The sequence below is a fragment of the Tenrec ecaudatus genome, chromosome X (assembly GCF_050624435.1).
Source record: "Tenrec ecaudatus isolate mTenEca1 chromosome X, mTenEca1.hap1, whole genome shotgun sequence".
NCBI classification, from domain to species: Eukaryota; Metazoa; Chordata; class Mammalia; order Afrosoricida; family Tenrecidae; genus Tenrec; species Tenrec ecaudatus.
In genome coordinates this window covers 161,509,144-161,581,232 of record NC_134548.1, presented here as the reverse complement: position 1 = coordinate 161,581,232, position 72,089 = coordinate 161,509,144, and the positions used below count along the sequence as shown (strand labels likewise).

General features: G+C 40.5%; 1 pseudogene; it reads left to right on the top strand.

Annotated features, from left to right (window-relative positions):
- The first annotated feature begins 945 nt into the window (after positions 1-945).
- LOC142433830 (endothelial differentiation-related factor 1 pseudogene) lies at positions 946-1,527 on the top strand (annotated as a pseudogene).
- Positions 1,528-72,089: the final 70,562 nt, after the last annotated feature.

Here is a 72,089-nt window from a genome sequence, read left to right as displayed (position 1 = left end):
GTTAAATATTTTGTTGCTTTGTCCCATTTTCTGTTTGTTTTATCAGAAATGGGTTCATCTTTTTGACATATAGATATTTTAATTTCAATCTAGTAAAAATTAACTTTTTCTCTGTGGTTTCTGGTTGGCATAGTTTGTTGTTGTTTGGAGACACTTAGGCAACTCACTGTACTTACTGTTCTCACACAAAACCCTTAGAAAACCTTTCCTGTGTTTTGTGTGTGTGTGTATCTTATGGTATGTTCACAAGTTTTAATAATTTGTTGTTTATGTCTGTCTTCCCTGCTAAAAGTAAAATAGGAAATGGTATTTCTACAACTACCCCTATCGCATATGTGAAAACATCCCTAATTGATTGTGCTGTGCTTTGGGACTCACAGCCTCTAAATCGACTTAAACACCATACCCTAGCCCCAGGGCTAGCAATGGACAAGCATTTGTATAAGAAAGAGCCTGTTGTTCTCATGCTAGATTAGTAGACAATAAGCTATATCCTGATGGATAAATTTAGCCCAACTGCCTGGTTTGGCAAAAGAATACTATACAAACTATGCCCGATTTCATGTTTCAAGAGTAGAGTTGAGTAGCTGTGACAGGCTATCTGGATCACTATGTCATACATGTTATTTAGCCCTTTAGAGAAAATATTTGCCCCTTGATACACTAAATTTGGAAGCTTCTTGACTGCATAATCTACGTTTCTCATTTACCTATGGATTCCTGCCATTTCTTAAGGAAAATTTGTTGCGCAAGTGCTCTTTAAAATGTTGAAGAGCAAGTATGTTAAGTGGACGACTAAGGTCCACCTGACTTAAGCCATGACATTTTCAATCACCTCATACCAAAGACAAATCAATGGGCACGGGTGACGTGGCGATGCTGCACTGGGACTTGAGCAACCACCATGGAGCCGCAGGACAGAGTCGCTGACCGCGCTGGACCGCGATGGCCGAGAGCGACAGGGACACGGTGACTGTGCTGCGAAAGAAGGGCCCCACGGCCGCCCAAGCTAAATCCAAGCAGGCCATTCTGGAAGCACAGAGATGAGGGGAGGATGTGGAGACGTCCAAGAAATGGGCCACTGGTCAGAACAAGCAGCACTCCATCACCAAGAACACCGCCAAGTTGGACCGAGAGACGGAGGAGCTGCACCTTGACTGCGTGACCTTGGAAGTGGGCAAGGTCATCCAGCAAGGCCCCCAGAGCAAGGGGATGATGCAGAAGGACCCGGCTCCCAAAATCAGCGAGAAGCCCCAAGTCATCGCTGACTATGAAAGTGGGCGGGCCATCCTCAACAACCGTGTTCTGGGCAAGATTGACCTCAAGTTGTGGGGCAAGGACATTGGGACTCCCATCGAGAAGGGCCAGAGGGGGAAGAGCCCAAAGCCTCGAATCCGGTGTCCACCGCTTCTGTCTGGGGGCTCCCGACCGACCGGATTTGTGTCGCTTCACTGGCCAGTGGCTCCGGACGCCAGGCCACCGGGGACCCCTTCCCCACACCTGCCATCTAAAACAAAACATTGCTAAGTCAAAAAAAAAAAAGACGAATCAATGAGTTTGGACGATGGTGCTGGTGCAGGATATTGAAAGTTCCACGGACTTCCAAAAGAAAAAGCACATCTGTCTTGGAAGAAGTCTGGCCAGAATGTCCCTTAGACATAAGGATGATGGAACTTCCTCTTACATATTTTGGACACGTTATCAAGAGACACCCATCCATGGGGAAGGACATCATACTTGGTAAAGCTAACAAATAGGGCAGTGAAAAAGAGGAAGACTCCAGATGGATTGACAACTGTGACTTCAACAATGGGCTCAGATATAAGAACAATTGTGAGCACGGCACAGGACCAGTTGGTGTCTCATTCTCTTGTACATAGGGAAGCTGTGAATCAGAACCAACTGGACAGACCTTAACATGATTCCTGCAGAACCTAGCATGCAGTGAATTCTAAATATATTCAACTACTTAAATCCAGTGCCATTGAGTCAATTCTGACTTACAGAGACCGTATGTAGGGTTTCTGAGGCTGTAACTCTTTACTGCAGCAGATAATCTTATCTTTCTGCCATGAAGCAGCTGATGGGCTTGAACCACTGACTTTGTGGTTGGCAGTCCTATGCTTACCTAACACAGCAAATATAACAATAAATAAACAATAAATGAATTGAAGGTACAAGTAAAGTAAAAAAACAATTCCAAGTAAAACATCTCTGTGGGACACTCTTTAGTTCTAAATATAATTCTCCCAAATAATACACTAATTTAAACATCTAAAATGGTATCACCATACTTGGTCTTCTGGCTTCTCCAAGAACATGATTAATATGGAGATGGGCCTAAGGTTAGATTTTCATCACCTTTAAGACTAAGTTTCATGTCCCTTCACCTTTGAGACCAATTTTCAGCCAGGAAATTGGAAGCGTATATATTTTCTCTTTATGATTTATTTTTAGGAGGGTCAGTTTTGCTGATTTCAACCATGAGTAAGACTATTTAACTTTGCCAATTCTATCTGTGTTATAAAACAGTGAAATTGATTTGCAGTGCAAAGTCACAGGAAGCCAAATAAACCTTAAAAACAAAAAGCTAAACAGAAACGGGCATTCCCCTTTCACAGATAAAATAACAACTTCCTACTATACGTTCTGGTAGGCTTCAAAACAATGTTCTCACGCTTTCTACCAATAGTAGGAGTCAATGTTTCATCTTTTGTATGATATCACTTTAAATTATCATTCAACAATTACCATTTAGTAGTCATTCAACAAATATCTATTGATTACATAGATGAATTCCTTTCTAACAAGCATTACTTTCCAGAAGTTTTACCAATATGTAACCAAATAAAAAATATCATGTTCTTCAAACTAGTGTGCCATGGGTTATCTACAAAAAATATTAAGAAATGTTGATCTTTAATGTGATATTTATAAAGAGGTATTTCTGGAACTAGAACTAACGTTTGAGATCCCAGTAGAACTTCTAATAGTGCAGTATTTATGAGCAAATTATTCTTTCTACCAGTATCAAGAAACAGTCCACATTTTATTGTGTTGGTAGTGACATGAGGGAATGATTAATATTTATTATTCTGAAAAAAATTTGCTTCCTCACTTAAAAAGCAACTTTAGGATGTGAACAATTTGTCTCAATAAATATGAACATATGGTGGCAAACAGTTAAAAAATGTATATGTTTTATAAAAATCAATCATTTTATTGAAGGCTTACAGCTCTTATAACATTAAAAAATCTATTAATGCATTTTACTCTATAACCAGGGATATTGCCCTTCCACATTCTACTTTGTTGTTTGCTTATATCACAATCACCCCATTTTGAGGTTCAGTTATTGGATGAAATTGTTAGTCTAGCCTCACAATTAGAACACCACTTCATAATAAGGACCAAGTACAATTTATAACGACAATTTAATAGTTTTCATTTTATCATTTTTTATACTCATGATTCTCATTTCTTTTGTTTGAAAATTATGACATAGTAACTCCTTATGTGAAAATTGCTCTTACGTATGCTTCTTATATTGTATGTGGTGTTCTTGCTTGACGTTTTTCTGTGGTGAACTAGAATGCAAATGACTGCCAAAGATCAACTGTGTCAACTAACAGCAAAGTGGCTCCAGGCTCTGTAACTGGTATTTGTATACCTGGTACTACATGAATTCTTAATCGAATGGCCACCTAGATTAAGAAGAGAAGGAACCTGCTAAGGAGCATTGACAGTAGTAGGCACCAATGTATATGATGCATGTGTTATACACACATTTTATAAGTATGTCATTGGCTAGAAGTGTGATGAAGGGCACGATGGAACAAACTCAATAGATAAAATAGAATTGGATACAATGGAATCACACATTGAAAAATGAAGACTCCAAGTAGAAACAATTGACTTCACACGGGGCATTTCTTATGGTTTCCAGAGATTAATTTTAAAATTCACAGTCAATATATTTATGCATCTGTTTGGTGGCAGATACATCTTGGCATGGGTGCCCATGGAATATTCAGAAGAGTAACTAGTTGTATATTCATGTCCATAATATGTTATCATGTTTATAGCAAATTAACCAACACGTACCAGGTATTAAAATAGAATGAATTTCTGTGTGTGTGTTTGCACATGACAAGTATATGTGAATGAAACCAGGAAGGTAGATAGTAGAGGTTAAAATAGGAAGCACAGGGAAAACTACATAGTGGAAGATTCTTAAATGTTGCATTATACATCACTGTTACAATTCAATGCTTAACTTAAGAAATATAAATGGAAAAATAAGTTTTCCTGTGGGTTATTAGCAAATCTCTCATTGCAGCTGCTGGGAACTCTCAAATTTCTAATATAATCTGTTATCTCTCTGAAACAATTAATGGTAGATTGGTTTGAAGTTTGCTTTCACCACTGTAGCCTGTTACTTCCAATTTCTTTTTTAATTTGTTTATGTTGCTCTCCATTTTCCTTGCTGGAAGCTTATCTCGGATTTCTGATAATCCTTGATTGTCTGCACATGATTAAGAACATGGGGGATAAACTGGTATTTGGTTGTGATTGGTTGACTTTGGTTTTCACTAGAGGATTATCTGAATCCTAAGTTTTAGAAAAAATTTTATTGAAGAATGATTTATTTTAGAGTCACACTTTAGTATACTTCTTCTTTGATAAAATTTCACTTAGATGAGTTTTCTAATCTCTGGACTAGTTGGTAAAGTTCTGATAAGTAATGGGAGATCTTGATTTAAGATTGAGAAGAGACTGAAGACGATAGCCACATATTCTCAGCATTCTACATCACACAGTCCTTGGCCACTTATTGTCCCTATATATGGTACACTCTTTTCAGCATCTCCCCTGTCAGATTCACTTGATTTATCTTAGCCAGAGACTAAACCACTAGGCATCCACTGAGGTGGAAGAGGCATTCCCCTAGGGGAATACAGTGATCAGAATGTTTTCAGTCCTAATTCTACTACGAGGGGACTTCAAAAGTTCATGGGAAAATTCCATTATCTTTTAATTCCATTTCTCCACAAACGTGTCAAGTCCCCTCACATTAGTTATCCCTGTCATAGCCAGTTCTGGAGGTACTTGGGCCAGTGTCGAAGTTTTCCCCTCAGTTTTTGTACAAGGCCTGCTTCAGATTCCCAGATTCCCTCTTCTTACTTCTGTTAAGTCAATGAACACTGGTTCATTTGCTTTTCAACTTCTGGATGTTGTTGCTATTTTGTTCTCTCTCTCTCTCTCTCTCTCTCTCTCTCTCTCTCTCTCTCTCTCTCTCTGTCTGTCTTTCTCTCTCTCTCCCCCCTCTCTTCCTCTCCGTCCCTCCCTCCCTCCCTCTGTGTTTGTCCTTGTGGATCCTAGTAGGGTTTTCAGAGGAAGTGAAATTAGATGTGGATATTCAGTCTACCATCTTATTATCATTCAGCCTCTGGAGGAAACCACTAAGAATTTATACATCTCAGAACCCAGAGTAGATTTCATGGTAATGATTCAAATGCATAAACTACATTTAATTTGGAAATGAGATACATCTGAATTCTTCAAGGATTTAACTCAAAATAGACACGCAATGAAAGAAAATAAATAGAATTTTATTGCTCCCAGTTTGTCATATGGACTATAATGAAATTGTGAAGGCTAAAATCATTTATTTTCCATAGACTCTATAGTTCCAATGTCCTGCAAAGAGCTCTGCTTTCTTGTCATTAGGTTTGTGAAATAATTAGAAAGCCTTTAGTTATTCTTCTGGCAATAGACATATCACTTCCAACAATTCCAAATATGACAGGTGTGAATATTACCCAGTGTTGATGACACATCACATCTTCAATTGTGATTATTGGCATTGTTTGAAATCAAGAAAAGAATGGAATTAAAAGAGGCAGGTGATCCCGTGTGACTGAAAGGGACAAAGAGGACAAATGTACAGAAACAAAATAAATGTTTGTTCTGTAGGAATGAAATGAGATGGAAACTACATTATGAACAGGAAAGGAGCAATGAGATTTTTTTTTTGCTAACCGTGTGCCTGTTTCTTCCTGTCATGCGCTGTTGTTGGATGTTCTTAGTATGTAGGGTAACAGCACGCTTTTTCAACCTGTCATCTGCTCTCAATAAACTGCATGTAACACAACATTAGAAATGTGCGGAATTACTTGGCAGCACGTTTAGCCCATTCCTAAAGTCCATAGAAGATATGTGTCCATTGTGAGGAGTGTAGTCTCGTAAAAGAAGAAACTACACACACACACATCCTCAAATTTCAGTTTTTTATCTTCAAGAGCTTAAAATATAGGTCACGTCCTAGAGGCATAGCCAAAGGAGATATATGTCTTCTAAATGCAAGACGAGAAAGAAGATAGAGCAATTAAAGGTACCAGTGTAAGAGTGGATCAATGTAAGAAAGATCTAGATCTAATTTCATCCTTATTTATGGTCATTTCATTCAGAGTCAATCAACCTTTCACGGGTGTTTGTTGCCTGGAACGTAGAGGGTAAAATTATAAAAATGACTAGTACAGGAACTAATGGAGACCCTACAGGATATAGTAGAGCCCAATCTTTACTAAAGCAGACTGCCTTGTCTTTTTCTCTCAGAGCAGCTGCGGGGTTAAAAACCTGACCTTTGGAAATAAATGTTATACAAGAATTATGGGCAAATTCTTTATATTCCTTGTCTTATTTATTCCTTACAAGAACTTTAAGTGTGGCAGTTAAAGTCCCAATGACTTTTCCAGCTACAGTCTCTATAACCAACAGAGATTCCATCCATAATAAGGTAATTCATGAAGGTAGATATTGGAAAGGTAATTAGTTATAAAACTAAGGGTGGAATGTAGAGGAAATTCAAGGAATACAGCAGAAACTCCAGTCCTAGAAGTGGCAAAACTATCATGCCTCCTACTTGGAATGGATCTGGAATGAGGAGAATTGTGTAAAGTAGGGCCCATTGAAAAGAGCAGGGTGTATTTAGAGACAGAGCCAGGCTGAGGCGATCAACAGAACAGGGAGAAAACAAAGGGGAATAAATAAATAATTGTATCTTCTTCCACTCATTTGCCCAAATCTTCTACTTCTGGTTCCCCATTAACCAAACTCAACTCAAAGAACCTCTTGATATAATCCAGACCAGTAAACCAAGCAGGGCAGACAAGGAGGAAGGGGGTGGGAAGAGGGTGTGGAGGCCCATATAGACGTTATCTGACACACAGAGTAACAGAGTGGACTCGGAGACGAAGTATAAGGAGTCCAGTGAGCATGCTTCTTTGGCGGAGCATTGCACTCTTACCCAATTCTGCCTTTAGAAGACCTGTTCATGGGTGGGCAAGACTGTCTGATAGACAACCCCATTATTACTCCAAATGAAATGAGCAAGGATAAGAACTTACAATGATGAGTTTTAGCGTTTTTATTGTGTTTAAGTTGAAAGTTTACTAGGGTATTTTGATTCCCATTTATCAATTTCTACACCAATTATTTAGTGACTGTGGTTATAATTTCCCATTTTGTCATCATTAGTATTCAGTCCATTCTGCTTCTGTCATTTCTACATTATCTGCCCTCTCACCTTCTTGCCTTTGCTTTTGAATTATTTGGTAAACATGTTCATTTTAGTTCACAATTTCTTGTAGCCTATTCATGTCCCAAGATTTCATGGCTTTAGATTTTACCTGGATCCTAAAGATTCCTTAATTTGAAATTTTTAGAACTCATAAGTGAATTGCACAGAGAGATACTCATGTGTAAACAACCAACTCAAAACAAGCATCTGGGTCTCTATATTTTGTACACCCAATGCCCTGTTGCGTTCTGGAAGATGAAGACAATTGAAAGAGACCAGCGGTTGGAAGAAAAGGAAAGCTGATATGAAACTGGAATGAAACTAGGTCTAAGACAATCAAAAATTATTCAAGCATTTGAAATTCCAGAAGCTTCATCAGGGAAGTTTGAACTCTCTGGGTGAACCTAGCACCAGCAGAGATAACCTTGTAAATAGCAAATACGGAGCCAAAATCTCTTCTTCAAAGAGTTTGTCTTTAGGGGACAGAGAGGAAAGAATTCAGAGAATTAACTTTAGTGGGTTTCATTTCAGGTAAATCAGAATTCTTGAGTGTGAGCTTCTTGCTTTTGGAAGTATTTGCTCATCTTTAATGGAAACAATATTTTTTATTCCTACAAAGACCATTTGTCATCAATACAAATCATATTTCTTCCCCCAAAACACATTGTAGTGACTTTGTGGAATGAAAATGAAAGTACAAGTTGCAATGGAATCCATATTCAAGGTGGAGTACACCTCTTTAGCACCAAATTTCACTATTCATACAGTTCGTCACTGTGATCGCTCCTCAAGACGCTCTATGACTCTTCCAACAGGCAAGTCTGTAATACCGATCTGTGCAGCATCGCTACTGATGAATCCAGTGGAAACGGAATTCTGCTGCTGATTTCCTTCCAAGACACTGGCGAACTTATTAACGTGTCTTCATTATGGTGGAGCAAATCCGAAAGTGTAGAAGAAAAATTTATGCTGAAAAATCTAAGACCCATCACTTGGTGAGTACTTCATTTAACTGTCCTGTGGGTCAATTCTTTGGGAGCCCTGATGGTGCCGAGATTATGTACTCCTCCGTCAAGGCTGGTCCTTAGAACTCACCAGCCTCTCCTTGGGATAAAGGTGAGGCAGTCTGTTCTCCTACAGCTTACAGCTTTGGAAACCCAATGTGTCAATACTACTCTATGCTATAGGGTCACTATGAGTTTGAATCCAGTCCACAGCAGTGGGTTGGGTGTGGTTTGAAACTTGTTTCTGAGTAAACCAAGTCCCCATGAGGGAAAATACCGTCTGGCAAGGTCATGCTTGTTTTGTTGTTATCCTCCGTTCATAGTCGTGCAGTCACCTTTGTTTTTCTCATTGAGTAAATCTGCACGGCCACTCTCACAACAAATGTGTTGATTCCACATGAGAAATATACAGTCAGTGCCTGAACCTTGGCCTCAGTTACTTCTTTATTTCCTTTTGTCTATTGTCACACAGTTTTGAGAGATTAGTTTTAGCCACCAGGACGGTGAACTGCCAAGCCCCTTTTAACCCCATCTCAACTAACCAAGCTTCTCTTTAGCTACTCACTGACCACCATTCAATCAACTAAATAACCGATTTTCTAGCAATTGAGGACTATTGCTCCTTCACAAACGTGTCAATCTTACACAGATGCCAACATTGTTTCCTGTTCTCCTGATTGCTTACTAAATAGCATTAGAGACGCTACTTAAATGACATTTCCCCCCTAGTCAAATCTTCTCTACCACCTTCACTAATGAAGTCTAGCCTTCTCGATTCTCATAGCATCCAGCAGAGTTGTTCAATCTTGTATTTCTAATGTCCAGCATCATGGCTAGGGCATAATAGAAGTTGTGATATTTGCTGGATGAATTTGCTTAATGAATGACTTCCTGTCAGGGGCTGGTTAACCTAGATGAATATATTGACAAGTTGTAACTGTGGCAGTTAGATGGTATGTTAACTTGAACTTGTGTTTTAATGCAGGGGTGGAGTCCAAATTGTCAACTTGTAACCTGGTGATACGGCCTTGGGGATAGTACCTTTTTATAAGAGAGAGAGAAAAATTCTCCTCTGTCTTGCCCTTTGCCTTCTGCCTCACAGTGACTTCATGTCTGCCTCCAGGAGTGATCCCATGCGGTCTGCCGACACAGGGAGCTGTTGGTACCTTGCCATGTTTCCACTGACCTTGAATCCAGGGAACTTGGCACCCGCTGACCTGTAATCTACCTTGTTCCCTCTTCACCTTTCTGCATTATCAGCCAAGCAGCTATGTGAGGCTGAAGAAAGCCTGACTAGCATTTGATCCATGGACTTGAAGTAGACTGGGCTTGGACACCTTTTTGATCTAAAATTACTTCTTGATATAAAATTATTTCTTATACATGTATGCATGTCACTGGTTTTGCTTCTCTAGACAACCTACACTAATACCATAGGTAATTCTATTGGAGTCCTTGTGTTATAGGAATATAGAGAATATAAGAAATATTCAAGAAAGAGAAAATGTTCTGAAGTTGATAGTGGTTATGATTGTACAATTCTTCTTGATATGATTTAATTGTATGATAATGGGTATTACGTGCCAATAAGACTGATTTTGAAATTTCTATTTATAATGACCCAAACTTGTTACAACCAGTAAGGACAAAGCAGTTACCAACCTGTGAATTAAGGATATTTTTATTCCAAATGTTATTTTTCTCTCCCTTTAAAAAAGATAAATATGGCCCATCGAATGTTCACAATTTGGAGACTAAAAATGTTTGGTTTCAAATGGATTGACTCATCATTTTGATCATATGTAAACATTAACATGCCAAATAGTTTTTTTTTTACCTTTGGTCTTGCCATAGCTTGTCTTCACACGAGGCATAAATGAATTAGCCAGTGAAACATGGGTTTCCTATTTCTACAGCAATTCACTTGTGAAGATAGCCACCTGTGGGGTAGGGCAATGAAGACTGATGCTTCCAGAGGGCTTAGCCTCAATTCGGGGATGTAGTTGTACAACGTTTATGTTTCAGTTCAACCTCTTTTCAAATTCCCCTTTAAAAACAAGGCAATGAGTCACAAATGGGGGCCTATCTGTCCCATACTGTTCCCAAAGAAGTCAATATCCATCCATTGTTGCATACACTCTGAGGAAGTTTACCCATTCTGCAAGAATCTTCTATTTAAGAATCAGAGTAGGAACTGAGGGAAAGGAGAGTTGGTGCCATTTGCCTTCATTTTGGCACCCACATAAATAGATTTCCGCCCTTTTTTAATAGTGATTGATATTGTTCTTAATTAAGTCACTGATTAACTCACTGCCATCAAGTCAACTCTGACTATGAAAGACTCTATAAACTCATATAAAACTACCCCTTTGGGGTTTTGAGGCTATAAGCCTTTAGATGAGCAGAGCAGAAAGCCTCATTTTGCTCCTATGGAATGGCTAGTGGGTTTCAAATGCTGACCTTTCATGTTAGCAGCCCAACATGTTACTCACTGCACTACCAGTGTTCCTTAAATTGGAGATCGTGAGTTAACAACAGAAAGCAGTACAGAGGAAGGCGGGAGATAACTGTCAACCTGCTCGACTTTTCTTTTGGAAGGTGTTAGTGAGAGTGTTATCTATGCAATTTTGCAGTATTGTAAAATATAGCTCAGTTCCATTTCATTCTCAACGTTTTTACTTGGAAGAGCTAACTCCAGAGACAACAGCCATGTCCTTTTTATGTGAAAATTATACCTCTGTCACAAATTGGTCCAGTTCCAGGATTGTGGCAATATTCTGTAGATGGAAAGTCCTTGAGGCGTATGTCCTTAGCCAGAGCTCTTCTGTTAAATCCTTCTGGTACAGCTTCCCTATTCCAGGAAATTGAATGTACTTCTTCTCAGTCTCTACAATCTTTGATTATGACAGGCTTTGACCAAGAGGAATTCTGGGAAGCTGAGTAACCTCTATCTGCTGTGTGGGCATCTAAACTGCACCAGGTGACTGCATGTCCTGTAGCTCCCTGGCCCATTATCATGTGTCTGTTTATGTTACCTTCAATATGACAGATTCATTGGGTAGGGGTGGGAATCCTTGGAAGAGCTTCTCAATATTTTCCAAATCACATTTTGGTTGGCTTTATGATATATCAGTTTCAACTAAATAGAAAGCTGTGATGTTGTCCATTTGACAAGGAAAATTAAATTTTGTTTCAGTCCACATAATGCCAGTGAATAAAGGATTGCATTCTTTTCCCTTTCAAGTGCCTTCTGCATGGACAAAAAGCCATTTGTTTTTGTGGCATTTTGAGTCTACATAGGATGGCATTGTCTCCCTTGGTGTGCCAAAATCACAACTTTGTTGAACTGAAGTACTTTATGAAGGAAAATATTTTAACTAGTTAATTCATCTTTACCAGAGGTTATGGCTTACATATTTGTTTAGTTTTATTTCCTTTCCATATATTGATTTGAAGTATGAGATTTGGAAATAAAATTCTATTGCAGAGTTTGTTAAATGAGTATGCATTAGAAAACGGCATTTCACTGAATATTTATTCATTCATAGTCTATAAAACGTCAAAAATAGAGGGAATGTTTTCCTAAATAAAATGGGATGAAAGAATTAAGATGAAAAATTTGATTTTATTTATATCATTGGAAATATTGATATCCAATTGAAAATATTAGTAAAAGAAAATTTACCTCCTCTAACAATTAAGATAGAAGACAATAATAAACATCTTTTAAAGGAAAGAATTTGTGTGCATTTAAAAAAGCAAGTTATTGGCATTCCATCATGCTCACCTTCCGGACATGATCGCTGAAGACAAAGCGGGAGCATAAGCAAATGGGATGAAGAAAGATGATGGTGCCCGGCTATCAAAAGATACAGCATCTGGAGTCTTAAAGGCTTGAAGATAAACAAGTGGCCATCTAACTCAGAAGCAACAAAGCCCACGTGGAACAGCACATGTGATCACAAGGTGTCAATGGGATCATGTATCAGGCATCAAAGTACAAAAATTCATATGGTCGTGAATGAGGGGGAGTGCGGAGTGGGGACTCAAAGCTCATCTGTAGGCAACTGGACATGCAGTGTAGCTATGATGCAACATACAACTTTCACTAGTTCTTTAATGCTTCCTCCCTCCCACTATCATGATCCCAATTCTACCTTACAACTCCGGCTAGACAAGAGGATGGACACTGGTACAGATAGGAACTGGAAACACAGGGAATCCAGGACAGATGATCCCTTCAGGACCAGTGTTGAGAGTAGCGATACCGGAGGGTGGAGGGAATGTGGGGTAGAAAGGGGGGACTGATCACATGGATCTACATATAACCCCCTTCCTGGGAGATGGACAACAGAAAAGTGGGTGAAAGGAGACATCAGATAGTGTAAGACATGGCAAAATAATAACTTATAAATTATCAAAGGTTCGTGATGGAGGAGGGGCAGGAGGGAATGGGGGGAAATGTGGCGCTGATACCAAGGTCTCAAGTAGAAAGAAAATATTTTAAGAACGATGATGGTAACAAATGTAAAAATATGCTTGATTATAAAAATGCACAATGGATGGATGGATGGCTCATGATAAGAGTTGTATGAACCCCCAATAAAATGTTTTTTTAAAGCTATTTATACCTATACTGGACACGCTGAAGTTTCTGCAATAAAATATCACAAGTAGAATTGTGGAAATCTTAGACAGGTGATTTCACATTGTGCTATTTTCCCAACTTACTTTTATTAATTTAAAATGAAATTATAATTACTGATGAGTATATAGCTATCTAGAAATCATTTTTGTTACCAATTATGCATGAAAGTGCAATCATGATTTCTTTTCATTTCAGAGAAGATTTAGTGATTCATCTCTTGTATTAGAAAGTAATGAAATCATACCTAGCCCCTATAATGCGGAAAAGAGTGCAGCAGAGCCATGCTAATTCCCTCATTAATATTATACTTGTAAGAGGCACACAACTCTTCATCTATGACAGATGAGCAATTTGGGACAAAACATGTTGATCATGACAAATGAAAGAAAATATGCATGAGGTCTGGAGAGTGTTCTGAAAAACTGAAAGCAGTGCTTATACCTTTAAGATTAGAAAGGAGAATCCCTCTGAAAATGACAGATATTCCCCTTTCTCTCTCGTTCTGTGAGTAGACTAGGGGGCTCCCATGCTTGACTAGAGCTTCATGGAGCACACAAACCTGACCACAGTCCTCTCAGCCTTTTTTCATTTTCTAGACTCAACAAATACCTAGGCCGATTGAGCAGTGGACCTAATTTATGGGAAGATATATAGGACATGATTGTTGTTGTTAAGTGCCCTTGCATCATCTCTGACTCATAGTGACTGCGTGTTGTTGGTCTGGTGCTGTTGAGTTGCTTCTGACTCATAGTGACATTCTGTCCACCCAGAACCAAACATCTCCCAATCCTGTGCTATCCTTACAATTGTTCTTCAGTTTGAGCCCATTGTCCAGCAGCGACTGTATCGGTCCATGTTTTCAAAGGTCTTGTTCTTTCTAGTCGCCCTTCTACTTTACCAGACACGATGTTCTTCTCCTGAGACTTCTCTCCCCTGACAACCTATCAGCGTGTGTGAGGCCAAGTCTTGCCATCCTTGCCTCTTCAGAAGCAATTCTGACTGTATTTCTTCCAAGACAGATCTATGTGTTCCTCTGGCATCATATAAAACTATTGGAAGCATTGCATGTAGGTGACTTCGTCCTGTTTTAAACATGAGGAAACTGCTCAGAGAACTGAAAGTGGTTTTCCCACGGTCATCCAGAGAGTTTGTATCAAGTCAGGAGCTCTTTCAGGCCTCCAGACTCCCAACGCTGGGTCCTTGCCAAGAACATATTTGCTGCTTCCGATGAAATTTCTGTAGCCAGCGTTTCCCAGCTGCTTGCTACAATGTTGCTTGTTTTCCATTCCAGTGTTAGTCATTCACCTTCATAAGGTACATAGCATTTCTCACCAGGCAATTAATAATAGGGGCCCACACCTGCTTACAAATCCACAGCATTGCTTGTGTACAGAGAATCTCATGTTGGCATTACAAGGAAATACTCCCACAACCATACACAGCCTTATCTTGTTCGTTTTGACCGAACACATAGCTCTCTTGGTCATTTCCTGTTGTCTTCACTTATTTGACACTTTAGGCCAGCAGTTTTCAATCTGTGGGTCGCGACCCGTTAGGGGATCGAACGACCCTTTCTGAGGGGTTGCCTGTTTCAGCACAGTAGCAAAATTACAGTTATGAGGTAGCAATGAAAATCATGTTATGGTTGGAGGTCACCACAACGTGAGGAACTGCATGAAAGGGCCGTGGCCTGAAGAAGGTTGAGGACCGCTGCTCAAGACGCAATGGGTTACCTGACATGCCTAGACTCACTGGGTACTTATGTTATAGCGCCACTTTGCTCCAGTAATGTCTTCTTCTCAATCACCTTTCTGGTTTTGCTTGTTGGTGGTTTTTTCTCTCTCTCATGTTCAACATATTATATTTATTTATTTATTTAGACATTTTATTAGGAGCTGTTACATATTTTATTACAGCACCTTTCTCACTGAAAATAAAGAAAAACAGTCTAAGTAACCCAACACTAAAACTTATGAAGACTATGAACAGTGTATACATGAGATACTTGTCAATAAACACATCAAAAGATTCTCAACCTCACTAGTACAAAATAAAAAGAATGCCATTTTTCTACTTGGGAACTTACCAAAGATAAAGAGCATGATAATAAAACACTGTCTGCTGTACATCGGGCCAGTCACTATGAGTCAGAACTGACTTGATGGTGCCTAAGAACAAACAACCTCATAAATGGTTGATAAAGAGCATACATCTAGGTACCATTGGGCATTACCCATCAAAATGAAAATGCAGGTACCATTTAAACCAGGCAAAGATAATTTGAGGACTTGGAAAGAAATATTCACCAAAGGGGCCGTGCAAGAATTTCTACCAGTATGTATATCGATACAAGTTGTGCTCGAGTTAACTCCAACTGATGGTGCCTCCGCACCCCACCCCTGCTATGCTGTTAGTGAAAAACCATAGAATTATCAGTGGCTGTGATCTTTCAGAAGTATATCACCATGTTATTCTCCCAATGCACATTTGGATGTCAACGTTTTGGTTAACATCTGAGTGCTTCACCATTTTACCATCTAGGGATTTCCGTGTGTGTGTGTGTGTGTGTGTGTGTGTGTGTGTGTGTGTGTGTAGAAGGGTTGGAAAAGAGGAGGAGTCTTGAGTCGTACAAATAGTTAAGCTTGTGTCTACAAATCAAAGGGTGGCGGTTCAAATCCACGTAAAAGCATCTCAGAAGAAAGGCCTGGCAGTCTGTTTCTGGAGTGCCCTTCTATTCTGATACAGATGAGGTTACCGTGCATAGGAATTCAATTGGCCACTGGTTTTATATATACAAGGGAGCATCAAAAGGTTTATGGGAATATTTCATTATCTTCAATTTCATTTTTACAAAGTTTTTGAGGCTCTCACATACATAGACACATATTTTATTCATAGAAATAGGTGTACATGCATGCATGTTCAGTCTAGGTCTATGTGTACTAACTACAAGCAGGACAAAGGTAAACTTTCTATTAATAACCCCTTACCTGTAGGTAGAGCTTTATCACAGCCAAAACACATTCTGGTTTATTTTCTTATTGGATGCTCAGGATGTGGTCTTACCTAAGAACTTTTAAGACTAAGCAAATTTGCATTCTACTACGTTGATGTGAAGTCATTCATTTAGGGAAATAGAACTTTTAGGAGGACCCCACAAAATAATGCATGGGTAACCATCTCTGTAATTCTTCACATGGGTAGGAGGGAGCGTAGAAAAGGAACAGGGAGTAAGACAGGGGCAGGGCTGTGAGCAGATGAGACAGGACTCCCTTCTTTGCCAAGCATGTTCTATCTCCTTTATGAGGGAATATCCTGTGTGCTGTACTTGGAGGAAAAACGACCCCAAAATCAAATGTCTTTTGTAGCTATCCTTTTAGTAAGTCTTAGGTTGAAAACAAGACAAGGCATCTAGATGGAGACCATCAAAATGAGGCCATAATTATGTCTTAAAAGGTCCATGGCCACATGGCTAAATATAGAATGTGGAAGAGAAATCCATCCCCAAAAATCATGATTGACAATATTTAGTGCCATTGAGTCAATTCCAACTCATAGTGATCCCATAGGACAAGGTCGAATTGCCCTTGTGAGTTTCTGAGGCTGCAGCTCTTTACAGGAGTGGCTGATGGTTTGGAGCAGCTGATGGTTTCAAACAGCCGAGTTTGCATTTAGCAGTCCCATGCATGACCACTCAACTTATCGCAGTTGCCAGCAGGGCTTTAGAAGAGGGAGAAGTACCATGATTGTGATCCATATTTGTACACTATTACAGAGTAGAAAATTTTATAGAAATAGCTCAGAGCCCACCTATTCAGGGCCATGCAAGCCAGTTACCCCAAATTCCATCAAGGGTTCACCCAGGCAAATCCCTGGAGCTCCCTGATAAACTCAGACTCTATCTCTTGCCTTCACAAGTGACCAGAAAGAACTCAGTGGATGCTGAATCTATGTGGCGACTCTGAAACGTATTGATGGCTCCCAAGGTAAATTATAGCCTTCCCTAAACCCAGGCCTCAGAAGTTAACCTCTAACCAGCTGCCTGTTTGGTTTTTTTAATGATTACCTCGGACCAAAGAATCTAAAAGTCTGCTTGTGGCCATGTTTGGAGGCTGTTGAATCATGACAAATCCATGCATAAAGGGAACTCACTCAGACTCAACTCACTGCTTTCAAGTCGATGCCGATTCTTAGTGACCCTCTAGGACAGAGTAGAACTGCTTCTGCGGGTTTCCAAAACTGTAATGTTTTGTGGCAGGAGAAAGCCCCGTCTTTCTCCCTCGGAGTGGCTGGTGATTTTGAACTGCTGACTTTTCAGTTAGGCAGCCAACATGTAACCACTACTCCACCAGAGCTTCTATAAAGGGAGAAGACCCTCATTATGCAGAGGGTGGTCACCAATTGGTTTTGGGGCGTTGATTGTCAGGTCTCTCTATTTCTGCTCTGTCTGAATGTGAAAGTTCTACTGAAACCTGTTTGGTATCACAGCAACAGGCAAATATCCAAGACAGACAGGTGGCAGCTGAGCAGGAGGTGGGTTTGTTGAGAATGAAACCTTATTCCCTACATGGAAGGCTAGAATACTGCAGGGAACTTGAAAACCACTACTTAACCTTTAAAGACAGTATGGCTTGTAAGCATTCCCAGTGCTTCTGAATATTAAATGTGACCTTGTATCATTTGACCTGTGCTAGCTTTATCTCCAAATAATTATCAGAGAGTGAGAAAGAGTAGAAGGGGCTCCCTTTGAAAGTGTATGCTTGACAAACTGTTCAAGAAGCCACAAGCTGCGATGTTTTGCCTGCAGTTGGCACAGTGGTGCAAAATCAACGGTCCATCCTTGTAAACATCTTATTGCAGAGGAGTGTTTGCCAAAGCACACCACCACCAACCCTCCTCTAATTGGCCCTTAAGGAACTGGTTTTAAAGTCTTAATTTCCAGGACACAGATGTAAGCTTAAGTTCTTATTATGAGAGACGTGGGTTCCTTTCTTTTCAATTTTTCCCTCTTTGATTTCAGTTGTTGACAAATGGGACAACACACTGTGTTTACTTCAAGACTTTTCCAAAGGCCAAGGAGCAGATAGAAAGCCTATGGCGCTTTTTCAGAAATGGAGACAGTAAAACCCAAACACAAAAAAACTTAGTTTTGCCTCTAGGAAGAATGCCATGTTTGTGCTGGGATTTATTGGTGTGTGCAGAGCAGTCAGAAATGCATGCACAAACAACTAACTGCATGTATACAGAAACATGCTTACATGGTCACAACAACTGAGAGGAGGAGAGGATTCTAAAAAGAGGGATCTGGCCTAAGGAGAAGAAAACCCCTGCTAATATTCTACACACAAAAGATGCATGACTGGAGCAATCTGGGAGAATGTTTGCATTTTGAGAGGCAATAAGGAGAAGAGCGGAACTAGTCTCAGGTCGCACCTCACATAGGGTAACTCGCTGTCATCGAGTGGAATCTGACTCACAGGGAACTTATCAGACAGGGCAGAATTACCCCTGCGAGTTTCTGAGACTATAACTCCATATGGGTGTAGACTGCCACATCTGTCTCCCTCGGAGTGGCTGGTGGTTTCAAATTGCTAAACAAATATGCCCCCAGCGCACCTCTACATTCACTAAGTGTTATTTACTAACTTGAATTTCATGTTGTTCTGGATAGCAACCTTTCCCTCCATCACAACCTCCACTTCGAACCCACCCCCAAATATTCCAATTCCTACTCTTCTTTGCAAGCAGAAGTTGAAATATGACAGTTCTGGCCCAATGGGCGATAAGAAAAAGTCAGTGGGGAAGGCCTTTGGACAGGTGCCCTGGTGGTGTGCTAGTTACCTGTTGGGCTGCTAACTGCAAGGTCAGCCGTTCAAAACCACTAGCCGTTCCTTCAGAGAGAAAGAGAGCTCCTGTAAAGAGTTAGTCTCAGAAACTCACAGGGCTCATTCTACCCTGTCCTATAGGGATGCTGTGAGTCGGCATTGACTCATGACTGTGAGTTTGGTTTTTCGAAGGCCATCAGACAAAACTCCCCAATGGGGTCTGAGTGTACAGGCACACAGATTGTCTCCATTCTCACCTCTTTTTCCACCCCCTTTCTATCAAGAGTGGGAATGGGATGGTTGAAACAGGCTGTGAGGCCTGAAAGCACACACTATGGGAATCAAGAGCAGAAAGAAAGAAGGGCCTGCAACGCGGAAGGCTTTTCAGAACCACTCCCTGAGCCCCGGCCGGCATACCTGCAGACTCTGGTTAAAGAAAAGTTAAAACTCTATTTGTTTGGCCCACTTTTTTTTCCTCCGTGTGTGTGTCCTCCCCCACTCCACCTCCACTTTTGGGGGCCTGGTAGCAACTGAGTAAAGCCCCCAATTGAGGCACCAAGTCTCTTAAGGGAGATATTAGAGCCTGGTAAAATGAACACATTGACACCCTTACAAATCTGAGATTGTAGAGCTCTGAAATGGCTTTCTAATTTTGCTTTTACACCATTAAGTAATACCTATCAGAATTCAAGGGAGCCCTGGTGGCTGTGTAAGCTAAGTATCGAACTGATAACTGCAAGATCAGTGGTTCAAATCCACCAGTTGCTCTGATAATGCTTTGAAAGATGAGGCTATTGGCTCCCATACATATTTACAACCCCTCAGAGACCATATATAGGGTTGCTAGCAGTTAGAGCCGACAAGATGGCGTGAAGGCGTGATCGGAATTTGTCAGCTTGTGTGCTGCTACCCTGCCAAATAAGTCTCAGCAGGGCTTCATCCACACTAAGATAGACTAGGAAGAAAAGCCTGGTAACATCCTTCAGAAAAGTTGTTCTTCGGTGCTGTCCAGTTGCTTCTCACTCACAGCGACCTCATGTTCCACAGAACGAAACACCTCCTGATCCTGTGTGATCCTCACAGTTGTTCTGATGTTAAAGCCCGTGGTTGCAGCCACGGTGTCCATCCATCTACTCAAGGGCCCCCTTCTTTTTCACTGCCCCTCCGCTCTACTGAAAACAATGTCCTTCTGCAAGGATTGATCTCTTCTGAGATCATGTCTGAAAAGCAGCCATTGAAAAGCCTTTGGATCACAATGGTCAGATCTGGGACCCATTCTGGGGCTGACCCAGGCCATGACAGTGCCTGCAGTCACTATGGGCGGGGTGGTGGTGGTGGTGGCTTAATGGCATCTCAGAGCCACGACAACATTAGAATGGGAGGAAATAGGCACGTGTCCCCCTAGACCAAGAGAAAATCAGCAACAGCCATCACCAGCAAGACTTCCCAGAAAGAAATAACCATGAGGCTATTTCAGAAGCTTTGGCTCCTCAAAATTGCCCAGGACAACATAATGGCTTTCAACCTATATTTACCAGACTAGTTTTCAAATAGATGATGTTAATGGAGAGTGAAGTGTTCCAGGATTCCTCCGAAAAAAGTAGCACAGAGAAATGATGGCAAAGCAGAAACCTAAATTAACTCTGAGCCAGTTAGTCCTCAAATGAACTTGCCCTGCAGTTTGGAGTGGTTCTTGTCCCTACTCCTCTTTGTAGACGCCATGCGTCGTCCCCCGGCCCTTGCTCTTTGCACCTCACAGTCATAGGGAACTATGTGAATTGAGCAGTTGGCACCTGCCAATGGCTCGGTGATAGTTCCTGGGTGGTGCACACAGTGCATGCACTCAGCTGCTGACTAAAAGGTTGGGGGCTTTGGTCCACTCAGAGGGGCCTCAGAAGAAAGGCCTGCCAGTCTGCTTCTGAAAGATTGTAGCCCTTGCAAAGCCCTGAGGCACAGTTCTACTCCAACATGAAACAGGCAATTCAACCGCAAAAGTTTTGGGGTTTTTTTGGTCTTGTTTTTCCTTTTCTCCAGCCGCCTTTGCCCTTCTTGCTTGTTTCCTTTACATAACTGATTTGTCCTTCAGGACTCTGTGTTTACTCTGCTTATTCTCAAAAGCCTTATAGTTTTGTCTTTCCCAACTTGGGGCATATCGTGCCCCGCGAATTTTTGCGCCTGTGACAATGAGTAGGAACCTGTATTCTCAGTTTGCGTGAGAGCTGTCAGCCCTGAGCATTGCAAGCTCACAAGCCCAGGGCATTGTGCTGCCACTGACCACTTGTTTCTTCTCTGGTTGAGGGAAGCACGGGCAGTGGATGGTTCATTTCTGATTTCTAATCCCCAGCACACAATACCTAGCATTTAGTACTCCTTAAATGTTTGTTGAATGAATGAGTGTCATAAATTATTAAAATGCTTTTGATTCCCCCCATCCCCGCCCACATTTTCAATGTTTCTCTGGAATTGATATTAAGTAAAATATGCCCCAAGAGCAATTTTCTGACATAAAGCCAGGAACTAACCAAGCTTAGCCAGAATGCTAAATGAATTCTAAGGTGATTATATGTTGAACACGCAGAGGAATAAAACTCAATACAGAATTATTTTCTTGTCTGCAGGTTTATATTTATGACAAATTACTTTGGTGGGTTTCCAAGCTGCCCATCTTTGTTTTCCGTTTGTGCCTCTGTAAAGACTTCCGGTTAAAGTGGCTGGTATGTGGGGACTGTTTTAGGATTAGCAGTTAGAAGAAGATGCCCAGTTTCAAGCGGAAGGTCTGGCACACGTTCATGTATGCATTTAAAGTGTGCTGAGAAGGTTGGTCTCCCTGTGGGAAATCGCCAATCTGGTGCAACACCCTGCAAGAATTAAAATGAATAGCATATTATCCTCCATTAACCCAATCTGTACCCATTGCGGGCACTGAGCTTTCACACCGACCCTTCGTGTAAGCCTAGAAGGTTTCCGCACAGTAACAAGTAATATGTGCCAGCCTGTAGGACAAGGTTTCTCTGCTGCCTCTGGGTTAGATAAACCAAAATCAAACCAGTTGCAGTAAAGGCTGACTAGAGGCTGTCCATTGTGTGTTAGAGTAAAATTGTAACCCGTAGGGTTTCCTGGCTGATTTTTTTCTGAGAGGCTCTCTGGGTGGACTCAAAGTCCAACCTTTGCGGTGGAGCTGGGTACATTAGCCATGTGCACCACCCAGAGACTCCCATCCTATCTGCCGACCACTCAACTAGTTGCCCTTCGGTTGATATCAACTCATGGCTGCTCCATGTAAATCAGAGTAGAACTGTTAAAGAGAGTTTTGTTCAGTCACAGAATTCAACCAAAATCACTGTCTTCAAGTTGATTCTGACTCTACAGTGCCTCTGGGTAGATGCAAATCAGCAAACTTTCAGTTAATAATTGAGTGCTTATGAGTTTGCATCACTCAGGGACTCCATCATCCGTGTTAGAAATCCATGATTAGCATGTTGATGTGAATGGTAGATCTAGCTCTTTTCTCAGTGCATTGCCAAAGAGTCGATTCTGACTCATGGACACATTACAGAATGGTACTGTGGGTTTGGAAAACTGTTTGTCTATATGGGAGTAGAAAATGCCATCTTTCTCCCTCAGCGTGGCTGGTGGTTCTGAATAACTGATCTTGTGGTTAGCAGCCCAATGCATAACCCACTGAATACTCCTTATGCATGAAAGAATTAACTGTATGGAGACAGAAGAGATCACGGATCTGTCCTGGGAGATGATAGATAAGATCCTCTGTGTTCATTGGAGGCATCTGTTTGGGGGTATGAATCTGAATCAGTAGGAGAACATGTTAAGCCACTGTTTGCTGAGTTAAATGCTAATGTTTCTGATTCAGTAGGTCTGGGTTAGAGTCTGAAAATTTGCTTTTCCACTAAGTTCCCACAGGATGGAGATACTGCTCCTACAGGCTCAATGATGTGTGTTTGTGTGATTGATTGCAGAAACCAATGAACATCTCCAGAGATTAAACACTATGTTAAACTAAGGAATGACATAAAGAACAGGAATTTATGCCCCTTTTCCTTCAAAACTGAGCAGTGTCCTCAAGCGCCTAAGACAAACTCCCAGGGTCAACTCATTCCCAGTTATAGCCCAACTGCCATTTCTGCACTCAATGCCAGCAAATATGTTCATACCTCTGCAAACTCCCCTGAAAATCTCATTCACATATCTATATGCTTATTGACTTCCTCATCATGATATCCAATATACAATAAATAGCGTCCATACTGGAGATTAAAAATAAGTGGATCTCCAGTGCTAACTAGGATTGATAGGAGCGGTGCTGCTATCATTGAGAATGATTCCCAAATTCGAGCCAGGTTCAAAGCAAAACAAACCAACCGATGAACCGCCGACTCATGGGTGGGTCTGTCTCTTACGTGCAGCGGAACAGTGGGGGTTGCCCTCGGGGGAGGAACCTGTAAACTCCTGACCCAAGCGTCTTCCTTCTTGATTTTTCTTCCATTCTTCATATCTGTCTGCAGGTTGGAAGGTGCCTTTCTTGTCGGTATAGCACCACAGATGGTATAACCTCTATGAAAAAAAATAATTCCTGATGTAATTACTTAATGAAAGGCACACAGATTTAAAATTTCTATCCCCTTTGCACAGGTCTGCATCTTTCTGGAAAGTATTTTCTCAGGAGAACCAATTTCCTCTCTAACTTTGCTAATTATGGTATCTATGGTATTTTATGTAGCCTTGGTAGCACAATGCTTAAGCATTCAGTGGCTAAGTTGTTTAGACCCAACAGCTGTTCCATAGGAGAGAGGTGACAGTCTACCCCCAGGGTAGTTCTAGTCTGTCCTACAGGATTGCTATAGGTTGAACCCAAACTTGACTTGATAATGGGTTTGATTTGGGTTTTTTGTGTGCTTTGACTAGTGTATCCTGAGTCCCTACTAGCTTTGAATGTCTCTTCTTATCCTTGCCTTTAAATTAGCATGTACATGTGATTAACTGTTTCTGAAAACCCATGATTTTCATTTCTCTGAGCATAGTAGTCTCCAGGAATGGCACCAGATTTACCTGGTCACCTACCAAGACACTTTCTTCTCTTCTTTCTTTGTCCTTCTGTGCTAAACAGATCCCAGCTAACAGACTTCAATTGTTAGCTTCCCCTCCCCCATTTCCACCCTCTTCATATAATATCATTGACTCTTTTAGCCCTTCTTATCTCTAGCATCTTTATCTAAACCACACATGTGATTGACTGCTTCCCTCATCAACCTGTTTAAAACTCTTCAATGTGATGTTTGCCTCATGGAAGCATGAGTGAACAAGAAGTGGCAGTGGCAGGTGCCACTGAACAAGGAAGTGACAAGTGGTTGGGTACCTGCTCTGAAGTATCGAAAAAAGGCGAGGGGAGAAGGAGGAACTAAAAATAAAAGATAAAGGAATAAGAAAAAAAAGCTGAAAAAAGACCCCAAGCAAATAAACATGTTGAGCTCAAAGCCGAGTGATGCACCTGATTCATGGGATCCAAACAACAAACAAGCGAACATAGCAAAAGAAAAGAAAATTGGAGAGAAGTGAGAGAGAAACAAGATAAAGGAGGGAAAAACTAAGAAAAATGGGTGGGGGAAATGTTAGCTGTCAAACAGTGCTGTGGTAGGAATGCAGCCCAGGTGACTGGGGCAAAACTGGGGGGTGATATGCCTACTGTGTGGAATCAGAAAGTCCCCAGAAAGATGAGGGAAGAAGAAAAAAGTGGGGAGAAGATGAAAGAACTAAGGAAGATGAAAATGGGGGTGGGGGATAGAGCACTGGTAGTGAGGTGGGGGTGAGCACTCATGAATAGGTAGAGTTGGAGAGCGGGTGCACCTGTGTCCCAGGGAGGTTGTGTAAGGTAAGGGAGGGCTCACACCAAGTGATGGGTTTCAAATAATTTAACAAATGGCTCACTGACGGAATGATCATTTTAAGTATCAAAACAAGACATACCTAAAGGTAGTTTAATCTTTCATACAGTTAATACATTAATAATAACCATTTAAAAGACACACAAAATGATTGTCATTAGAAATATTTTTTAAAATATATATTAAATAATTCCCCCAAAACAGCAACCAAACTGTTACTTAAGATATCACAAGGATCAACATATCACCCCCTCCCAGGGGACGAACAACAGAAAAGTGAGTGAAGGGAGACAACGGACAATGTAAGATATGAAAATAATAATTTATAATTTATCAAGGGTTCATGAGGGAGGATGGGGAGGAAGGGTAAAAATGAGGAACTTATATTAAGGGCTAAAGTAGAAAGAAAATTTTTTGAAAATGATGATGGCAACATATGTACAAATGTGCCTGATGGCAACATATATACAAATGGATTGTGGTAAGTGCCCCCAATAAAAGTATTTAATAAAAAAGATATTTCCCTATTGCTTCTTCATTGGCATCCTCACAATATTCTGCACTTTTTCCGAGCATCCTTAGCTGTGTGATTTATCATTAACCTTCTATTCACTGTAAGAGTAGGACCCCACTCAGTGGTTCTCAACCTTCCTAATGCTGCAACCGTTTCATACAGTTCCTTATGTTGTGGGGACCCCTCAACCATCAAATTATTTTCATTGCTACTTCATAACTGTCATTTTGCTACTGTTATGAATCATCATGGCAATATTTGATCTGCAGGATGTGTTTTCATTGTTACAAATTGAATATAATTAAAGCACAGTGATTCATCACAAAAACAATATGTAATTATACATTGTGAAATATTTATTTCTAATTACAAATGAATGAAATGTTGTCTTGAAGCATGATGTAGCATGGGTAACAGTCTTAATGTAACAACAGTAAACTACATTGCTACATTTTTCAACAGTATGCATAAAAAGCCAATGTCAGTGTGAAGATTGAGATTTGTGTTTTCCGATGGTCTTAGGTGACCCCCATGAAAGGGTTGTTCAACCCCCAAAGAGATCGCAACACACAGGTTGAAAACCGCTGCTTTAGAGGGAGGTCAATTCGACAGTAGTTCATTACGTTTGACATATCAGAAGCAGACGACTTCTCTTCTCTGAACATACAATGTTTATCTTTGAAAAAACCCTTTCTATTTCTGCTGAACTTACAGCAATTTTTCTGACAATATTTTTAGCTCATTGAACACTTTCAGCAATTGCATGGTTCACTTATGATATCTAGTGGGAGAAGTTGAAACAAATGACAGTGTGTCTGGCTGTTTTTACATTATATGTTTGTTGACTGAAGGAACAAACACAATGGAATAAAAATGTTGTATTTTACCAAAAGTAGGAGTTTTATAAAATGAATAAATACATAAATATTACAAACACAGTTATATCTAAATTTTTCATACCTTTGGATGGAATGCACATTACTACCAGTGCTTGGAATAAACTGTTGTACAGATGAGTATTTCAAAAAAAGGTAAGCAATATAAATTTGTGATTTCCATATTGGGTGGCCCACCTTAGAAAGAACATGAATTACAAGTGCCACTTTCACATTGGTTTGCCAAACTATTGGTTCTGCTGAACCAGTTCAAACTGGCTGAATCCCACCCCTAGTCACACTTCTCTAATGACTAATCACTGATGTGAATGTTGGTGTCGTTAGAGGATAGAGGAGCTGGTTATCTGGTTCCTGCCTTGATCAGAACACTGCTTCCAGTAATTCAAAACTATTGGTCACACTGTGCCAATTGGACTGTGACCTCCTTATTCGCCATTTTTGTCCAGTCTCTTCTCAACAGTATATGATATACAACTCCGGGTTCCAGCATCTCTGTCACTTGGTTTCTTGAGCCTTTCTTGTAAAGGATCTGGATAGTATATTTGCCTAGTCCATCATCTTGAACCTTCAAGTTTAATGTTAAATTTAGAATTGCATAGGTAGTCTTATTATTATGGAGAAAATTCTGTTACTTTAATATCGCCTGTAATACTGTTCCATATTTCCTTTTGAATTATGTAATTTGTGTCTTTTGTCTTTTTCATAATATGACTTAACTCACCACCATTCAGTCAACGCTGACTCACAGGAATTCAAAAGCCCAGTCTTTCTCCTGCAGAGATGCAGGTGGTTTCGCAATGACAACTATGCAGATGCCCAATGCATAACCCCTGCAGCACCAGAGTTCCCTGACAGTATGGCCAGTGGGCTCTTAATTTTATTCAATAGTTCAAAGAGCCAGCTTTGGGTTCTACTGGTTTCTCCCTCATTTTATTGTTTGTATTTTATTGATTTATACTCTGCATTCATTTTCTTTTCTACTATCTTTTCATTAAAATTTAATATTGTTTTCTAGTTTCTGAGGTAAAAGTTTAGATCATTGAGTTGAGACCTTTTTTATTTTATTTCCCCCCTTTTATTTTCTATCTTAAGGATTTATGTCTAGAAATTTCACGTGAGTGCTTCTAGAGCTACATCCCCACAGATCAATAGGTTTTGTTTTCATTTTCATTCAAGTCAGCATATTTTCTTCATTTCTGTTTTCCTTTTTGCCACACATATTATTTACTTGATAATAAAATATTTGCATTTTCAAATTTTATTCTATTAATCCCTTTTAGTTCAAGCCTATGAGCATCATATAAGCTTTGTATTATTTCAATTGTCTTAAATTTGTTTGGTGTCCAATGACTGTGTGTTAGTCCAAGTTGACTAGGGAAACAAATCCAGAGAGACATATGTGTAAGAGAGAACTTTATATCTATCAAGAAGTAATTATGCATCACTAAAACATCCCAGCCCAATCCAGATCAAGTCTGTAAGTTTGATATTAGCCCATAAGTCTGATATTAGTCCATGAATTTCTCTTCAGACACACAAAGCACATGCAATCATGCCAAATGCAGGAAGATCACAGGCTGGTGGGTAGAAAGTCTTGCGGGTGCAATGGCAGTGGACATCTCTGCAAGGCTTTGGTTTCCACACCATGGCTCCATGTGGCTTGTCAACAGGAATGTGAGTGAGGCAGAGAGTGTGTGTCCCGCCTCTAGGGAGGAAGAGAAAAAGTCCCAGAATCCTCATGAGAAGGCCCTGCCCACAAGGAGGGATCACCAGGCTGACCTGATTGACAGGCTAGCCTCTACCCCTCCATTCTTATTTATCAAGTTGACATGAACTTGTGTACCTACCACAGGTTGCTTTAAAGGTTTTCTTTTTTTTTTCTTCTTTCTTTTCTCAGCAGTTTGATGTGTCTCTGAGTGATTCAACCTGCTTATACACTGAGAATCTTGGTTATATGGTTTAATTACAGTCAATGTATCTTTCATGTATTTATTTTTCTCCCTTACTGTCTCCCAACTCTGCAATTTCACATAAGTTTGGCCATTTTAAATTGTCCCATAATTTGTGGATCTTCTGCTCTGCCTTCTTGACTCTCCACTTTTTCAGTTCTTGTAATTTCTAAGAAGCCCTTTTGGAGAAAGGTGGGGCTTTCTATTTCTGGAAAAGTTACAGCCTCAGAAACCCACAGGGGCAGGTCCACTCTGTCCTATAGGATCGATGAGTCCGCATTGATTCCATGGCAGTGAGAGGATTTTGTTCTAGTTTTGGTTTGAGAGAAGAAAGCCTAGTGGCCAAGTTGGGTAAGCATTGGCCTGTGAACCTCAAAGGCAATGATTTAAACCAACCAGCCACCCGAGGGAGAAAGATGACGCTATTCCATTTCTCTATAGCAGTGGTTCTGAACCTCCTTAATGCTGCGACCCTTTCATACAGTTCCTCATGTGGTGGTGACCTCCCAACCATCAAATTATTTTCATTGCTACTTCATCACTGTCAATTTGCCACTGTTATGAATGGGGCGACCCCTGTGAATAGGGGGGTCGCGACCCACAGGTTGAGAACCTCTGCTCTGAAGGGGTATAGCCTTGGAAAACCACTGTAGGATTTCTATGAGCTAGAATTGAGTCAATGGCAGTGGTTTTGTTTAGTGTTTTCAATTTACTTTATTCCTCATGCAAATTTGAGCATTTGGTACAGTTTCCACATCTCTACAAAAATGTATTATAATTGTTATATGCATATACCCCCCTTTTCAACCAGCGACTGTAACATGTAATCTCAGTTTTAGTTCTTAATCTGATAGTTCTAACAACTGAGTAACATCTGAATCTGTGTGCTTACTTCAGTATTTTTATATGATGTGCTCAAGATAAAAGGAATGAGCTTCTGTCTTTTTAAAGAGGCTTTTTCTTTGCCTTCACTTATGAAGGATGCATTTGCTGGAGAAATATTCTAGGTAGATTTCCCTGTACTTTAAAGATGCTTTTCCATTGTTTTCTTTCTTCCCTTATTAGTGTTGAAAGGTAAATTAATCTACATCACTGCTTGCATGTCTGTTATGTACCTGCTTTCTCTTTTTCTTTGGCTATTCTTTTTTAAAAATGTATTGTGATTTGAATAAAAGTACACTGCCAGTTGGTTTTCCATTCAACATTTCATACTCATTTTTATTCCCGAAATTGAATGCAATTCCCATAATGTAACAGTTCTCTTCTCACTTCTTCCTTGGGAGTACAGTTGTATTTTTATTTCCATTCATCCCCTTCCCTATCCCTTTCAGCCATAGAGATTTTCTTTCTGGTTAAATGCTGCTCTTTTGATCTTGAATGGTTGTGCGTTCTGAGGACTGCATACCCTCCTGGTGTTATTTGTTCACCTGGTGTTATAGATCTATCGACTGTTTGGCTGAAAGTTGAACCTGGGGGATAAGTTCAGTTCATGTTCAAAGCTTGACAGATGTCTAAGGGCCAGAGTCTCAGGGGTTACCAGTTTTGTTCCACATTTTTCTCTCCCTCTACCTGGGATTTTCTATTGTGATCCCATTCAGAATAGTCAGTCGTGGTAGTCAGGCACTGTAGAGAGTCACTGAGTTTGAGTAGTGACTCTCTGGGTGGTTTGGGGACACTGTCTAACCCGAAAACTGGGACAATGTTTTCCCACATTCTGAGATGCCCTGAGTACACTGAGAAAGATAAGATTTGTCCCAAGGAATTGTTTGTACTTAGCACAATTTTATCACGATCTTATTGTTACACTATGCATGGTATGCACCCTTGCCTCATTAATATATAAAGCTGTGCTTTGAAAATGAAATTTGCCTTTGGATCATCAGTCCACCGGCCACTCTTTTTCTTTGGGTTGTCACTCACTGCTGGTCCATACCTCTGGATGGGTAACAATATGGCGTCTGAAACAGGAACCTGAAGGGGCTATCAGCTGCCTGGAATTGAAGTAGGGAGTGACGGCTTCCCTCAGGTGAGGGGTGGTGGAGCAGTGACTCCATGGGGAATTCCCAAGGAAAGTTGGGGGACTTTTCCGGACTTATCTACCATATGTTAAAAAACCATGAGGTTTCTGTTTCTAGAAATAAGCTTAGTGATTGTTTGGAGGTAATCCGAGAGTTGAATCCCTGGTTTCCAGATGAAGGCACCCTTGATGAGGAGACTTGGATTAGAGCTAAAGAACATTTTGGAAAAGGCTTGTGCTTCTCTACATGAATATGAAGTAGATGATGCAAACATGACAAAGAAAGGGCGTAAGATTTTCAGTGTGATTATTCCCTCTGTGCCTTTAACACCTATCCCCGGTAGTCACTGATTTTTTTGTTGGTTTGTTTATTTTCGGTTAGTCATTTTAAATAATAATTCTTTTGCTTTAAATATTGTATCTGCTTCTCTGTATATTTTTAATGCTGTGCCATGACTCAGTACCGCTGTATTGAAAGGGTCCCCAGATAAGCCTGTTTTCTGTTTATTGCCATATTGTCAATGCTTATTGCACCAGCTTCACTGTCCTCTGTTTATCACCTATATCGGAGCCCATTGAGGCCTTTGACCTAAAATGGCCAAAAGCAGCACTGCAGCAGATGCTACAACTAAGCCTTTCATATGCTTCAAGTAGGCAGAAGAAGAGCATAAAGCTATTCCTAATAATTTGGGGAGTCTACACGTGCTCTGGAAGATTGCGTGGCAAGCAGCTAAAGAGATTCTGAGGCGCCTGTGCTGTGTTTGTCTGTACACTATTTGTTCTGTGTTTTAGTGTCTGTCTGTCTTGTGGCCATCACTTTTCCTCCTACAGATATGGGATCGACCCAAGGAAAACATCAGTCTGCCCCCTCATGCTGGTCCACGGGCCTCTTTGGAAAAAAAAAAAAAGGCTGCCTCCTGTGGAGAAAAAGTTAATCCCGTACCCTGTTATGATAGGCCACTCTGACCTGGGATGGCGCTCTGAAGGAAGGAAGGAACTTTTAGTCTCTCTCTCCCTCTCGGTTTGACCTTTCATTTTAGGTCAAATATATGGAAAATCCTAACATACAGACCAACCCATGTACATCACCCTGGACATTGCTGTTGTGGAGTGACTTCTCCCAGCCACTGTGGGACGATTGTCAACAATGACTCCAGACTCTCCTCGCAGCCGAGGAGCACGATTGCATTCACAGGGAGAGCCAGAAACAGGTCTTGGGAGCAGACTGGAGACCCGAGACGGATCCCCAGGAGTTAGAATCTGCTTTCTTCTTGCGCATCCTGATTGGAACCCAAGCCTCCCCGAAAGGTAGGGACCGCCTCCTCACCGACCACCTGAGGAGTGGTCTCCTAGGCAGCACGCAGCCTAGTTAATTACGTAATTAGTGTAAATCAGGGAAAGAATGAGAATCCAGCAGTTTATTGAGAGAGGTTGTTTGATGTCCTGCCGGCTATACCCCTATAGACCTAGAGGCACCAGAAAATCGCAAGGCCATTAATGCTACTTTTGTGTCCCAAGCCACACTAGACATTAGACATTAAGAAAAAGCTGCAGAAACTAGAAGAGTTTGCAGGGGAAAGCATTAGTGAATTATTAGAAATAGCAGGAAAGATTTATAATACTAGAAACCCACCAGAAAAGAAGCAAGTCAAAGCAATGGCCAGAATCCTCGCCATGACTGTGGGAGACCAGAAGCCTATCCAGGTCCAGGCAGGCAGAACAGACAAATTATACGCAAACCACTGGACAAAAACCAACGTGCTTACTGCAAAGGGGAGGGCATTGGAAGTCCAACTGCCTGAAACGACCTCAGCGTGGAAATTAGCCCCAAAAGGCAGAGACTTCACCCATTCCAGTCTTAGAAATAACATGAGGAGCTCAGAGCACCAGTGTCCACCTGACGTCCATGATAACCCTGAAAGTGGGGACAGATCTATCATCCTTGTAGACAAGGGGGTGACCCACTCAGTCCTCAAGGAAGCAGCAGACCCCATCAGCAAAAAGGAAAGACTACCCTTCAAGGAGCAACAGGCAAATCAGAAACTGTCTCTTGGACTAAGCTTCAGGGGGTGATCAGCTTTCAGCCAGACCATCCCCAAATAGCACTGGGTGGGCCTGAGGAAGCCCCCTGGTGAGTCTCTGTGACTTCTCTTGAAGGACAGTTATCTCTTGACAGTCACCGAGCCTTCCTCTGGACCATATGAGGCAAGACTATTGACTGACGTCCCAGGGGTTCGGCAGAAGATACCTCCTGTGGGCCCAGCCCACGTGCCTCCAGTTGTGGTTCAGCTAAAACCTGGAGCAAGCCCAACAGCACTCCATCACTACCCTGCCCCTACGAAGACCAGGAAAGAGGTCCGCTGCCCTCGGAAGGGACGGAAATGAAAAAGAAAGAGGATATTTTGCAGCTGATAAACAAGTGGACGCCCACTCAAGTGACTGTTATGCATTGTCCTGGTCATCAAAAAGGAACAGACTCAGTGGCCCTAGGCAGCCGAAAGGCACATGAAACAGCTTAAGGCACAGTTTTAAGAATGGACCTGACTGCCAACACAGTTTACCGGAAAGTGAAAGTAAAGGCGGGTGAAGCTGCATGCCTATAGTCATCTAGGCGCTAGTAAACTGGCAGAAGTAAAGCAGTGAGATTATTGCCCACCCACCCCCACCCCCACCAACTCGCCAAGACAACGGAAGAAGTGGTGACTGCCTGCCAGAATTGCCTGCAAGTAGACGCTTGACCTGCCCATGCTCCACACCCTGTCAGGACCACAGAAGGATGCCAGGTAGGAAAGCACTAGGAAGTAGATTTTACAGAGATTAAACCAACACAGTAGAATTATAGGGATTTGTTAGTTTCTGTAGACACTTTTCAGGTTAAGCAGAAGGATTCCCCTTCAAAAAATAAACTGCTCAGGTAGTAGGTAAACGTTATTAGATGAAATAGTCCCTAGGGGAGAGGTGCCTGACACCATTGAGTTAAACGATAGACCCAATTTGTTGCTCAAACTATACAGACATTAAGGAAAATTTTAGGCACAAATTAGAAATTACTGAGTGCCATTCAGAGCTCAGGGCAAGTTGAAAAGATGAATCAGACCCTAAAAGAGACCCTAACTACATTAATTCTAGAGACCAACGCTGGGTGGGTGACTCTCGTGCTTTTAATATTGTTGTGCATCCTGTTGTACCCCATTTAAAGCCCCGCTACCACCTGGTTTGCTTGTACCTCTGGACTTACACCTGTTTATATGTCCCTATTTTCCACCAAAACAAGTGCTCTGAGCTGTGCCTATTGTTCATGTAATCCCCCAAGTGTGCCTATTTAGTGCACCAGAAGAATACGCCTGGGAATGATCGCTGGAAGCACTCAATCTCACAGGACCCCTCCTATAGTAGTGCCCCTTATAGTAGGGTTTAGAGTGATGGGATCCTCAGCTTTAGGTGCCTCCGCCCTAGTTACAGGCCAACAAGGTGGCTTATAGGTAGCCCTAGGGAAATATTGTTGCTTTTATGTAAACGAAACTGGAATTGTTAGGCAGACCCAAGTAGAAATAAGGGAGGAGTTAAAGTTTGTGCAGGAGTGAGTCAAACTGAGTCAGAAAACTCAGTCGGCTCCCCCAAATCAGTAAAGAAGGATAAGGGATGTGATGAGGAATGTGATAATAAGTGTGATAAGATGAGAAATATGATAAGATAAGAAATGTGATAAGGATGTGATGATGGTAATGTGATGGAAAAAGGTGATACAGAAGTTAGAACTGTTCTGGGAGAAATTGTTCTAGGTTTGCAATAAGAACAGAAGAAGGCGGGATAATCCCGAGCTTGCATGAAGTTCAGTTTAACCAAATGTTCCACTTCTGTACCCTGCAGCATTTTAGAAAAACCATAGCTTCGGCAGATAGCTGCTTTTTTTTAAGCTCTTCAGCGTTAGCTATAAAATAAAAAAGGAGGAATTATAATCACTGAGTATGAGTAGTGACTCTCTGGGTGGTTTGGGGACACTGTCTAACCCGGAACGCTGGGACAATGTTTTCCCACATTCCGAGATGCCCTGAGTACACTGAGAAAGATAAGATTTGTCCAAATAAATTGATTGTCCTTAGCGCAATTTTTTCACAATCTTATTGTTAAACTACGCACGCTGTGCACCCTTGCCTCATTAATATATAAAGCTGTGCTTTGGAAATACAATTTACCTTTGGATCATCAGTCCACTCTTTTTCTTCAGATCACCACTCACTGTAGGTCCATTCTGCTGGATGGTAACAAAGCACCATCTAGTTCCTATGGTTTCATGATTGTAGAGGTTGACGTTCACATGGTCCATTTTTTTCTCATTCTTCTTTGTGGAGAGACCAATGGTTGCTCCTTAGGTGGTACTTCACAAGCTTTGAAGAACCGAGTCACTACTCACCAAAGTAAGATTTGGAACATTATCTTAGTGGACTGTATTATGCTAATTGACTGTTTCCTCTGAGACTGGTTCTGAACCACCAGGTAGTAACTCATCCACTGGAGATATTTGGTTATGGTTGGCTAGGAAATTTTAATAACTTGTCCACTGTATGTTTTACCGTATTCATGAATATTTTTGTAACAGAAATACAATATAGAAATAGAAGTTTATATAGTCATGATTTTGGTCCCATTTGTCTTCCTACTTTGTTCAGCTTGAAAGTATATGTATCTACTCATCTATTATTGTTTTTGCAGTATTGCTTATGCAATACTATGGTATTTATTTCATTGTCTTTCATTCTTGGGCTTCTCTAGTATCTTCCTTTACCTTGGTCGTGTTGTGCTGACATCTCTTATTGTAAATTGCCTTTCTCTTCACTGAGGTTCATTTTTGTCTACCCTGTAGTTTGTGGTTAACCTTTTCTCCCCTTACCCCTGTATACCTTTAATGGATGTTTCTTTCTGTATGTCAAACTTTTCTTAACTTTTTACAGTAATGGTTCCATATATTATTTGTCTTTTTGTGATTGAATAATTTCACTCAGCATAATACCCACTAGGCTCATGCATGTTGTGAAGTGATTCTCAGATTTATGATTATTCTATAATATTGTACAGTACTTCATTGTATGAATACACCAAAGTTTGTTTATCCATTCTTCCACTGGTAGGCACTTTCTTGGTTTTCACCTTATAGGTTTTATTGTTTGGCTGAAATTTGAATCACAGGCATGAGTTAAGGTCAAGGTTTGGAGAGTGGCCTAGGGCTGTAGTCTCCGAGGTTCTACTAGTCTCTGTCAGACAAGCAAGCCTGATCTTGTGTTATGATTTTGAGTTTTGTGCCACATTGTTCTCCCACTCTGCCTAGGAACTTCTAATGTGACTCCTTTCAGAGCATTCAGTAGTGGTAGCCAGACAACAGTGAGTTCTTCCAGTCACGTGGTCATGGAGGTCTGGGGATGCCGAGGAGTGTAAGATAAGATATAATCATTATTTATAAACTATCAAGGGACCAGGGGGAAGGGGGGAGCGGGGAGGGAGGGGGAGGGGGAACAAAGGGAAACCGAGCTGATTCCAGGAACCCAAGTGGAAGGTGAATTTTGAGAATGACGAGTGCAGCGAATGTATAAGGGTGCTTTGCTCAATTGATGTATGCACCGATTGTGATAAGAGTTGTATGAGTCCCAATAAAAAGATTTATTAATTAAAAAAATAAAGAAGAAAATATTATAAAATTGATAGTGATGATCGCACACATTTCTTAATACGATTGAACTATATAATTGTATAATATGTGAATTATATACCAATAGAATTGTTCAAAATAAATAAATATGTAATCATTAAAAAAATAATGAGAACAGGAATGAAGAAAATCTTCTGAAAAAAAAAAGTTAATCAGTCTTTTCTGTCACACAAGGCCTTCTCAATCCCAATGCAGGACTCAGTAGCGAGTAACAGCCTACCTTGCCCCATTCTGATCTGTATATATCATTTCTCCTACTCCTTACACACATACACATGCTTCAACTTATTAAATCAACACATATGAAAGTGTCCACAAGAGATTGGTAAGCAAGGACAAGTATGCCTGGATGTACCTTATTTATTGGGTAACCTATTATGTCTCGGGACTCGAGAACTAAACTCTCATTTTGCAAGTGGCAAAACAAAACAGGATGATCGCTGAATTGGAGTGTGTGTGGCAGGGGATGGGGGTGCTATGGTTCGGTAGCATCTGCCAAATTAAAGGCATCAGAGGACAAAAACAAAACAAAGTTGTACCTCAGCCGACTAGCGTTTTGATCGCAAGGACCAGAGGGCCTGCCACGTTTTAATTGACATGCTTTCCAATTAGCTGTCTTTGCTATATTATATAACTATGAATTCACCACTTCATCTTAAAATGAAAGATTCATGAAGGGACTAAATAGAAGTGACAATGCCAAACTAAAGAAAGCCTGCGGTGCTTTGCTCTGCAATGCTCATAACTAGGCCAAAGGCGGAAATATGTGGTGACAATAACCAAAACGAAATCAAGGCCCGCGGCCTTTGTATTGATGCGCATGCATCTCAAGAAATTCACTGCCATCAAGTGGATTCGGCCAGCAGCCCGATAGGACAGCATAGAACGGTCACTGTGGGTTTCAGAGACTGTAACTCTTTATGGAAGTGGAGTAGAAAGCCTCATCTTTTCCCACAGAGCAGCTGGGGGTTTCTAACAGCTGATCTTGAGGTTAGCAGTTCATTCCACCACTGCACTACCAGGTGCTTAGGCACCCTCTGGGGTACCAAGGCTTTAACTCTTTCTAGGAGCAGGTGAGGCTCCCTTACTTGTCAAGATCTGAAAAGTAACTTTCTGGGTTTGGCTGGAAGGTAGTCTGATTCTCCTGTTACACTGAGGAGATTTCAACCCCGGTGCTGCACCCCCGGTGGCTCAAACTGTGAAGGTGGAAGTTTGGCGGTTTAAACCCACACTGAACTAGTGGTATACTGTGGTATGGATTGCGCTGCTAACCTCAAGATGAGCTCTCAGAAACCCGGAGGGGCAATTCTACCATATCTTAGAGGCTCGCCTTGAGTTCACATCAACTCGATGGCAGTGAGTTTTGGAGGGGGCCCTTTAGGAGAAAGATCTGCTCACCTGCTCTTGTACAGATGACAGCTTAGAAAATTCTCAGATCTATGTGACACGCGGCCACAATGCATCGGAATCATGCAATGGCGCCTAACAACAACAGAGAAGGAATAGAGGTCTTATCATATTGAAAATATATTAGGGTCCCCGTCTACCTTTGGCTCAGCTTGGGAAAGATAGAAACCATGAAAGGTAAAGGAAGGCTTGTGAGAAATCTTTTCTCATCCTTTTTGGGACACTGTCTTCTAATATAAATGCCGTAAATCCCCCGCCCCCATTTAGCTGATCAAAGATATGATTGAAATTACAGTAAAAGCAAGAAAAAGAAGTTCGATTTACAACGTACAGGAAGAAAAGTGTCTCAGGCTTTTAGTAAATGTTTGAGAACATTGCGATTCCATTAGTGTATTAATGTAAGCAGGCCTTTAAATCCAGCGAGGACTCCTTGACCCCTAATTGGGGCATATGAGACTTAAAACCCCAGGAAACAGATTTGCTCCTTTCAGGTCAACGCAGATTCATGCCAAACTGAAGTCACAATCATTGACTGGCCTCTGACTCATAGCAAGCCAACAGGAAAGCATAGAGCTGCTCCTGTGGGCTTCTGAGACTGAATCTTTACCGGAGCATGCACTCTCACCTTCCTTCCAAGGAACAACTGGTGGGTTCAAAGTACTGACCTTGTGGCTTGGAAGACAATATCTATCCCGCAGTGCCACCCGGACTCTTTCGCATGTGACCTAAGGTGCCTGTATGTTGCATCCGTATCTGCAGTCTTCCTATCTGCTTCTTCGAATAGAATAGTCAACCAGAACCTAGTCCCGTTTAGTTGCAGCATTCTAACATGAGGTCAGTGCCATGTTCACTGGCTCGCTATCTCCATTTAAAATACCCTGCCAACAGCGCTTCAGTAGTAAACAGTTCTAGTCTGAAAGTGACTTGGAAATAGCTTTTCCATAAAAAAAATCCAGTGCTAGGCAAAAAGCTTGCTGTGAACGTGTTCAGTTCAAATGGCCCAACAGTTGATGATGATCAGTCAGTCTATTGTCCTTTAGATAAACCATTACTAGTTCCTCCATTTAGAGTTATGTGTTACCAGGTCCTTCCTCCTCCTCCATGGAAAGAGGGTTTCATGATCCAATCAGAATGACAAATCAGTTGTTTCTAATGCAAGCAAATACAACTAACTGTATAATACCCTTAGAAACAAGCATTTGAATTCAGACAAAGGGGTGTTTCCTTGATTCAAATGAACATTTCTTGGACTCCAGAATTGCTGGAGCCATGGAGGTTGGATGGATTCCTGAACTATTCCCCTGAGATCAACGTTAAACCCTAAACTGAAAAGACCTCCGATGTTTTCTTAAAACAAAACAATAATTTAGTTTAAATAGTTAAATAAAAAAAAAATTCTGCCTTGAGCATTGTGTGCTTTTGAGGACCAGATGGGCCAAAGCAACTCAAAAGATTCAGTCGGCCCCTTAGGGGGCCAGCGAGTTTCTGGTCATGGGAAGGAAGGTGAGCACGGTTGTACCACTTGCAGAATGCCATCAGCATCATTGAAGTGCGCGCACAGGAGCCGGGGACCTGGTGCACGTGCGGCAGCATATCTTCCCAACACCACCACCAAAACCCCTGACATAAATGATATTTACAAGTTTGTGAACAAAATTGGGTTCAGATGAAATGTGTCCCAGATGTTTTGGCTACCTTTCAGAAAATAAAGATGCCTTTAACTGGCCTGAACCTTAATTATGCTCAATTGCAATAAATATCTAATTAAACTTCTCAAAATGGGATTTTGTAAATGAATATACAGTAAGTTTTAAAAACCATCTTAAGCATTCTATTCTGTGTTATCTCTCCCATGTACATTTGTAAGTGCATATAAATTATCTTAAAGGGCTTATGCCTAAATGGGGGAAGGGTGCTTAAGTCCAATGTAATTGCATTAAACCAAGCAAACAAAGAAACATTGCCATCAATTTTATTCTGATTCATAAGGAGAAATCTTTATGGGAGCATTTTTAACCTGTACAAGCAGGTTAAAAAATTTACAAGCAGGTAATATTTTTCTAACTAATAATAGAATAAGCCTCTTGAAATATGAAACTCCATATTCTAAATACTACTCGGTCTAATTCCAATTATTTGCTATGCATGAAGGCATTAAAAAGGGAAAAATGAGGCAGATAGAAAGTCGTTGCTGATTTTGAGATGGTTTAAAAATTAAGGGAACCTAGGATAATGTTAAGAAATACAAGTACATTTTGAAATTCTAAGAGATCAGGGTTAAGGAGTGGCTTCCTGAGTGACACTCTTGTTCCACACAGTAACCCACCTCCTTCCTGTATCCCACACTTAGTTGTAATGCATGTGTTGCTTGCTTTCGAGTCTGTGAAACAATGTGTCCTATTGCTTTTCTAGGACAGAGCACGCTTCATGCCGGGAGCCTTTGTCAAGCATTATTTTCAGGTGAACCTTGTCCTCTACCCATTCAGATCCTTGCCCTGAATTGACTCAATTTTCCCCCGCATATTTTCCTGTAACAGTGATATTCTAGCCCTGGTGACATAGTAGGTTATGCATTGGACTGCAAACCACAAGGTAAGCAGTTCACAACCACCAGTCACTCTGGAAGAAAGATGATGCTTTCTACTCCCCTCCATAGGAGCCCTGGTGGTGTAGTGGCTATCCATTGGCTGCAATCTGCAAAGTAGCCAGTTCAAAATCTCCAGCAGCTTCAAAGGAGAAAAACAGGGCTTTCTCCTCACATAAACAGTTACAGTCTCAGAAACTCAACGGGGCCAGTTTTACCCTGTCATATAATGTCACTGCGAGTCAGTATTGACTCCTCAGGGAGCTAAGATTGCCATAAATAGTTACAATCTCAGAAACCCAATGGGAGAGTTATGAATTAGAATCGACTGCAAGTTAGTTTGGGTTTTTGAAACTGTCTGTAAAGTTTTCCTAGGTAGATTAGGTGATCACGAGGAAATATATTTTCACTATGTCCAAATACTGCATCCACCATAAAATATCATCCTTTTATTTTTTGAGATGGCATCTGCATTGTTTTTAAAAATTAATTTCCACAGTTACTGTGTATCTCTTTCTAGTGTTTATTTATTGGTATTGTCCTGTGCTTACATGTGTGAGGCTTTAGTTCCTGGGGTTGTATTTCAGTGGAAAAAAAATTCACAAAAGTAAGCTGTGTTTTTTTCTTCCTGCTAACCCTGACTGCATACTTTTGCACATGCCAGCCCTCGGTGACATCTCAAAGCACCAGTGGGATGATAGTTCGGGGGTTCTTAAGAATGAGATCTTTGTTACTATGAGAGTTGCCATGTAAATTCCTCTTCCTCTGCTGGCTTTTCTGCCACCAGTCACTACCACTTCAGAGACTACTCCATGTGTTTGAGTGTTCTCAATGCTCTTTGGCTTAAGCACACATGCACGCACGTGCACAGAACCATCCCAATTCCATCAAGATACCTCCAACGCATAGTCACCCAAAAGTATAGACTAGAACTCTAGAAGTGCTCCCTAGGGTTTCCAAGGCTGCAGATATTTACAGAAGCCCACAACCTCATCTTTCTGTAACAGAGTGGCTGGTGGGTTCAGAAAGAACACTGTATAACTCCAGAAATCACTAGGGCTCTTTCTCTGCTTAATAGCTCCTCTGTTTCCTTGTAACCTCTTGTAACCTTGTATCGAAATAGCCTAGAGAATCAGTTGACACAAGTAACACTCTCCTGCACTCCATGTTCTCTCAAACACTCACAAGTCATGTTTTGTGTCAAAAGTGCTGAAACTCACTTCCAACCAGAGGGAAATGTAGACCCAGCCATATCTAAATTTGGGCGTGAATGTGGTTTGTACAGAAGCTGGGACTTCTCATACCCAACTCGATCCCATACAGATTTTGAACTAAAAATTCAGCCCTTACCCTAGACCTTGAACAAAATGAAGGGTACACACATAGCAGCTACATAATTATTAACTCCAACTTTTTATTTCAAAGATAAGGTCTATAAATCCCTGTATAATATCCCCATGTTTATAACTCAGTGAAGCGTTGAAAAGCAATGCCATCATGTATCCTCAGAGAAGCGGCAATATGTTTCAGGAACTGGGATATGAGAATGCAGGCGCCATGCCATTCTGACTTGTCCATGAGAATGGTTGCATCACAGAGCTGCAACCCTGGTGTCACGGGTTCGGATAAAAGAAGACCACTACCATGTCCAGTTAGAGTTACGTGACGTCTTTATTGTTAGGCTAGCCTGGGCTGCGGTGGGAAAAGGTTCAAATGTCACCCCACCCCCCTACCCCCAGGCTGCAGCCCCTCTTCCCTGGACAAGCTTTTTAAAAAATATATTATTCAGGGAGCGTCAAATACAGAAAGCAAAAGAAAAAGCAAGTAAAAATACATATATCACTAAGTGGTATTGACAGAAGTAAACTAAAAGCATATTCAGGTGAAGTTTCAGGCGCCTTGTTTTATGACCCATTGCTGGATTTTGTCTTTAGCTTGCCCTCTGGGCAGGGGTGGGAAATGAACACTCCTGTCCCTTAGAGAAAGACTGAGAGCATCTCTTGATCAGCAGAGAAGGGTCTTTTAAACAGGAATTGCTCTGCACTTACAAGCCTGCAGTCGATTGTGATGTTAAAACAGATCATAGGGAATGAGGGGGTGGGTGCAGAGTGGAGTCCCAAAGCCCATTTGTAGGCCACTGGACATCCCCTTACAGAAGGGTCTCTTGGAGGAGAAGAGGCAGTCAGGGTGCAACGTAGCACTGATGAAGTACAACTTTCCTCTAGTGCCTAAATGCTTCCTCCTCCTCCTCCACTATGATGATCCCAATTAAACCTTACAAATCCGGCTAGACCAGAGGATGTACACTGGTACAGATGGGAACTGGAAACGCAGGTAACCCAGGCTGGATGATCCCTTCAGGGCCAGTGGTGTGAGTGGTGATACTGGGAGGGTAGAGCGAGGGTGGGTTTGAAAGGGGGAACCCATTACAAGGATCTACATGTGACCTCCTCCCTGGGGGACTGACAACAGAAAAGTGTGTGAAGGGAGGTGTCAGACAGGGAAAGATATGACAAAATAATAATTTATAAATTATCAAGGATTCATGAGAGAGCGTGGAGCGAGGAGGGAGGGGAAAATGAGCTGTTGTCAGGGGCTTAGGTGGAGAGCAAATGTTTTGAGAATGATGAGGGCAATGAATGTACAGATGTGCTTTACACAATTCATTTATGTATGGATTGTGATAAGAGTTGTATGAGCCCCCAATAAAACGATTAAAAAAAAAGAAATCCAATAAAAACAACCAAAAGATTACTTCAGACCAGGCAGAGGTTGGTCAGAGGGGACAGGGCAAATGCCCCCAAGGGAAAGTGTTCTAGGAACAGTTCTGTTCAAATGTGATATGAGCTTGTCTATTTCACTAGGAATGCATTTTGGTATAATTTTTCCTCCCTTAAAACTCACTGTCATGGTGTCCATGCTGACTCACAGTCACCCTACAAGGTAAACTACCGCTGTGAGTCTCTAAGACTAACTTTTTATGGAGTGTCTGGTAGTTTCGAACTATGACCTTGAATTTACTAGCTCAACTTGAAAACACCATCAGGATTCGTTTTTCAGTTCATGTAAATATACATGAACATGAGTATATAATTCAACAAAGTATCAGAGAGCTAAGGGGATGCACCCAGTGAATGATTTCAATTGGAGCTGTTAGTTTCATGGTAGTGAGCCTTGGAAGAAACAATCATCAGGCTCTACAGTAGATCATCTCAATTCCACGGTTCTAATTTTTCCCAATAAAGTCCCTAATAAAATGTAAAAAAAGAAAAGAGGAGAAAAAAAAGAAAATGATTAGGGTAAAGAATGTACAGATGTACTTTAAACAATTGTATGTATATGTATGGACTGTGATAAGAGTTGTATGAGCCCCTAATAAATTGTTTTAAAAAAAAAGAATTCCTGGTGGCATTGGAGGCTATGTGTTGATCGGTTAACAAAACTGGTAGTTCAAATCCACCAATGGCTCAACAGGAGAAAGGTAGGACAATCTATTCACCTAAAGATCTACCAGCTCAGAAATCCTAAAGACCTTCTGGTCACCAATAATAAATTTATATCTTTGTGCATTTTCCATCCTAAATATTTCATACAAGGAAGCGCATGTAATATTTTTCTTTTTGTGTCTGACTTCATTCAGTATGTTTTCAAAGTTCATTCTTGTTATAACAAGTATCAGAACTTTAATTCCTTTATGTATATGTACATATGTGTGTGTGTACACACATATCTATCTATATCTATCTATATCTATATCTATATCTATCTCTCTCTCTCTCTCTATATATATATATATATAGAGAGAGAGAGAGAGAGAAATGGCATTTAGAAATTTGTGTTTATTCATTAAAAAAGAAGAAATCCTAAAGAGTTGGATGACTCTGCCCTATTGGACCCCTGGGATTTGAATCAAGTCCAGGGCAGTGAGTTTGGTTTTTGGTAATGCTTGTAAATATCCCATTGCTGAAGCTTGTCAGCTTTTAATTCCCTGTGATCTTAAAGACTCTCAAAACCATTGCCACACTCCGAAGTCTGTACATGGAAAGAGGCCAGGAAGCCTCAGTTAGGAATGGGTCTTGGTTTAAATAACATTGCCAACAATACCTCTCTTTTATGGGTACCCTTGGTGAGCTAGGTATAATTGGTGTTTAATGGGATTTACCTCTAATCCTTGTAACAATTATACAACAGGGATATAATTATCACCACTTGGCAGGTGAAGAAACACAAACTCAAAAAGGATCAGCAGCCAAGGCCACAAGGGCTCTTTCTAGCAAATCACATGATTCCTTCCAGGAATTCCCTTATGGGACGTTGTAGGCACAAGCCCATACTTGATCATGAGTAAACTGCTCCTTCCATTTCCATCCAACTGTGATATAAAAACGACCCATCAACCTAATAGCCACCACAAAATATAGTAGAAACAAGAAAAGTGTTCAAAGCAGTGACATCTGTTTGTACCAATATCTTCTTTTGCTTCTTATTTCGCAGATACTTTATTCAACAGCACCACTACCAAAGTTTATTATCCATTCTCCTCCGTAGTATTTAAGGGATTTTTGAACAGGAGCCTAATCTAAATTGCCATCAATGCATCTGAGTGCCCTCCAGCAAATGGTCAGGCTGAAAGGATGAGACAGAGGACTCAGGGTTCCCTGCAGCAAATTGCTGACCAAAGGGGCTCTACAAGGCTTCGAATCTCTCTGTACATCAACAGCAACACTGTCACGCTATTACTAATTAAATGACATCTCTATGCCTGCTTCAAACATTTCCAAGAGACTTGGATGAGATAACTGTTCTTGGTTACCCCTGATTGCCATCCAGAACTGATTTTTATTTTAAAGTAAGCATTCCAAATCCAATTTTTCTCAGCTTCCTTGCCAGTCTGTTCCAGAAGTCTTTGCTGACCCTCACAGCCAGTCTTGGCCCGCCCGAATACAAAACGACACACCGGGCAGTTATAAAGCACAGGCATTTCTTATTTCACCTTTTTGGAGACTAAAAGCATGAAGACAGGGCATTGTTGTTTACACGAGGAAAAATCTTGACCTGTGTCTCCCAGCTTCTGGTAGCCCATACGATATAGATGCACTTTCACAAGGTAGTGTGCCTCTGTGTGAGTATTTCTGCATCTGTTCTCATAGGAAACACCTAGAAGGGATTCCATTTCCCTGGCTGGCAGAGGCACCTCCGGACAAAGACCTTTTCATCTGCTTTTGAAAGGTCTACTTTGACTCACACAGGGTTGCCTTGAATCAGAATGGATGGGCTATTTTGTTTTAAAATAAGGGATTTGGGTCAGTCCTTCTCAGTGTGACCTCATTAGCTTAACTGATGACATCTTTAAAGATAGATCCTATGTCCAAACAAAGCCACATTCATAAGTGCAAGATTTAGAACTTCCACATGTCTTTTGGGGAGACATAATCCAATTTCTAACACACACCCCCATTTAACATAGTCCCCTCCTCATCCATGAACTCTCATACTATCTGGTTTTATTTTCATGAACTTGCTTATTGCTATAAGAAAATTTTGTTTTGTTCGGGTTGGTTTGGTTTAGTTTCTGTTTGTTGATTTTAATTTTATTTTACTTACGGATTTTCTCTGGAACCAATGTGGCATAGTGGACTTAGAATTGAGCTGATAATCACCAGGTCAGCAGTTTGAACCCATTAGTCTTTTCACAGGAAGAAAAATTAAGCTATCCATACCTCTAAAGGTTTAAAGTCATGGGAACCAAAGGGTCCATTTATACTTTGTCCTAAAGAGTCACTTTGAATAAGAATCACCTGGATGGTAGTGAGGTATGAGTTTGGTTTATTACGTGGTTCACTCCTAATGAAACAATCATTGTATCATAACAAGACTTGGTTTTGCTTCATTTCTGTATTGCCAGAGTTTTCAATTTTTCCTGGAACATACTAGAAGCTAAACAAACAGGCGTTGAAGGAGTGGGTACCCTCAGAAGTTGCAGAGGGCAAAAGAAGCCCTGGAACATTTACCGTCCCTTTTTAGAACATGGAGGCAGACTTGAAGGCGTGAATAAAGCTGTGAGCAAGGGGGTATATGATTCTTTATTCAGGCACCATGCATTGTTAATCTTACATCAAACTAGTGTTTATTGTGATTTAAGCACTATGTTATAAGCAAAAATTCATGTGTGTAGCTTAGTGGAAGGCATAAAAATAAATCAGATTATTGCACTCCTGGGCATTCAAAGTTCTATTGGCTGTGACTCCTTCCTGCCTCTATTCTGTTCCACTTGGGACCCTCCTCACATACTCAACTCCACAGACAGTGTCTTCCCCAATTTAGGTGCATTTACATTTCTTTTTCTGGACTGCATCCCTCACCCATAGTTAGTACCTTCCTATAAGTGGTACAGTATAATAATCCAATATTACATAGCCATTTAATAATTTTCTGTGATATTAATATGTTCTATTTCTCTGTAATACATTTGTCACTTTTTAATATTTTGTTTAATCGTTTTATATTTTCTTGTTTACTGTAAACCAAACATTTTAGTCTCCACTGAAATGTGAGCCATGGGGATCCTTTCTGACTTCTTTTTTCTTTGGGATCCCCAATATCTAGGGCAGTGGTTCTCAACCTTCCTAATGCTGTGACCCTTTCATACAGTTCCTCATGTTGTGGTGACCCTACAACCAAAAAATTATTTTTGTTGCTACTTCATAACTCCAGTTTTGCTGCTGTTATGAAATCGGGCGACCCCCTGTGAAAGGGTCATTGGACCCCCAAAGGGGTCGTGACCCACTGGTTCAGAACTGATGATCTAAAGCTAGGTAGAAACCTGGTGGTACATTGCGTTAAGCACTGGGCTACTAACCAAACCCCAAAGGCACTCTGCTGAGAAAGATGAGGTAGTCTGCTCCGTAAAGCTTTCTCACTGCTTTCCACTTGATGGAGCTCATAGTGACCCTGTAGGACAAGGTAGAATTGCACCTGTGAATTTCTAAGATTGTAACTCTCTAGAAGGTAGAAAGTCCTATCTTTCTCCCTTGGAGTAAGCTGGTAGTTTCAATATGGTTTCATGTTAGATGAAAATAGTACCTGATCATAATCAGAAATTTGAGATTGGCCCTAGCCTCACAATCCATACCATGTCTGAGTGACTTGATGGAGCCACTGTGTCAATCCAGCTCATCAAGGGCCTTCCTCTTTGTCACTGACACTTTACCAAGTATGATGTCCTTTTCCAGAGGCCTGCTTCTCCTGATGACAAGTCTCAAAGTTCAGGAGATGTAGCTTTGCCATCTTTGATTCTCAGAAGTCCTATCATTTTCTATAGTTCTACCATTTTCTCACATGTAACCAGCACAGTCAAATTTTGAAGTATTTCATTTTTCCAAAATATCTCATTCAAATTACTCCTTTATATTTTTCCAATCCTCTTGCTTTTCTGTAACTGTATGTGGTGGTGATGTAGGATGCGCTCAGCACACACGGTTCTGTCCTTAAAGGACTGTTTGTAGAGAATGCATCCATCTAACCCTTATTTGTTTCCCTTACTTCCAAGAGGGCAAGATTTGCCGGAAGAGTTTGGAAGCAAGTTCTTCACTTAGGTTACACAAACTATGGCCTGAATCATTGACAAGATGTTCAATATAGCATGGGTTAGCGTCATAATGCTATGCTTCACATTAAATCCCGTTGCCCTAAAATCAGCAGGGTCTTTCCCCTGCAAGGTCAGATGTACATTGTGTTCCCACTGTGCACCAGAAACAGATTTCCCTAAAACCCAACTTGAGATTGTGCGCTAACAGAATTAATTCCATTTGGAAAACTCACTTCTGCTGTCAGATCACCTGCATGTTTTCTTCTGCTTAGTTCGTCTTTCTCTCTCTGAGTCTTACAGGAGAATTGAGTGTGAAACTGCTATTGTCTTTCTTGGATATCCACTGATCATCTCCTTATCAAGTTTTTGGTTTTGTTTTTCTTCTCATTAACAAGGTTGGTCATTCCACTTAGTATGAGGACAAAAACTAAAAGGTAAAGAAGCATTTCCCACCAGATGGTTATTTACCTGGCTGGTCCCATGGATTGTTGCCTCGCACAGCCTCCTTGTCCCTAGAGAAAATGTGAGTCACCGTCACCCATGCACAATGCTTCTGAAGCTCTGGGCAGCTGCTCTCTTTCAAAGGCTTTCCAATCATCATGAAATTATGTCACCAGAAGCAGTTCAATTGCCAGTGGCCCAGCTGCCGTTTTGTGTAGACAGATTTATCAGAGAGTTGAATGCTGAGAATAACCTCAAGTTTGGGGACATTGTAATTATGCGCTCCAAATGGAAGAATCCACTACCAAAGATGTCATCACGACAGAACGCATCTGACTCTGTCCTCTGCTCCCCTACGGTTAACCCAAATAGGCAATTTATCTGCAGTGTCAGCCTTACGAAAATTATCTTCAGTATCCTTGATTTTTTTAGCACCTCAGGATCGATATAAAATGCCCATTAAGGAAGCAACTCTTACCAGGAAGACTGCAAAAGAGCTTCTCTGATCACTTAATTTTTTATTTCATACATTATTAGATAGTAGTCCAACATTTACTGTTTTGATGGGATTGCTAGTTGTCATTTGAAAGATGGCTTTGAATAGTAACTAGGAAAAAAGTATTTGAACCATGACATGCCATTGACTCAATTTCTACTGTGTTTCTGGAAAAATTAGTCACTTTTACATTTGAAGAGCAAGAATGTCCCTTTGAGGACTAAAGTGCATCTGACCCAAGCCTCGCTATTTCAATCTTCCATGCATGTAAACATTGAACACTGAATAAGGAAGACCACAGAAGAATGGACACATGTGAACTTTGGTGATAGCCAAGATTCTTAAGAGTATCATGGACTGCGGAAAGAGCCATCAGGCCTGCATTGGAGGAAGTACAACCAGAATGATCCTTTGAACGCTAGACTTCCTCACATCTATTTCAGATAGGTTATCAGGAGAGACCAGTCCCTGGGGAAAAAAAGTAGAGGGCCAGCAAAAAAGAGGGAAACACGTGACAAGATAGATTGGCACAGTGACTTCAACAATGGACTGCAACATGCAATAATTGTGTGGATGACACAGGACTGAGCAGCATTTGATTCTGATGTGCACAGGGTCACTATTAGTCAGAATTGACTTGACGACACATAACCACGATGACACATTTAACACTTAAATCTTACAGATAAATAAAAATAAAATTGATCTCTTAAAGTAGATGTCAACACCATCAGACATTGCCCTGTATAATCCTATTTCAAAGAATAGTGCAATGCTATCTGTGACAGTGTCATTAACTATGCATCTTCAAGGAAATTTCAATTACTACAACTATTAAACAAATTTAACCACCAACCACTAAAGCCAGTAATGAAGAAATTCTACCAACATTTCCAGTCTGAAATTGATCCATTAGAAAATCAAGTTGTGCTGATATTTATTGGCAATATGACTACAGAAGTTGAAAACAAAGAGGAAGGAAAAGTGCTTGGAAAATACAATCTTTTAAAAAAATCATTTTATTAGGGGCTCGTACAACTCTTAACACAATCCATACATCTATCCATTGTGTCAAGCACATTTGTACATTTGTTGCCATGATCATTCTCAAAACATTTTCTTTCTGCTTGAGCCCTTGGTATCTGTTCATTTTTCCCTCCCTCCCTACTCCCCACTCTCTCGTGAACCCTTGATAATTTATAAATTATTATTATTTTGTCATATTATACACTGTCTGAGTACTCCCTCACCCACTTATCTGTTGTCTGTTCCCCAGGGAGGAGGTTATATATAGATCCTTGTAATAGATCCCCCCTTTCCACCCCACCCTCTCTCTACCCTCCCGGTAGCACCACTCTCACCACTGGCACTGAAGGGATCATCTGTCCTGGACCCCCTATTTTTCCAGTTCCTATCTGTACCAGTCTACATCCTCTGGTCTAGTCAGATTTGTAAGGTAGAATTGGGATCATGATAATGGAGGGGAGGGGGCGTTGTAGGAAGCATTTCGGAACTATAGGAAAGTTGTATGTTTCATTGTTGCTACATCGTGCCCTGACTGGCTCATCTCCTCCCAGTGACCCTTCTGTAAGGGGATGTCCAGTTGCCTACAGATGACTCTTGATACCGGATAACTGATGCCTTTCGACACCTCATGATCATCCAGGTTAGTTTGTTTGTTTCATGTGGGCTTTGTTGCTTCTGAGCTAGATGGCAGCCTATTTACCTTCAAACCTTTAAGACCCCAGACGCTATATATATTGATAGGCAGGCATCATCAGCTTTCTTCACCACATTTGCTTATCGACCCATTTGTCTTCAGCGATTGTGTCAAGAAGGTGAGCATCTTAGAATACCAGTTAAATAGAACAAAGTATTCTTGCATTGAGGGAGTACTTCAGTGGAGGCCCAATGTCCATCTGCTACCTTAACACTAAACCTATAAATATATGCACATAGATCTGTTTGCCCATCGACATATATAAATATATTTACATATGTACATGCCTGTATTTAGACCTCTATAGATTCCCTTTGCCTCCAAGTTCTTTTCTCTATTCCTTGTACTTTCCTCTTGTCCCACTATCATGCTCAGCCTTCATTTGAGTTTCAGTAATTCCTCTCGGTTACATTACCCTTGATCACACCCTACCAGATCTCCTACACGCTCCTCACCACCGATTTAGATCACTTGTTCTCTTGTCCTTGGGTTTGTTAACACCACTTCCTTTCTCCCCACCTCCCCCTCTCCTATATCCCCCCAAAACCTTTGGTCCCGTTGTTTTCTCCTCCAGATTGTTCATCCAGCCTATTTTATTTAGACAGACCTGTGGAGAAAATAACACACACAAAAACAAAGCAAAACAAAGCAACAAAAGAAAACGACACAATGACAAACAACAACAAAATTTTTTAGTTAGTTCAAGGACTGTTTCTTGGCCTTTAGGAGTGTGGAAAATGGGATCTTGGTGATAGAAACAAAGACTTTAATTAGTTAATCCTCAACATGTAGATGAATAATTGAAGTGTGAATTAAAGAAAGGGCTCCATACCAACATCTGAGGAAAAACATTTATCCAATTAACATCGCAAACATGATACCCACTACCACGGCGTTGATTCTGACTCATAGCAATTCTATATACAGTTTCTGAGGCTGTAAATCTTTATGGGAGCAGATAGTCATCTGTCTTCCATGGAGCATCTGGAGGGTTTGAACCAGGAATCATGAGGCTACCTTTTCAAGATGTACCCAAAAGTGCCAGCAGAGAAGATGTAGAGTAGTCCACCAAAAAGCTCAAAAAGTAGAAGTCAGGGGGGCTAGTAGGAAAATTAAGAGTACCAAAATACAAGGGAAATAAGAGTTTCAACAAGTGGAGATAAGAACTTTGGTCAACACTATTAAGAGGTCAGTCATCCTGAGATCTGAAAAGTATCTGCTGGGTTAGGCAACAAGAAAGTCATTGGAAAAGCTTATAGAAAACATGATGGGCAGGGTGGGAGCAAAAGGGAAACTAGAATGAGGTCAGGAGAAATGGGAGCTAATGAAGTGGAGATACTCCTTTCCAGGAATTTTGCTGTAATTGGCAGGCAAGAATTCACAATTAGAATAGCCTTAATTACAGTGCTCCCAACATCATTGCAGCAGTTATTGATTTAACTACTTTTTTCCTTTTCCGAATTATGTGCTGTTAGATCACCAACATTATTTTTATTTGCAATCACTCTACAAGTGATTTAGACTCCATGAATTTTTGTAACAGTTTCTACACGTACAATTTAGTGATGTTGATTCTATTCTTCAAATTGTGCATCCATTCTTATGCCTCCCTCCCTTTTCAGAGCTGTTCCTCCATCCCTAAACATATACTCACTTGTTCCCAATGATTTCTAATCATTGGAGTTACTAGTGTCAATTTGATTCCTTTTAGATTATTCTTAAAAGATTATAATCCTCAAGGCAAGCATTTTTTAGTTGTAAAACTAAACCCAAGACAAGTTGTTTCCTTTAAAAAAAACATTTTATTGGGAGCTCTTAGAGCTCTTATTAAAATCCATCCATCCATCCATCCATTGTGTCAAGCACATTACTATATATGTTGCCATCATCATTTTGAAAACACTTTCTTCCCCCACCCCTCCCTCCTCATGAACCTTTGATCATTTAAAAATTATTGTTTTCTTCATGTCTTACACCAACCACTGTCTCCCTTCACCGAATCCTCTGTTGTTCATCCTCTTGAGAGGGGGTTATATATTGATCATTGTGATTGGTTTCCTCTTCCTCCCCTGCATCTTCCCCTGAGGGGTTTATCTGTCCTGGTTTCCCTGTGTTGTGAGTTCTTATCTGTACCAGTGTCCATTCTCTGGTCTAGCCCAAGTTTTAAGGTAGAATTGGGGTCATGAGAGTGTGTGAGGGGTCACTTTAAATAACTATAGGAAAGTTGTATATTTCGTCATTGCTATACTGCACCCTGACTGGTTCATCTCTTCCGCCCTCCCCCTCATTCACAGTGATACAATTTTTTGTTCTGAGTCTGATACCAGATTCTATCAATACCTCATGATCACACAGCCTGATGTGCTTCTTCCATGTCGACTTTGTTTCTTCTCAGCTAGATGGCTTCTTCTTTATCGTCAAGCCTTTAAGACCCCACACCCTATATCTTTTGATAGCCGGGCACTATCAGCTTTCTTCACCACATTTAGTTATGCACCCATTTTTAAGACAAGATATTTTCAATCACCTTCTATGCCTATGACAGTTGGACATTGAATACAGAAGACCAAGGAAATATCAATGCATTTGAACTATGATGTTGGTGAAAAATATTGAAAGTATCATGGACTGCCAAAAGAACCAACAGATCTGTTGGAAAAAGTACAGCCAGACTGCTCCTTAGAGGCAAAGATTGCAAAACTCCTTTACTTTGGATCTGTTGTCAGGAGAAACCAGTCCCTGGGAAAGGACACCGTGCTTAGTAACATAGAAGGGTGGGGTGGGGTGGGGGGGGAAATAACAAGGCCCTATACAAGATAGATTGAGAAACAATGGCTCAAACATACCAACAATTTTGAGGAGGGTGTAGAACCGGGTACTGTTTACTCTGTTGTACATAGGGTCACTATGAGTCTGAATAGACTCAACAGCACCTAACAGTAACATTGTTTTAGTTTAAGACACAAAAGGATATGTTTTATGTAAGTTTTAAAGATTAGTTCAGGGCAATAATTTTAGGGATTCTTCCAGCCTCCATGAAAATTTGTTCATTTTCCCTTTTTGATCAAGATTCTTCTAGAGAATCTTTGATCCAAGTGCTCTGCAAAGCACCATCTGATTCTTCTTAGCCATTCATTATATAGCCTCCTCCTATTCCTGAAGCTCAAACAGGTCTCAGGTAATTCTTCTAAGTGTCACCTGAGGCTCTAGAAGATTCACCTGAGGATCTAGTAAAACTATGGATCCTGATTCTGTAGTTCTAGAGTTGAAATGCACATTCTCAGCTAGGGTCAACCTGGAATGAATCCGTTCAAACCCTTAGAAAACCATCCCAATATTGTTATCAACTCAAGAATTGAAGAGTTGGAATAGACCAAGGTACTCTTACTGTCAATTGGCATCTTTGCAATATGCTAGATGATGTTGCCTTTATCCAAAGTGCAACATTACTGTAAAAAATACCTTAAAACGTCCCATTTATTGGAAAACAAAATAACTGTGGATCGCTCTTCTTTTTATATATACTTCTTAGCCTTCCCCAGGTCTTAAGCACTATATGGAATCCCTATAATGTGTCTCGGAATCCGTATCATTTGTTGGTAGCACTACAGCATCACATGCTAATTAGTACAACATTTCCCAGGTAATTAATTTTATTATATTTGATCTGGTAACACATTCTTATTCTGCAGTATTTTTAAAGGAATATCCAAATTTATGGGGAAACCTCTAATATCAAAAACCTATTGTGATCAACATAGTGACCCTATGGGGCAGAGTGCAACTGCTCCCTAGGATTTCTGAAATTGTAAATCTTTACAGCAACAGCCAGACTCATTTTTTTAAATACTTTTTTTTTTGGAAGCTCATGCATCTCTTATCACAATCCATACATTTCTCCAGTATGTCAAGCACATTTAAACATATGTTGCCATCATCATATTCAAAGCATTCTCTTCCCACTTGAGCCCCTGATATCAGCCTCCCATTTCTTCCCCCTCCCTCCCCTGCCCGTCCTCCCTCACAAACCCTTGATAAGTTATAGATTAATTTTTCCATATCTTACATCATCCTCCATCTCCCCTCACCCACTTTTCCGTTATTCATCCCCCTGGGAGGGGGTTCTAAGTTGATCCTTGTGATCAGCTCTCCCTCCCCCCCGCACCCTCCCGAATCCTACTGGCCTCTCTACTCTCCTTGTTGGCCCTGAGGGTTTTATTTATCCTGGATTCTCTGTGTTTCGGACTCTTATCTGTAGCAGTGTGCATCTAATCCAATCTGTAAGGTAGAATTGAGATCATGATAGTGGGGGGTTGGAAGCACCAGAGTACTAGAGGAAAGTTGTATGTTTCATTGGTGCAATACTGCACCCTGACTGACTCATCTCTTCCCTGTGACCCTTTTGTGAGGGGATGCCCAATTATCTACAGATGGACATGGGGTATCCACTCCATGCCCCCCACCCATTCACCTTGGGTATGGTTTTATTCTGGGTCTTAGATGCCTGATAGCTGATCCCATGGGCACCTCATGATCACACAGCTGGTGTGCTTCTTCCATGTGGGCCTTGTTGCTTCTGAGCTAGATGACCACTTGTTTATCTTCAAGTCTTTAAGACCCCAATACTCTTAACTGCTACAAACAGTTGTCAGTATATCTTGAGTTAGTCTAATCCTACTGAGAACTATCTAAGATCGTATTATAGTCCCTGTTCTACAAATGAGGTTCAAAGATGTTAAGCAATCTTCCAAGGCTCTCACCTTTAAAATGTGAAAAGGATTATAATTGAAATTCATCTATCTGATTCAAATATAGAGACTAATAAATCCCATCCTACATTCTAGTGTTCCAAATAGAAGTGTAGCTCACATGTTGATCATAACTCCATCTCATCCATCAGCTTCAATCGGGCCCAGACTTCCATCTACTGTTCAGTGACAATCTGAAGCCTACTCATTCCTTCTTGTGACTTTACATAGCTTAGTTTCACGTATTTGTACGTCTGCTCTTATCTTTTTGCCCTGTATCATCATTGTATTCACTAAACTTTCAATACTGAACTCATTTTTCCCCTTGATCAATTTCCCTATAAAATCTTCCAAGATCAAACAGGCTCAGTATTTTTTTGTCCTCTTGAGGATGACAGTGAGGATTCCTGGGTACCTTCTAAATTTACCTTGACAGTTTATGAGCACCCAAGTCCTTGGGCATTTTTAGAGTGGTATTATCCATTTACACTCCTCCCATCAATATATGTGAGTTCAGGGCAGGCTACACCTTCACTAACATATGATGTTGTTTGGTCTCAAACCTGAGAGTGAGAGACTCCCTAAAGATGGAGACTGAGAGAACAAAAGAAGTGACCTACATCCAATTTGAAAGCCATTAGTTGATTTGCATTGGAGACATTAGTTTGTTTGCTTCCTGGATGCTTACTGACTGGGGCAGCAATACTGTATCGAGTGGTTGACTGGACAGGAAGGGCTCTGCAAAAAGGGTTACGGTGGGGCTCCTTTCATACAAGTCACAAAGACCTGTGAGCAAAGTGAGTTTTTGAAACTATTTGCACTTTTGACTTTATATATCTGAAACTCATATTTAGGTCACTGATACCGTGTGCACCAGATGGCATAATGCCTCCAGTTGTGGTCTTGCTGGGCTCCAGGGGAAACGGAGGTGGGGAGGCATCCTCTGAGTTTGCTGGGGAACACACTGGGGATGTCTATTAAGGTGAAGTGTGGCGATTTTGGAGTGTTAGCCAGTGTACCTACAGGTGTTAATATTTTTCATTGTAACCACTCTAGTGGGTTACTAGGAATCAAAATCAACTAGATGCCAGTGGGTTTGGTTTATTTTTATTTTTTAATTGAGTTTGATGGATATTTTCAGCATTTTGTCAGTAGGAAAATGCAATTTATAAATGGCAAGAGGATGCCACTTCCCAACCACTCCTAGCTGTTCTAAGGATAAATGGCCCCAAATTCAGATGCATTTTATAGATATCGCTTTATTAAGTGTTAAATAGGATGAAAACAACACAAAGAAATTCATCACAAACTGTAACTGACAACAGATCAACTCATCAGTCACAGGCAGAACTGGGAAGAGGGAGAGAAACCATGATTGGGATATGTACACACAATTGCTTACAGGATTGGTTCTAGGACCCTCCGACTCATAAATGCTCTTTATAGAAGCATGCTGTGAGAGGAATAGGGAAGAAGGAAGGGTGCCTGCAGGCATCTTGAGCTATGCTGGCTAGCTCACTTTTGCACATCAGTGCAAAATAAGCAGTAATAAGAAGGGTGGTGGAGAGGCTGACCTGTATTTTTGGTAGAAGCCTCTATGTAATGCCAAGTTGCTAGTTCTTCTGAGCTCTGTCATAAGCTGAATTTATGTCAAGAGTCAATAGGGTGGGTCTCTACTGCACAAATGCACCTTTCCTTCAACCAAGTGATTCAAATTTGAGCTCTGACGCGGGAATGTGAAATCCTGTCTCATTGGGCTTTTAATTTACTTTTTCCGAATGACAAGTTATGTGAGCACCTTTTCATATAATTACTGACCATTCAGAGATCTTTTTCTTCTGTAAAGTGACCATTTAAGACTTTGGCCATATTTTATCTGGTTGTATTGTACTATAATAGCTCTGTATTCTGTACAGCAGTACTTTCTAGATATAAATATTTTGGTTCTGTTGTCTGCTTAAGAAATAAATAACTGTCGACCCCAAGGTAGAATTCAGTTTAAAATTTTATTCTCATTTCAAATTATGGTTTGGATATATTATGAAGTAAGGGTTGGGGTCCATTTCCCCAGTGCCACCAGGGCTCCACTCAGGACCAAGGGGCCCAAATTCCATGCGGAGCACAGTCTGACAAGTTTCTAAGGTCTAGGCTGCCTTTCTCTGGGATGGGTAGGGGTGTGAAGAGACACACTTGCAAACATGCTCTGCTTGAGGACAAAGCTATTTATGTTGCTGGTTACTGGTCAGTAATAATTGAATGGAGGATGAATATATTTGGAAACTCAACCCAAGTGCTCAGAATATAATCTCTAATACAAAATAAAGGCAATTCAATAGAGATTTACAGCCTCAAAAATTATGAGTCGGATTTGGCTCCATGGTGGTGGGATTAGGGGAATTATATACAAGTATATACACATCTACATATGTGTATAGACCTGTATGTATGTGTGTGTTAAGAGAGAAATGGAGAAAATATTATTTCTAAGTGCTGTGTTTCAGAAAGCACGTTTCAACAGAATGCTTAAAGACTAGTCCTGTAGAATTGGTACCAGTAACAAAGTGCTCATAGAAAATCCAGTGGTTTGTTCGACTTTTAGAATTAGTAACACCTGACAGTGAAGGAGACTAGTATGCCTTTGGGCCAAATCTGTATTTTAATGGGTGACATCAGGTTAAATTTTTCTCTGCTTCATCCTTCAGGGGGGAAAAAAATCACCTTAACTTGTTTCTATATTCTCCTTGAAGAAACACCAAAATAATAATAATAATAAAGATATCCCATCATATCATTTTGATATATGATTTTGCATGTTTGGCTTTTGTTCATTATGCTTCATGTAGAGATCAGTAGTATTTCTCCGGATTTAGGTTTAAATATCTGCTGTCACTTGTCTCTCTCCTATAGGCTCCCTCCCCTGACAAATTAGCCTGGAAAAGTCCAATTTGTATTTTTTCTGATTCAAGTTCTGTCAGCATGTGCCACGGTAGCCTATTAGATACTAGTGGAGTAGTGACAGAGAAGATAAAGAGGTTTTGGTGTGTGCTTTGAATGCTGGGCTTTTTATTAAGAATGTGACAGTTGGATGGACTTCTGAGACCTGAAAAAGCTGCTGCTGAAATCCCTGACTGACCCATTCTCTCTGATCCTGGATATGTGTGTCTGGTGCTTTGGCTGTGAGCCAAAAGATAACACTGTAACACAAAGTAAAATTCAATTGCCATAGTCATCTACTCTTTTGGAATGGATACATGTACAATTTATGTGAGGCATCTACTAGCCTGTACCCTATACCCTCTGCACCCTGTTGCTTTTAAAAGACTTGTCCCTAACAGTGATTCTAGGTTCTACAGAAGAGATGGGGCAAAGGATAGGATTTGAAGCCGGGTGCTGTATTTGGGTTCCATCACGAATGCTGTGACCTTACATAGGCCATGTACATTTTCTGTACTTCAGATTCCTTGCCTGGAAAATGCCCTAACACTTAGAATTAGACTGTTAAGATGATGTGAGACCGTGAATGTGAAGCACTTAGCACAGTGCTAAGTGCATTCTTCCTTCTGTGTCACTGAAGAAGTCCCAGTGCATGGGCTCGGTGTTCTTGAAGGGCTGAGGCTGAAAGACACTCCTGGTCTTGCAGGTCCCTTCCAACTCTCCATTTCTGACAGCAGCATTTTGATTTACAGTTGATTAGCCCTACTCTCAATTCAGAGTGATTATACTATAGTGGATATCTTTATCCCAAAACACTCAAGTGCTCCAAATACTTACAACTCATGAGATGGGTCGCGGTGGAATGCCATACATATCTACTCATAGAGTCGGATGATTACCCTAACATCAGATCTCATCTCCTCTATTTTAATCATTTAGAATTGACTTCTGAGTTTGGAAGGCACGGCAGATTCCAAATGTCTTCAGCACTTACAGCCCATTTTTAGTTTCAGGATGTCATAACGTATAACCACGTAGTGTTAGGATGGCCCAGTTGTCCATCTGACTCTCCTGGCAGCAGCAAAACCATCAGTTGTGTGGGGAGAAAGTGCATTGCTCTTAGAAGGTTAGGAAGTGAGTTTGAGTTTCCTTATTCAGCTGTTTTACATCTTACATCAGTGAATTGATCTAGACTTTTGCTGAACTTAAAAAAAAACAAACCTTTTAACCTACAAAACCTTCTCATGACCAATCTCTCCAGTGCAGAGTAACATGTTTCATTTTGATTCACATGCAAAAAAAATAATAATAAAAATCTGCCGGCTCTAAGAATATTCCTGCTTCTGATATTAGAAACTGTAGTCGAAAAATTCTTCTCCATTTTGTCTCTATCTAAACCAGTCACTGCTTTATAAATTTATGTTTGGCTTTTCAGCCTAAACTCTCAGATCCCAAACGTTTGGAAACCAGGCTATGATTTCTGGTCATGTAATAAACACAGTTTCATGTAACATATGCTGTCAGGACTGCCCATGATTTGTGCAAGATCATATTTCTTTTCTTTTAATTATCCTCTTAGGAGTCTCTGGCAGTACTCAGTATATGCATAGTTTTGTCTTGCTTCCCTATTTCTAAATGACTCTTGACTATCTCAAGATAGTCAATGTAGCTTGCCCCCCCAAAACTCACCCTCTTCCTGGTGTTCCCAAACCTGCTCTTTTTCCTGTCTTTCCTTCCCATTGGTCCTCATGACATAATCCTGAAACTCATACTAAGCTCACTCACTGCCAACGAGTCCATTCTGACTGACAGCGACCCTAAAGGACCAGGTAGAACTGCCCCTGTGGGGTTTTGAGACTGTAAGATTTTATGGGAGAGTAGAAAGCCTCATCTTTCTCCCTAGAAGAAGTTATTGAATTTGAACTAACAAGTTTGCTGTTACCAACTCTATGTGTAACCCAATATGCCAGCCAACAGGGCTCCTCATATCAGATCACTCCACCTATTTACCATTTTTCTGTGTTAACATCCACATTCAATGATATTTCATATTTTGTGTAAGATCTGTCTGGGAGCAATGAACTTGTTTTTTTTTTTTGCTTCTGCTATCTCAAATTTGTTGTTGAGATCATACTGTGATTTTTTTCACCTCTGCATTGTGTACTTTTATGCATTGTACTTTTGTTCTTTAAGTTTTTAATAATGACTTGGATTTATTGAGCATTTATAAACATAACAGGCACTGGTTTAGATTTGTTAGTTATCTGTTGATGTTTAGCAAATTCCCTGCGGGTTAGCTGCTGAATACAACAACCATTTGTTATTCCATAGTTACTGTGACTAAGAATACTACATGGCTTAGTTGGGTAGATCTGGATTCTGAGACTAAGTCAAGCTATTGGTTGGAGTATGCCTTAGTCACCTTTAGGGATACTCTTCTTTCAAGTTCACTCATGTGACTGCTGGCAGGCATGAGGAGACCCACTTCCAAGCTTAGAAAGATGAGTCCCTTACTCAAGGTGGCACACAGTTAGGGAGCCTGGATTTGACTCTCGGCAACTTGACTGTCATGCCCATTGTAGACCCAGTTGGTACCTTATATAAACTAATACTACTCACCATCATGTTAGGCTAGCCCTATGGTTGCCAACTGAAAGCATTTGCAATTTACTTCTTAAAATACATGCTTACTGTTTAAATCATTTTAGACGTACATAAAGGTTGAAAAAATAACCCATATACCATTTACTCCAGGTAACCATGGTATAGTTCTCAGGATGAAATGAAAAATAATATCAATATTGCATTATCAAATAACCTACAAACTTCTTTGACTTTCACTATTTTTTCCTCAGATATTCTTTTTCTTCTAATTCAGGAGTCCCTCCAAGATTCTGTATTTCATTTCATTTTCATATCTCCTTAAACACACACACACACACAACTTTAAGTGTTGAAACTCCCTAGTGTAAGAAGAAGCATATGACTCCTTGTTCCAAAGTTACAGATTAAGCTCTCTTTAGACTTTGGTTCAGGTCCCTTACTTTGAAGGCGTCCGATAAAAGGAGGGCCAGGACAACTAAAAATTAACAAAACAAAACAAAAACCCCAACCCACCACTATGTACTTCATTCTGACTTAGAGCAGCTATATACATAGTTTCTACAGCTATAAATCTTTACAGGAGCCGATAGTCTCATCTTTCTCCCTCAGAGCCACTGTTGGGTTTGAACCACAGACCTTATGGTCAGTAGTCCAATGCTTCCCCAACAGGGCCCCCAGGGCTCATATCACCTTAATGATCTCTGATCCATGATAGATCCTCAGCCCTTTCTTTGTTTTTCATGATCTTAATACTTTGAAAGAATGCTGATCAGGTATTTTGTATAAGGTTCTTCAGTTTGTAATCGCCGACATTTTCTTATGAATGTATTGAGGTTACGGGCTTTGATTGTATTGCTATCAAGTTGATGTGTCTGTCTTAGGGTGTCATATCAAGTGATATATAATGTTTATATGTCTTTTTAAGGTAATGCTAACCCTAGGCTAAAATTGTGTCTTCTAGCTGTTAACCAGAAGGTCAGCAGTTTGAAATCACCAGCATGCTCTAAGGGAGAAAGACAAAACTTTCTACTCTGAAAAAAGTTTTAGTCTCTAAAACCCACAGGGGCAGTTCTACCTAGACCAATAGGGTTACTCTGAGAATCAAATCAAAGACAGTGAGTGTATGAGTGAAAAAACTATTATCTTTCCATTTCTAAGTAGGAAATATCTTGAAGTAGATATTTTGAGATTATGCAAATATCCGGTTTGTCCTCAAACTGTTGATGACTAATTTCAGTAATCATTAGTGGATCTTACCTGTCACACTCATTCTTGCTATACGTTAATGGGGATCTTTTATTTTCCTCATTCAGTTTATATTTATTAATTGAGACTCTTCTTTAAAAGAAGATTTTCCTTCTCCCCATTTATTTATTTCCTCATGATTTTTAGCACTATAAACTCATCGGAATTGATTTTATTCTTAGTGCTGTAATAAAATGCTGTTGTCTTTAGGTGCCATTAAGTTGGCTCTGACCTACAGTGAGTGACCTTATGCACAGCACAATTGCTCCTCAGCCTGATGCCATTGGTGCAGTCACTGTGTCAATCCACTTCTTGAGGGCCTTCCTCTTTTCCGCTGCCCCTAAACTTTACCAGGCATGCTGTCCTTCTCAGGGGACTGCTCCCTTCTAACAACATGTCCAAAGTGTGTACGATGAAATCTCATAATTCTTGTCTCTAAGGAGCACTCTGGCAAGGCAGATTTGTTTGTCCTTTTTGCATTCCGTAGAACTTTCAATATTTTTAATCAGCTCCACACTCCAAATGCATTGATACTTCTTCCGTCTTCCTTATTCAATGCCTAACTTTCACATGCATCTGAGGCGATGGAAAAAATTATGACTTGGGTCAGGCCCACCTTAGTCCTCAAAGTAACCTCCTTGCTTTCCAATACTCTCAAGAGATCTTATACAGCACATTTACCTAATGCATTGGATTTTGATCTCTTGACTGCTGCTTCCATGAGCATTGATTGTTGATCCAAGCAAAACAAAATCCTTGACAACTTCAATCTTTTCCCATTTATTATGTTGTTACCTACTGGTCCAGTTTTGGAAGGATTTTTGTCTTCTCTACACTGAGCTGTAATCCAAACGGAAGGCTACTGTTGTTGCTCCTCATTAGTGAGAGCTTTAAGGCCTCCCCACTTTCAGTAAGCACTGTCGCAACCACTGTGTCAATGCCTACGTGATGTTTATCGTACCTTAGTTATGAATATTGTTCAAACCAGTCATCAATGTTGAATTGAAAATTTTACGTATCGAATGCACCTTTTGATCCATTGGAACTACTAGTATAATCAATTTGAATTGTATGTGAAATTCCATGTAATAAACTCTAGAATATAATTTTACCTGTTTAAATACATATTGCAGTTTGTATTTGGACTTTTACACTCAAGACATAATGATAGTCATTTCTCTGATTACATTTCTCTGATTACTGGGTGCCAAATTTTAGTCAAGCATGCAATCCTTCATTATAATGTTCTAATGGAATAGAATGATGTGTTTCATCTGGTCTGTTTTATAATTGTCTCTAGGTAAATACTAGGATAAAGTGTATGGAATACATATTTATTAAATTTAGGTGGAAAGAAATTTGATGTTAATTTTAAAATATCCATCTCATTTAAAATGTCATTTGTTTTGCAAAGAAGTATAGCTAGCGACTATGTGAATAAATCATTAATAATCAAATTCATTAGAAATCTTCAAGAAGAAATAGAAATATGCAGAAACACTAAATATTCCAAAGGAGCTCAGAAGAGCTAGGTGTTTGGCACAAGGCAAGGTTTCTGACAAAGATGTAGATTGAACTCTTTGTTGTTTTTGTATTCTGTTTACTGTTTACTCTAAGTTGACTTTCAAAAGTCAAGAAGCCAGACTCTCTAAGGAGACAGGCAGGCACCCCTCTTCCCTCTTCATTCGCAGCATGCTCCAGAGAAAAGCATTTCCTCAGGCTGCCCCCCAAATATCCATAGATTAAGCTTCTACATGACTGAAACATTAGACTGAGCAAATCATGCTGAAGGAGTTTCCTTATTGTCCTGTGTCTGTTAAAGCATGATTTCGAAAATGTCAACAAATCAGATTTTTTTCATGCAAGTTGCTAGGTCATCTGTATTTAAGCTCCTTAAAATTCCTCTTTCCCTGCAGTAATTTGCTGAAACTTAATAAAGTGATGTGCAATTTGGCTACATTGTCCCTTCAATAAGTGATCTTTAATGTCAACAGAAGCTCCAGTTTGCTCTTTGAAAGTATAGAAAGGAGAACTAGTAACTTTGCCTGAGGGAGCTGGAGAAAATGTTACAATACAAATGCCCATCCATAGGGGAAAACTATGTAATGGTCTATGGATCATTCATATGATGGAATATTAATCAGAAATTACATCAATGGAGATCACACCAGTGAATAAATAAAAGAAAATTACACTAAGTATAAAAAAACAAGATGTGGTATAGTAGGAAATTGGGAAGAAAATGTGAAATTTTTGAGAAGTCCTCTCTAAGTTGGGGGTGGGATGGGGGGTGGAGATGATATGTACCAAATTGTCAACAATACTCTTCTAGGCCATTGGATATTGCCCCCCCCCCAATAGGAAGCATTTTAAATTAAATTTCCTGACTATCTGGTAAGGCCAGTAGGAATAGGACTCTCTAGCATTCTCCGTTGGGAATAATCCTCTGCCCACCTTCCAGCTCAGTTTGCTAGTGTAAGTTATGTCTAACACTTAGGGCTGGAACCAGAACTCCGGGCATTCTTTATGTTTGATGGACATCTCACATGCTTGTTGAATTTGGTAACTGAAATCTATAGAATGTGCTGGGTTATTTCTGTGTTTGTCCTTCTAGCTTCTAGTTTATTAATGTGTATTTAATAAAGGACAGTGAATCTCAGCCTTGTGAGAAAACAGACATAGGTATACCAAGATGACTGAGGCATAGGCTTGATGAATAAAGTAGATACCATTTTCATATTGAAGACTATCACAATGTGATGAAGACAGCATACCAAAAAAAAAAGAGAAATGACATTCAATGTGTTGAGTGGTGGTATGAATAAGCTCAGAGATTTATGACAGTACATAGAAGGGTGATCGAAAACAATTTGAGATTTCAGAAAAAAGGCTTACCTTCGTGTAGACTGTCTTGAAGTTAGAAATTAGCAAAGGTAGAAGAGGAAAGAATTTACAAAGACACTGAGCTGTTAAGAGAAAATGTCATATTCCGGGAAATAAAAGTAGTCCACTCGAAAGAATGCTGCTAGTTCCCTTGTTCTGGGTTTGGAATTTGTCTAGAAGGAATGTGAATTAGAAGGTTAATTAGGCAGTACCCGGAGTGGGATTCTACCTCAATGCCTTGGGTTGCAGTGATTGTGCACAGTTACTCAGTGCTTTCTTCTTTTTCTTTTTACCAATAGTTTCTTAAAAGGTGTTTTCAAATGAGGTCATATGTTGGTATTTATTAAACATCTGAGGTCATGCTACAGTTTGTCCCTATCCCACAGTGAAGAATATTTAGAGAAGTTACTTCTTAAATTTGAAACCAATAAGCATTTTAAAGGAAATTCAGTGCATGTGTCTCACATGTTTTCCTAGCCAAAATGTTACTTAATAAAAGCTATTTACTTTACCCAGAAGATTTGTTAGCCTTCTTGTAAGCTTTTTTAGAGAAGGCTCAGTGAACTTGTGGGGATCATACAAGATTGAGTCAGGGAATTGGAGCTTTATTCCTTATCCTACCACTGACTCACTTCAGGCCTAACTTTATTCTTCCTGTATGAGGATCAAATCTTTTTCTTTCAAGGAGAACAAAATTTGCAGCTTCTTTGGGGGACTGTTTGGTAGATGCAGGTATGAAAGATGTATTACAAAGACTGGCCATTCAAATTGCTGCACTAATAGCAGAAGTGACTTAAAAAGAAAGAACTAAGTTCTCCCCTAGGGAAATGCCCCACTAAGAAAAGCAGTCTCCAGAAAAGCAAGCGTCCTGGACAAACTCAGATGAATAGTTAGATAGCAGTTGTCACATGAATGTTTAATAGCTTGGGCAGGTTGGCATCTTAAGAGATCAATACATGGTTAAAAATCTCCAGGTCCTGTGTTGGGGTACAGGCCAACTCCCAGTGTCAGAAACAGATGAAGGAAGTGAAGACTCAACATAATTCCAATCTTAAAGAATGAGGTACAACTGAGGAGAAACAAAGGGTAGGTGTCAGCAGTACTTGGGTAAAATGACCATCCAGGAATGGCCTCTAAGGCAGCGGTTCTCAACCTGTGGGTCACAAACCCTTTGGGGGTCGAATGACCCTTTCATGGAGGTCGCCCAGTTCATAACAGAAAAATTACAGTTATGAAGTAGCAACGAAAATAATTTTATGGTTGAGGGTCACTACAACATTGAAGGTTCGCGGCAGTAGGAAGATTGAGAACCACTGCTCTAAGGAATCCAACTCTACATATAGCTGGTTTGTTTGTTACCAATTTAATGATTTTTGTGTTTGTGTTTTGTTTTGCTTTCTCTTTTTATTATTAGCTGGAATTTAATACATATATCATAGCATTCTACATTTCAATCATCAAATAGAATTGTACAATTGGTACAACCATCAGTTGCCAAACATTCTTGTTCTATATGGTCTTGACATTTTCTCCCTTTTATTCCCCCCACTATCACCATACCACCTCCCCCCGAACCCCTTAGTCTACTTGCTGTCTGTGGCAGTTACATAATCTGTCAACTTGTGAAGAGGAGGACTCTAGCCTGTCAATCAGGGCACAGCCAATGAGGCATCTGTGGGGACATGAACTTCTCCTGAGGCTTCTGGGAACTCTTGTCTTCCTCCCTGGAGGTTGGAGACACTCTCTCTGCTTTGTCTCCCTGTGAGACAGTCCTGTTGACAAACCACATGGAGCTATACTGATGGAGCCAGATTCCTGGAGCTGGAGGAGCCACGTGGAGACCCATACCAGCACGGATATGCTTCCACCACCACTGGATCCACAAGACTTTCCACCCACTGGGCTGTGATCTTCTGGCATTCGACGTCATTGCATGTGATTGGTACCAGACATATCGGTTAATATCGGACTTATGGACTTGATCTGAATTGGACTGGGCTGGGATGTTTTCTTAATGTACAATTACTGTTTGATATAAAGTTCTCTATTTCACATACACCAATGTCTCTGGAGTTCACCTGGACTAACACACTGTCCCTAAATATTCATCAATCCTGGGTGCCATATACTGAAAACCGAAAAAAAATCATATAACTCAACTTAAATTGACATAACACCTCTGAGATACACTCTAACATGAACAAACAAACACCAAACCAAGGAATACAAACCCAAAGTACAGAAAATTTTGGACACCAGTTCAGGTTCAGCCTGCATCACAGGGGGTTCTACTGACAAAGTTTTAACTGTTCAAATCAGATTTATGCCTTTAATCTTCTATATTGCTCTCTCCCAAGCACTCTGTTTAGTGATCACTTTCCTCCAATCCCTCAGTGTTAGATAGGGGGAGTGCTCCAGAAGCTTATTTCCTATGTGTTACCACAAATGACTCTTGGCCTCCCCCTGTCATCCATCGCCTTCTACTCACCAGAGTCTCACAATTTTGGCTCTGACATTGATCCCTCCTTTAACTTTGGATCACATGAATTCCAATCCTTCAGTGCCGGATGATGGTGTGCTTCCTTCATGTGGACTTAGCTGACATTTAGATGGCTGCTTGTTTGGAAACAAGTCTTTAAGACCCTAGACGCTATGTTATCTGATAGCCAAGCACCATCTAAATTCTTCACCACATTTTGCTATAGCACCCATATTTTCTGTGCTCCCTTCCTAAGAGTGAGCATTAAGCATTTTGTTTCAGTTAGAAAATTTGGAGGGCAAAATGAGAGATTAATCTTTTGGATTGGGCAACTTGATTGAACAACTAGTTCTGGGCCTACTAATTTTTGAGTCTGCTGCATTGACATCGATTTTAAAGCCCTGATGGATAAAGTGTTCATTAGGACCAGTGTAACACATTTAGAATGTCTCAGCATTGAAAGGATCTTAATGCCTCTATATCTGATTAAAATATATAATATGAACCCATACAGTATTTTTTGTAAACGACAACAATCTTACATAAAGGTTAACCCTCCTAGACAGTCTCATTTGTGTGTGTTTTCTCTGCACTTACATTTCCCTAAACATATTTTTAGTGTGCTATTGGGCAACTGAGCTAAGGAACTGAGTGGAGTTGAGGCTATAGTTCAAAGACATCAGGTGTGTTAGTCCAGGGTGACTAGAGAAACAATTCCAGTTAGACTTATATGTGTATAAGAAAGAGCTTTATATACAAAATCAATTGTACATTAAGAAAGCATACCAGCCCAGTCCAGCCAAAGCTCATAAGTCTGATATGAACCCATATGTCCAGTATCAGTATATAAATTCCTCTTTAGACTCATGCAACACATGCAATGACGCTGAATGCACAGGCTGGTGAATGAAAAATCTTGTGGATCCAGTGGCAATAGAGGCATCTCAGCACTGGCAGAGGTCTCCAGGCGGTTCCTCCAGTTGTGAGACTGACTGCGATCAGCCTATATCCATGTGGCTTGTCAAGAAAAATGTCTCTGGCAGTGAGGAGAGAGAGAGAGAGAGAGAGAGAGAGAGAGAGAGAGAGAGAGAGAGAGAGAGAGAGAGAGAGATTCCAAGGAGGAATATCAGAGTTCCCAGAATCCTCAGAATAAGGCCATACCCACACAGAGGCCACATTGGCTATGACCTGATTGACAGGCTTGACTCCACCCCTTCACCCTTAATCCTTTCCAATAAAAAAGCAAAACAATTATATAACTACCACATCTGGGGACATCATTTTCATGAACCCGGGAGGAGAGAATTTGGAGAAATTGCAGGAACAGGAGGATTGGAGGATTTCTCTCTGGGCGTATGTGTGTCTGCACATGTTCATGGTAATTTGGAAAAGCAAATAAACTGGAATCAGATAGGTGTAATTGGAGTTGAGAAAATATGAAGATATGAGATTGAAGGTTGACAGAGGAAGTTGATGCCTTTATTAGGTGGTCAGCAGAAACCTCTAATTGTCTACTCTAGTACTTGACCTACCTTTCTTTTTCCTAAGACAAGCCCTGTTTTTTGCTGAGTCTGTGACCTCCTAGTGTAAACCTATGTTTGCCACTCCCGCTTCAAGGTGACTAAGTTCTGGCCAATGAGAGCCAACTAGAGGTAGTATGAGGCACATGTACAAAATATACAAACGTTTTAAGAGACTGGAAGGGGCACTCATTAGCCCATTTTTTCTCTGTCACTTTTCCTTCTGCCTTGAAAACCAACATGCTGTTTTGCTGTGAAGTGGGAGCCCTAGATTGTGCTCTGACTCAGTCTTGTTGACTTCATGGAGCTAAGTGGTTATGAGTAGGAATGGACTAAAGGGCAATGGATTTGGTGAAGTATTTCTTTAGTAGATGATCCCCAAACCATTACATTTACGTGAAAGAATACTTAACTCATTGTCTGCAATGAATTCACAAATGGATTTACATATGTTACTTGAAAACTGCAAAGAAAAAATACTTGGATTTTATAAGCTGTTACACGTTTAGTGGAACAATTACTTTTTTATATGTTGTTACCTTTGATTGTGAATTCGGTCCAAGTTTACAGAGCAGATCATAGACTTATACTAAAACAATTCACACACATCCTGAGTCAACACACCCACCCACATCAGTCTCCTCCAGCTATCATCACTTGTCCCACTTATTCCTTGATTTCTCGCCTCCTCCTTTCATAGCCCTCATAACTTTGTCCTCAGGTAAATGCAGCCCTTTTGATCTTTTTAGAAACATACTTTTATTGGGGGCTTTTGCATCCATGTTCAGAATGCATATATTCATCCAGTGTGTCAAGCACATTTGCACATATGCTGCCATCATCATTTTCAAAGCATTCTCTTCCCACTTGAGCCCCTGATATCAGCTCCCCATTTCTTCCCCCTCCCTCACCCACCTTCCGTCCCTCATGAGCCCTTGATAAGTTATAGATTATTATTTTCACATCTTACATTGTCCTCCTTCGCCACTCACCCACTTTTCACATGAAGCACATTGCTAAGTGAAGTAAGCCAAGCACAAAAGGACAAGTACAACATGAGTCCACTGAGGTAAGCTTAAAATTTTTAAAAATCAAGTAACCTGCTTTTAAACAATTTTAAAACATATTCCTTAATAAATTAATGAGACAAGGCATACAATGCTTTATTGTATTCAACACTATAAACTACTGTGGATGGCTACTTGGTGTTCAGAAAATCAGAAGAAATTATTAATATGTGTATATAGCCATGGCTTCAGGGAATATCTATAGAAGCTAATTTGAACTGAAACAGATGATTTGACAGAGAAGGTTGGGAGGACTGTTTTTTCATTTGTGAATGAAGAGCAAAGAGTTTCATTTGTGACATGTGAAGCTATGTCTATAATCTCCGATCTCGTGTGTGTGCTACTCCAATATTCCACAGAGACTATTTCAATCATCGCCGAGTTGCCACACTAATGACGTTGATTGTGCCAAAATTCAATGAAATAATTAGAATTAATTACAGTTTTTGACTTCTCCCGTGAAACCAACATTATATTGCTTATTTGATGGTTCCTAAACTCAAATCTAAAAGTTGCCAAAGCTAGCACTACTCATTGTGATACTTTCTTCCACAGTTTGTTGATTCAAATTTATAAAATTTGTAGTCCTTTGCTGGTGTGTGAAAGGACCTTGTATATTTCACGGTTCTCCATTTTACCATATGCACCATACTACAAGCCAGCAGTTCCAACCCAGTAGTTACTATAGGAGAACGATTGCGGCCATTTCCTCACTTAAGGATTTCCATTCTCAGAGACTCTCCACAGGGTTACTATGAGTCAGAATCAACTCAATGGCAGTGGTGCTGGCGAAGATCCCTGAAAGTATCATGGACTGCCAAAAGAACAAACATGTATGTCTTGGAAGAAGTATAGTCAGCAAGCTCCTTGGAAGCAAGGCTGCCAAACTTAGCCTCTCGTATTTTGGACAGGTTTATCCAGAGAAAGCAGTCCCCGGAGAAGGACATCGTGCTTGGCAAAGCAGAGCAGCAGCGAAAAATAGGAATACCCTTGATGCAATGGGCTCACACATAACAACAGGTGCCGCACTGGGCAGTGTTTTGCTCTATTGTCCATTGGGTTGCTATGACTTGGAACTGACTTGAAGACAACTAACAACACGCGGCAGAGAGTTGACTGGGAATGTAGCTTAGGGGATGTTCTGAAGTTTCCCACCTTGCTCTTTGGATCAGTTCCTAGCATTGTTATCCGTGATGTCACTAGTAGTATCAAAATGCCTGAGTCTAGCCTCCACATCTGTCCAATCTGACTACTGTCAACCCACTCAACCTGCGACTATTATGTTCCTCTTACTTGGGCTTTCTGGCAATTCCTGGAATATGCTCAGCTTTTTGCTTTTCCAGGATCTTTGTACAAGGTTTTGTTGATCATTTTTCCCTCACAAGAATTGTACTTCCCACACATGTTACATGACCATCCTTTGGTTCAATTTACATGTCCCTTTCAAAGAGACAGTTTTCGAATCCCTTCACCTGAATAATTCTCCACTTCACTCCTGTTCTCTCACTCAGAGCATCACGGTTCTTTTGTACCATGTTTGTTACTTTCTTTATTTCTTAGAGTAATTGCTTTAAATGTTTATCCTTTCCAACTTGAATGTACACTCGATGAGGACAATTTTGCTCCTTATTCAAGGTATAGAAGGTAACACAGATCATGTGCTCTTATATTAATGAAAAATGGTTGAAATCAAGTGCCTGCACTTCCACAGGTTCATATTATTTTCCCAGGTTCACACAACCAATGCCAGTGGCAAAGGCATATGTCGGATCTGTCAGACTCCATAGCTTCCGTGGTTAATCACTAAACTCATACATACAGTGTATTTCCCAATTAAACATGCCCTGTTCCTTTCAGCGTCTGTTAAATGCTGATTCTTAAGACCTAGGAGCTCCTGGGTGGTGCCAGCGTTTACTATGCTTGCCAGTGAAAAGGTCATGGTTTAAGTCCACGCCAAGTTGGACTTATTTCTCTCTATTGAGCTTTTCCTCTTTGAAAGTAAGCTCTGTGAAAATAAGCTATAGTATATAAAGCATATCTAAGTTTAAGCTATAGTATGTAAAGCATATCTAAGTGTCTAAGAAACACGAGGCTGTCTATTCCTGTTGTGAGTTACAGTCTCAGAACTTTCACAGATGCAGTTCTACCCTGTTCTGTAGGGTCACTGTGAGTCAGAATCAACTCCTAGAAATTAGCTTAGGTTTTTTGTTTGCTTTCATTGATTCATCTCAGAAGAGCCTAGTGTTCTACTCTGGAGAAATCAGCCTCTAAAAACCCTGTGGAGCACAGTTCTACTGTAACACACATGGGGTTGCTATGAGTTGGAATTGACAC